At 42.9% G+C, this 71,059-nt stretch overlaps 5 protein-coding genes across 5 annotated transcripts; 2 read left to right on the top strand and 3 right to left on the bottom strand.

The window, feature by feature from the left end:
• Positions 1–10,614: 10,614 nt before the first annotated feature.
• On the top strand, positions 10,615–14,509 carry lrrc24 (leucine rich repeat containing 24; the record flags this gene model as incomplete). Its single annotated transcript, XM_079285621.1, has 4 exons — positions 10,615–10,779; positions 11,611–11,889; positions 12,547–12,715; positions 13,263–14,509. The coding sequence occupies exons 1-4, from the start codon at positions 10,618–10,620 to the stop codon at positions 14,507–14,509; spliced, it is 1,857 nt and encodes a 618-aa protein (XP_079141747.1). The 5' UTR covers positions 10,615–10,617.
• A 19,013-nt stretch (positions 14,510–33,522) lies between these two features.
• On the bottom strand, positions 33,523–38,276 carry pigr (polymeric immunoglobulin receptor). The gene is made up of 8 exons (XM_079285041.1): positions 38,162–38,276; positions 37,220–37,555; positions 36,531–36,612; positions 36,104–36,330; positions 34,659–34,755; positions 34,394–34,482; positions 34,196–34,245; positions 33,523–34,089 (listed from the first exon to the last, which is right to left on the bottom strand). Exons 1-8 carry the CDS (start codon positions 38,208–38,210, stop codon positions 34,012–34,014), a joined length of 1,008 nt encoding a protein of 335 aa, XP_079141167.1. The 5' UTR covers positions 38,211–38,276; the 3' UTR covers positions 33,523–34,011.
• A 2,894-nt stretch (positions 38,277–41,170) lies between these two features.
• Positions 41,171–43,523, bottom strand: dad1 (defender against cell death 1). The gene is made up of 3 exons (XM_079284797.1): positions 43,197–43,523; positions 42,139–42,306; positions 41,171–41,404 (listed from the first exon to the last, which is right to left on the bottom strand). Exons 1-2 carry the CDS (start codon positions 43,405–43,407, stop codon positions 42,176–42,178), a joined length of 342 nt encoding a protein of 113 aa, XP_079140923.1. The 5' UTR covers positions 43,408–43,523; the 3' UTR covers positions 41,171–41,404; positions 42,139–42,175.
• A 484-nt stretch (positions 43,524–44,007) lies between these two features.
• Positions 44,008–48,924, top strand: abhd4 (abhydrolase domain containing 4, N-acyl phospholipase B). The gene is made up of 8 exons (XM_079285306.1): positions 44,008–44,164; positions 44,805–44,890; positions 45,105–45,209; positions 45,331–45,619; positions 46,776–46,963; positions 47,044–47,155; positions 47,266–47,452; positions 47,811–48,924. Exons 1-8 carry the CDS (start codon positions 44,109–44,111, stop codon positions 47,898–47,900), a joined length of 1,113 nt encoding a protein of 370 aa, XP_079141432.1. The 5' UTR covers positions 44,008–44,108; the 3' UTR covers positions 47,901–48,924.
• A 1,998-nt stretch (positions 48,925–50,922) lies between these two features.
• tgm1l1 (transglutaminase 1 like 1) lies at positions 50,923–68,810 on the bottom strand. Its single transcript, XM_079285448.1, has 14 exons — positions 68,679–68,810; positions 63,316–63,590; positions 62,996–63,187; positions 60,197–60,448; positions 58,276–58,394; positions 57,481–57,588; positions 56,873–57,050; positions 56,290–56,428; positions 55,162–55,354; positions 54,625–54,778; positions 54,011–54,295; positions 52,507–52,667; positions 52,259–52,395; positions 50,923–52,134 (listed from the first exon to the last, which is right to left on the bottom strand). Exons 2-14 carry the CDS (start codon positions 63,587–63,589, stop codon positions 51,990–51,992), a joined length of 2,337 nt encoding a protein of 778 aa, XP_079141574.1. The 5' UTR covers position 63,590; positions 68,679–68,810; the 3' UTR covers positions 50,923–51,989.
• Between the last annotated feature and the right edge of the window lie 2,249 nt (positions 68,811–71,059).

Genomic DNA, 71,059 nt, shown 5'->3' with positions numbered 1-71,059 from the left:
TCCTACTGCTTAGAGAGGTAGCTAAAATACAGGAAGGACTACACAGTAGAAACCTGTCTTATAACTCTTCCAACTCATCAGATTTTGCCTGCTTTTTACAGCTAATTGTCGCTAATATATATATATATATATATACATATAACAGATATAGCTACATATAACAGATATAGCTACATTTCTAGACAACATATAGGGATGGGGTTCCTAAAAGTCTGTTTCAAGGTAGCTTTTCGATTTTACATATGCTGCAGCTGAACAATCAGCAACAGGGTCCCTGAAATCGCTGTAAAATAGAAGATATTCTGCTCATATATTCATCCTCTCCCCCACGGCCAGTAATGAACTGCCGCTGCCTGCTATGACTGAGCAATATGGTTTTTGCAGGATATTGAAGGGCCGCGCGGTTCGGCTTGAAATCACTTGCCCTTGGCGCGACACAAATGGCACTTTTTCAACTCGGTCCTGCACGCTTGTGTGTTCTGCCTTTGCCACTGCAGGGAATATTACGACAGGCGTCACTCTGTCAGCGGCAGCGCGTGCGGGGAACACATTTTCACGCCCGTAACCTTTCGTAATAAAAGACGGGGCCGCTGTCCGTGGTGCTGAAACCCCTCTGCTTATCTGCATAGCAGAGAGTCGCTGTTTTATCATGGTTCCTACAGCGGCGGGAATTACACTTAAAGTTGAATGCAACAATCGGTGCCAGGCAGCCACCCAATTTCTGTTTTGAAAGTGAATGCCAGAGAATACCCCCCCCCTCCCAACCCCCACCCTCTCTCTCTCTCTCTCTCTCTCTCTCTCTCTCTTACTCTCTCACTCGTGCGCCGAGAGAAAGAGAGAGGGGGAGGGAGTCAAGTCAAGCAGGGATAATTAGAGGAGTGGGTCACTGTTGGAAACAAACGCGTTGGGGGAGAGCGCAGGAAAGACAAAAAAGGGGGGGAAAGGTATCAAAGCCGCACAACAATATCAGAGGAGGGAGATAAAGAGTCTAAATCGACCACCATCAGCGCTGACGTCCAGCGTTGGCAGACATGCGAGCGGTTTCCTCCAGCTCTCAGCATCCAATGACAATGGACGGGCTCAGGCTGTGTGGACTCTAAACCGCTGCCCAGTCCGGAGCGAGCGGAGGGAGGCAAACAATGCGCTGGCTGCTTTGTCTGCAGTGATTTGAAGTGGGATTCATCTTTTCTTGTTGTTGTTGTTTTCTTTTTGTTTGTTTTTTCTTCTTTTTTTTTGTCAAAGTAGGTAGACTGCTCCCAAGATCAAGTCCACGCACGCAGGGGAAACGGTAGGTCGCAGTTGTCTGTTTGGGAAATGGGGACGGTGTGGCTTGGGATAGTAACACAGAAGGTTTTCTAAAATGATGGGTTTTTTTCAGTTACGTGGACATCATTTAGGATCACAGGCTCGCGTTTGATACAGTTTAATCTCATGAAGGGATATAGTTTTTGGTTTCTGTCTATTGAATGATAGAACTGTCAACAATGCACTTTGGGAGATTATAGCATGAGAGTGGAGCAAAAGATCTGAATTCTTATGTGTTTCTTATAGGATTATATCATGTTGATAGAAGTGTGATGAAACGTCATTATTTAACCCTGAAGGCACCCAAACTCCAAATTGCCCCAGTAGCAGATTCCCTTATTATGTCATGTTAATATGTGTTAAAGTAAAGTATATCGTAAATAGACTGCATAGATATTCGATATCGGTCCAAAATTCAGTCTACCCTTGTGATGAATGGGGTGGACAAAATATTAGAAACACCTCTCAGTATAATACAAAACAACAGAACAACAGCTGCAACTACAGACCCTAATTAAGGCAGCAGTGATTGCAGACTATCCTCAGTAAACTCCCTTCATGTTGTTTTTCCTTTCTTTTAGCTAATAGTCTCGTACAATCTCATGCAGTCCAATACAACAGCCCTGCAATAACCTCTATCATTATGAAGCTCATAATGTTCACTTTTGGGAGAGATAATTGGAAATGTGTAAATCCAATCATCGTTTGTTAATTATTGAGGTTGTAGTAAAAGATGGTGTACTGGACTATATTGAGAGGTGTTTTGTAATTATGTATAATTGACATAAAAGGGGGGGGGAAGAATATTTAAAACACCTCTTCTGATATTATATTATACATTATATTCAGACTAGTCCAGTAAAACACCAACAAACTTCAATGCTAAACATGTAATTGGATTACCACCTTCATGACAGCGTCAACATAAACTGAGCATTGAAGACATCCGAAAAGTAGACTTCATGGCAGAACAGTACTCGATTGCATCAGACTGCACAGGTGTACCGAATAAAGTGGGCACTTGAGTGTATTTTTTGTACGTATGTAACAGTATACAATTCAACAATCAAGCATCAGCATCAAGCTGAATCAAAACCTTGAAACAAAAAGAAAAACGAACATTACAACCATCTTGATTGTCCGATTCATTGCAGGGCTGTTGTTTTCGGCTGCATCCGTTTTGGCGAGGTGTACCTAATGAACTGGTACTACTGTATATCCCATAATGCAAACTTACTACGCATGCTGATGTGTTTTTGTTAATTGGTCTTGCTGTTTCTCTTCCAAATACACAATTCAAAAGGTAAAACATCCTATCAAACTATCATCCTATCAAAAAGAGCAGCAGAGTGATCTGCTAGTTAAGATTTGCTATTGTTTCTCCCATCATGCCGCAGTACTACAGCAATAAAACAGCTGTCTTGATCTTAGAATGCAATTTAGAGACAAAGTATGAGCAATTTCGCTGCAGAGCCACTGTGTATTCACATCACATGGGAATATGAAAGTGATACTGTTGTGATGGGACAAAATGAAGGATAATCAGATCAGTGCTGAGCACAGCACACACCCTCTAGGAATCTGGCAGGAATATTACAGGGGCACCTAGTGTTAGGTCACGACCAGATTCCTGGTACAGATCTGTCCGTACTGTAAGACCGTCATGTTTTCTGATTTTGTCTTCCAAGCGGTTTCTTCCCTAATGTCAGAGTGTTAATGCACGTCACTCTGGCTAATTGCTATTCTGCACACGAAGCGGCGTGGAGCCAAAGAGCGGACCCCTAGATAGGACCTCGTTTGTGTAACTCCGAGGGTGGGCTGTCTGTCTCACGTGGAAAGATCTGTACAGACAAGTTGACTTCTTACGCCTGCAGAGAGCTTTCATTTTTCATCGGCTGCTGTCTGCCAGACAATGATAACTGAAATCTCTCTTGGCTGTAATTGCATTGCACCTCCAGTTCTGGCGTGAGTTGAGAACGATACGGGCAGATGGCAAAGATCAGCTGAAATACGAAATGCATGAGCAAAAAAAACTGATTACTTTTACAGTTTCATTATTTCCCCTCCATATGCCAGACGTCACAGATAAACAGAATATAGGCTTCATGCCAGAGTGTTATTTGACATACGTCGGACGTCCATCACTCGCAGTCAGCGGATGCCGTCACTTTCACTGCAACAAGGAAACACAATTCATCAGGATTCAATCACTCCCTCTGCAAACACTACTGCACAGGCAATATTACTGAAATTCAATAAAGCGGGATGATAAGCACTTGTTATCGAAGCGTTGCAAAGCATTCATTAAATTTTGGACAAACCTACTGTGCGACCGGTTTTATTGCTGCTTGAGTAATACCTGCGACTCAACTGGCATAAAAATGAGTAATATTTATAATCAGATTCACCCATCTGGAACATTGAAGGGGGAAAAACAATAATGCAACGGCTTAAAAGAAAGCCAAAAAAAAAAATCATGAATGCAAACACTTCTATGAAAATGGGGTGTACGATTGAAATGGAAGGGATTGTTCTGCTTCTCAGTAGAGGACGATGTGACTCCCCTTCATCCATCTTCCAACCTGTCTGATCTCATCCATCCATCACAATGTGAAACCACTGAGCAACAGTCCAATGTGATTGGTGAGTGTTTGTGTCCACTTTCCCTTCCTCTCATTACTGCACACTCACATAGAAGAGTGGGCGAACAGAAGTGGGCGCAAAAACAGGTTGATGAGAATGGAGCTTAAGAAACGGTAGAAATCAAACCGTTTATTCTGCTCTGGCATAATCCGCTGACTTGTAAATTAAAGTGTGACAGATGAAGCTACTGAGAGTGAAATTGCTCTGTTCGATTGCATCAACCGACCTGGACAATTAGAATGCACAGTGTGCACGTGCAAGAGAGCGAGAGAGAGAGAGAGAGAGAGAGAGAGAGAGAGAGCGAGAGAGAGAGAGAGAGAGAGAGAGAGAGAGAGATAGAGAGAGCGAGAGAGAGAGAGAGAGAGAGAGAGAGAGAGAGATAGAGAGAGCGAGAGAGAGAGAGAGAGAGAGAGAGAGAGAGAGACTGCAGAAAATTGGCATTTGAAAAGGGGAGACGCAAGAAATCGTGAGAAAACACGGGAGCAAGTGTCAGACAGGTGATGTTGACACTGAGATATATTTGAAATGTGAACGGCAGGAAACGTTGACAGCTAGAGTATTTTTCAAAAGGTGACAGGAAATTCCTTACTAAATGCCTGATACAACAAGGTACAATGACGCACAAACACAGATGACTCATTCACTTTTATTGGTTTTCAAAAAAAGTGTATAAATCACAAGTATCACTTTGAAGGGATAGTTTGACATTTTGGGAAATGTGCTTATTTTGGTTTCTTGCCAACGATCCTGCTTTCATATCTGTACCGTAAATGTGAAGCTAGAGACAGCAGCCAGTTAGCTTAGCGTAGCATAAAGACTGGAAGCGGGGGCAAACAGGTAGCCTTGCTCTGTCCAAAGGTCATTAAATCCACCTAAAAGTGGACTCTCTGGAGTCTCCACTGGTTGCCTGGCAACCTCACAGAGACAACGAGGCTCAAGGAAGTCACTGTGGCAAGTGTGGAATAAACCCTCACAACTTGACGTTTTTACACTTTTTTAATTTTACAGATAAATGTGTTAATTCGGAGTCAGGCCAGCTGTCTCCATATACTAATCTAACAGGCTCCTGATTGTTGCTGACATAAGAGCAGAAATAAAGATGTGTACAGCCTGTTACAAAAAAAAGGTGTCGGTCTATAGCTAATATCTATGGTAATGAACACTGTACGAGAGTATTTTATACAACTCACCCGTTTAAATGATATAATGGCTTAAACTGACTCATAACAAAAGGTGTGGCCACTCTGAATGACAGGTGGGTGCCATCACAGCATTTAGCTGTCTGCTAGGTGTCCCCTCAGCTAATTCAAGTCTCTGAACTTAACCTTGTGGAACATTCATGATAAATACCAACATGCATTTTTGTGATGAATACATCCTGGAAGCTATTTTGTAGAGTTGCCTGTTAGCGAAACTCTGAGTGGATTTAGGTTCCCCCTGGTAAGCAGTGCTGAAGCGTCTACTGTGTGTCTAAGGCTTTTGTGAAAGGAAAAGATGGAAGGAGTAAAGCGGTATATGCGCCGCCGTTGTTGAATATGAAGGAAATCGGCTTTTTTTCCCAAATCAATAAATGCAAAGTACTTTGTGGCTGTTTGTGTTGCGATGCACTGCTTTGCTCACATTAAATATATTGTTTTCGTATATTGTGTCTCTTTTTGTGTCTACATTTTTCCTGCAACGCAATGCATGATGGTAGTTTGGTTCGTGACCATTGTTTTCCATTGTTTTTCATGATGCATTGTGGGATACTTAACTTACTAGGTAATGTAAAGTGTATCGTGTAGTGAGTGCCTTTGGACAGAGTCGTTGCTCTAAGTCAGTGGTTCTCAAACGGGGGTACGTGAGGTTTTTAAAATATATATTTAAAATTTGCATCCATTCAAAAATACTTGAAAAATAGTTATGTATGTAACCTATGTACTTATTTGAACCCAAACCATGATCTTCTCTTAAACAAGAAGTTTTTAATTCAACCACATGTTTTAGGCTGTAACCACTTCGCAACGCTAAATAGGATGGTCGTGCTTAAAACTGCCACGCAGGACCGTTTCACAATGTTTAATATAACAGAGGGCGTTGCAAAAGCTGTTTTAAGAAATGTATGACAGAACAACGGAAGTATTATGCACAGAAAAATATCTTGATTTGACTTTCTCACACCTAAACGAGAGACTAGTTTGCCAATGATTCTCAACATGTTGAGTCTGTGTTCAGTCATGCAGAGAAAGAACTGGATTTTAGAGGAATGAAAGCCCAGAATAACAAAAAAAGGAAAATCACAAGGTTAAAAGAGGTTTACAGTCTCTCGTCAAGCTCTGATCAATGATGACGTGACTTTACGATAACCCCCCCGGACAGTGAGTGCATCGAAGTTCATCTTCTGTGGAAAATGGATATTGATTATGCGGTCATAAAGTTGCTGTTGTGCTTTTACTTCCCGATTATCAGTCGCAAATCAAATTGGACTGCAGGAGTTCCACTTGTGGTCGGAGTAACAGCGCTGCTATTCACGGTGCATGGAGTAACAAGTGTGACTGTTACCATAGTTAATGCCTGTAAAGCATCATATCGGCCCTGACTAAATCTGTTGTTCTAACCTTTGAGCTTTTCTTCCTGCTGGCCAGCTTACGTCACCAACAACAGTCTCTACATTGCAGACTGACCTCTCACAGCAGTTTATCACGTGAACTCTTAAAAAGACATGGAGTGAGGGTTTTCAGGCTCCGCTGGGAGAAGTGGCTGCTGCTGCTGCTGCTGCTGCTCAGAGATTCTGCTTGAGGTAGCCTGACAGTGAGACACACACACCCACACATGCACACACACACATACACCCCCCCCCCCCCAATCAAGCAATACACATGCACTCATTTACTTTATGTTTCTCTTCAACACAGACAGACACAAATGCAATCCCCCCCACCCCGCCAACATCTGCTTTCGTGGTAAAAAAAATCAATGGCTGCGGAGCCCAGCTGGACAGAGCAGTCGTGGCAAAATAAAGAAATCAATGCAGGCTTATTAACTGAGCAGAGATTCCTTTACCGCTGACGCAAATAACATGAGCCAGTGTTTGTGAGAGTGCGTATATGGCTGCCAGTTTGTATCAGCCTGGGTCTGTGTCTGTGAATGATGATGGCTGCTGCCGGTCGAGTGCATGAGCATGTGTGTGTCCCTGAATATAGGTGGCTAGTGTACAATGCTACTTCGTAGATGTGCTTTGCATGTTTATGAGCGCGTGTTTTCGCGTGCGCGGTGGAGACTATCGCTCAAAGTCAGTGTGCTACTCTTGGTTTAGTGCCACAGTGTTCTCGACGTGCCTTGGCCTCGGTCTATTTGTGGACAAAAGGATGCTGTGAGACAAATGATTTAGCACCTGTCAGTCAGCGCAGAAGGACAAGAGATGAGAAAAGGAAAGAGGTCAGAGGCGGCGGAGTGGGGAAAAATGGTGGAGGCTTTTTCAGAGACACCATGAGGGGAAAGGAGAGAGGGGAAAGGAGAGGAAAACGTGGTAGAAAAAAGGAATTTACAATTTAGCTCCGGGTCATCTCATAGCTCAAGTTCCTGCGAGCAAATCACCCCGGGAGATGACAGCTTCTATTTTTTGTGGAGTTGTTTGCCTAACACCAGCTCACAGGAACTGGGCCCCCGCGAGCAAACCTTTGCTCATCACAAGAGTTACCATAACAACGGGATGCGGCCGACCTGCATCGGTGGCAGCGCGCCGGGGAGGTGAACTTTGCTTCTGCCCTCCAGCACTCTGACTGGCTGCTGCACCTCCGACACATCAACACCCATGCCTCCTTGGGAGAAAGAATTAAAAGAGAAAATCAGAGCGCCAGCTATGCGGCGAATCTTGTTGTGCTGCCAATGTTCGGCTCAGCCAGACCCATGATTGTTCCGAAGAGGAATGATTTGTTTGGCGGCTGTGTCAAGAAGAAAGAGACAATTGTAATTTCAGAAATGCCCGAGACAAACAAACAAGTTGCTTCGGAGTCTCGAGCAAAATAGAGTTTGCAGAGCCACAGTGGGTGCATGTTTGGAGGTAAACGCTGATACCAGAATGACGAGCAGGGTTTGTGTGACGTGCATTTTATTAGATGTATTTTTTATTTTTTTGGCATTTGTTGACTGGCATCTGCCCTGGCAGGTCCTGCAAGCCAGTCAGATCTATGCATACAACATTACGCTCCAATCATCCTATTTGCACATTCAATTATATTATTATATATATATATATACATATATATATATTATATATATAGATATCTATAGAATTATTATTATTATTATAATAATATATATATATATTATTATTATTATTGTTATTATTACAATAATATATATATATAATATATATATTATATATAATATTATTATTCATATAATTATTATATATTAACACAGTCAATAGAGATATTTCGCTGACCTCATTTTTTTAACGGCGAACAAAGCAGCCCCCCCCCCCCCCTCTATGAAAACGTCGACAGTGCTGAGAGCGGCTTAGCTAACGAGCATCTGATTGTGCAGATTACGCGTGTTCCGCAGAGGATTACCGAGACCGAAATGAACAAATTGACCTCCTCCCACTGAAATCCTACATCAGCATGACAAAGGATGAGAGTTCGAGACTGAATATGAAACAGTCGAGCATACACTGGGAGACAAGTTGCAGTCAGCAGCATTATTCAAAGAATCCCTCTTCCCCGGATGTTTTATTTCCGTCCTCGCCTCCTTCCTGTTTGCAGACCCTGATGACTCCATTGATTCTTGTCTCTATACGTCTCATCAGCCTTGTCCTGTCACTGGATGGGTGGCCCGATTGCCGCTCAGGCTTTTCAAAGACAGAGCAACACTGAAATGAGCGGATACGTGCACAAGCTGCTTTCTCCACCTGGCAGGGCTTCATTTGCATTGATCTCGGGCTCATATTCCAACAGCACATATCAGACTGCTCATCCTGTTCCGTGTGTATTCTTAGCCGAGGGCAGGGTGTCTTCCTCTTTGCTTCCCTTCTGACACTTTTCAAGTTCGTCAAAGCTATTTAGAAGTCATCCCACTGTGACAAGTAACAAAAGCTCAATGACAGATCAAGGCCTGATTCAAAATTCAATTTCTTTGGGCTTTCTCCTCCCTACAATAGAAGTACATCATTTCTCTCCACGCGTGTTTGGAGAGCTCCGGAGAGGAAATTGCATGCTTTTGTTGTAAGTGTCTCTGTTTGTTTTGTTTTGCTGAGAGAAGAAGATTGAACAGTTTATGTAGGTCACATTGTATTAAACTGGCTGGCTATCCCTCGTAAATGCGCTCAAACATGCAATATTAAAATCCAGTTCTTTGCTCGTTTGCTTAATAATGCAGTGTGGCGGCACCAAGGATGACTTGCCAGCCACTGAAGTAGTGAGGTTCTTTTGCACTTAGGCAGTCAATTACTGGTTCGGGATTAGAACGCCGCAAATGAGACACATTTGATATCAATCTGACGCAGCAGTTCAAACAGCCTACAAGCTGCATATTTATCAGTCACAGTGTATTTCATCACTCATCTGTAATGAGATCTGTGTGCATTATAATAATTAATAAACTAGATTCCGAGCAAGATGTAAATGCTATCAATTATCTGTCTGGGTGACTCTGCAATCTGAATTAGTCAGACGGGTTTATGGAAACACTACCGGGGTGCACATGAATGTTTTATAACAGCGTGAGACTTTAGATTGGATTAATGAGTCGTCTGCTTCTCGGATGAAGATTCTCCAGAACGAGGCGGGCGACTGAGCGAATAAATCTACCTGCCGTCACCGGAGCAGAATGACGGGGCTCAGTGTGACATTTCAACATGTATTTTTATCTCCATCCGACCCGGCAGTATCTTGATGCAATCTGCTGCCGATGAACTATTGCCAACGCTGCTGGGCTGCATGATATTGGATGTCCGCCGTGAACTGTGAAGCGAAACAATAAAAATCCCTTCCAGGCCTATAGAAATCGTAAAAAATTAATTTAAAAAAGACAAAAAAGAAGTGTGCGGTGTTGCTCAGGGATGGGTTCCATATCAAAGGAAGATGTTGCCGTAAGGTGCAGCAAACAGCCAACGCTGGTGTTTTTTGATCAGATGATTCGAGCTGGTTGTCACTTGGTTTGCTTTTGAGAAAGTAAATGTGCTGTCTGAGATTGGGGGGGGGGGGGGGGGGGGGGGGGTCAAAACGGAGCCTCCGTCTCTTTACTGCACATTGTCTTTGTAAGACAAAGAAAGCGACAGAAATAGAAGGGGGGGGGGTTGCACATGCATTAACAAGACAACAGAGAGGTCCTTGAGGCAACCTGCGCATCTTTTTTATCACATCTTTAATTAATTGAAGCTCATAATAGAAGCTGCTGCAATTCCACTGAATAGACAGTTGAATGAAAAGCAGGCCGCGGTAATACTCTTGTGTTCCAGTCTTTTACTATTTGAATCGATCTTCCCTTGCCATTTCATATCCATCTGCATATACAACGTATCTGCAGCGGATGAAGAGGATGAAATACATTGCCGTGAAAAAAGAAAAGAAAAAGGTTTTGTTGTCGTAACTTCAGCAGAGCGATCGGTGCTTATACGTTCGCCTCTCCCCTCTCTCGCTTTCTCTTCCCAGGTTTTGGGGTCTGAAGGTCCACTGTTAAAGAACCGCCATGGTCCTCTTGCGGCTCTCCAGGCTCGTGCTCGTCTTCGCGGCCCTCATCCCTCGACCGTCTGTGGGATGCCCCTCCGACTGCCGCTGCTACAGCCTCACAGTGGAGTGCGGATCTCTTGGGGTCAAAGAAATCCCGCAGGGCGTCCCCTCTGTTACCGAGGTCAGTCGGCACAATGGGCAACAAGTCCGGGGGCGCTAGCTGTGCATTGCTATCGACCCTCGCCCCCTCCCAGCATCCTCTCGCTCATCCATTCTTATTACCCTGCAATGATTGTGGTTAATCAATTCGCTGTGACCCTCTTTGATGTAAGCCCGAGGGAGGAGTCGCGCTGTTGGCTGTGTAATTATTCATTCTTGCTCAGAAAGTGACTCACGCACACCCTCTGATCATCTGTTGAGAAGATGTTTAACATTACAACGTCTTTTCCTCTTGGGTTCATGCCCCCCCCCCCCCCCCCCAAACATTACTGAAGCTCATGAATATTCATGAAAGGCATGTTCTGCTTTAATTGTGCCATTAACCTCAATCAGCGTGTCCGTCTTGTCCATCATACTTCTCATGGCCCGTGCTCGAAAGCACCACCAATGCAAGCGCATTTAGCAGTCAAGCCGACAGCCATGCATGGGGAGGTCAAGCGCCCCCCCCCCCCCGTGTTTCGTTAGCAGCACGACCCTCATCGTCAGAGTTCTTATTATCACCATCCTGAACTGACTCATTCCACATTGTTTGCATCGCCTACATTAACATATCTCCAAAGCTCTGCAGAGCCCGGTGAGTGCGGATAGCTCTGACGGTGGCCCCGTTGTTAATGCAATCTCTCCTCATGGTTAATACATGTTTCTACTCAGTGAGCACAGCACGGCAACACGCCACGCTCTCTTCCTTGTGCAAAACAAAGACGGCAATTTAAACATCACATCCCCTCCTCTGTGTCTCTAATGTAATCAATTTGCGATCACTTTGCTAATTTGATTTGTCTCTCCACTACAGACCATCTTCCTCCAGGACAACGCTGTAGTGCAGATCCGTCACCTGGACTTGACTCGCCTTGGCAGCCTCCATTACCTCTACCTTCAGAATAACAGCATCTCAGCGCTGGAGCCCGGGGCGTTTCTCAGCCAGGGGCAGCTGCTGGAGCTCGCCCTCAACGGCAACCTCATCCACCTGGTCACCGCCGACATGTTTCGGGGTCTGGAGCACCTGCGGATCCTGTACCTCGCCGGGAACCAGATCACTCGAGTGCAGGACCACACCTTCAGGGGACTGCAGGTTGGAGAGCTGAGTTAAAGGAATGAATGGATGCAGGTCACATTCGATTTTTTTGCTCACCAGCCACGGTGGCCAGTGGTTTTCAATTTTGTTGTTGAGAAATTATGTTTTGTTTGATCAAAGTTAACGAGGGTGTGCTACAATTTACTTGATGAACTAGATTTCCAACTTATTTTAAATGCAAACAACCACTGTCAAACACCCAAATCAAGAATACACACACATACACACATACACATACACACACACACACACACGCTAGTAAGAGTGATTGTACACAGCACTGCCAAATTCTGCCCACATTTGTCAAGCGGTGAATAGATGGATAAAATGATGGCTTACCAGCAATATTTAATGCTCATTTTGTCTTTCCAAAAAACCTTAACCCCAATCCTTTTTAGTGAAGTGAAAAAAAACGTAGCTTTTGCCAGCGAAGCTAAAGCATTTCCAATATGGGATGTATTTTTATGGATTATATAGAACGACGTGTGCGGCTGTAAATCCAATTCACAACAACATGTGGGACTAATCCCTTCCAAACAGGAACACTGTACAGCCTGAGTCAGGAGGAATTTGACTCATCCTGTCTTTGACATTTCTTTTCCTCCTCCTTTAACATTACCCTTCCTCTGCTTTACGTCTTTTTGCTATCTGCAGCGTCTGCAGGAACTCCACCTGCAGGAGAACAGCATAGAGCTGCTGGCAGAGCAAGCTCTGTCGGGCTTGTCATCTCTGGCCCTGCTGGACCTCAGCAAGAATCACCTCCGCACCCTGGCAGCCTCGTCCCTCAAACCGCTCGTGAGCCTGCAGGTGCTCCGTGTCACCGGTAGGCAGAGCGAGGTCTCGCTGTCAGATGACATAATCCTCCACAATTGAATTTAATGTGCCTTGAAAAATGCACTGTGAATGCACTGCCACAGCCACAACCTGCATGCTCACGTCAATGGAAATGAAGTGTCTTTACACATGTTTTACCCATCAAAGTGTTTCAACTAATAAGAGAAAAATTCCCTCAAAGACACCATTTTAAAGAATATATTGAAGGAACACTGTCTGCAAAAGAGATCTCCCATCCGAGGCAATTCGTCCCGCAACGAGCACCAAGTTTAAATTATCGTCAGCAAAATAAATTTAGTTTACCAAACAATATCGCCTGAAGGACCATTTAGCAGCAGTTCTGGAGCTTTCAATCCGATCACATGGTCTTCATCAGCAGATGGAGTTTGCTCAGTTTTCATAAAATTTCATTGCAGTTTTAGGGATTCTCTGCCACTTTCGCTTTAAAGCCAAAGGTTCATTCTTGTGATTGAAAACAGCAGTTGACAAAACCATATAATTGGTTTCCCTTGTCTTCTTCCGTTCCTCACCTCCAGAGAACCCATGGCGCTGTGATTGTGCCCTGGGCTGGCTGAGAACTTGGATCAGTGAGGACGGACAGCGTCTGTTGAGCTCTGCCGAACAGCGGCGGCTGATGTGTTCCGAACCGCCTCGCCTCTCCCACCTCAGCCTGGTGGAGGTGGCTCCCAACAGCCTGGTCTGCATCCCCCCCGTGGTGCAACTCGAGCCCAGCCACCTGACTGTGCGACTAGGGGAGAGCCTCCGAGTCTCCTGCCAGGCGTCAGGATACCCTCAGCCTCAGGTGACCTGGAAGAAAGCCTCCCATGGCAAGGCCCAGCTGTCGCCTCGAGGCCTGGTTCAAGAGCTGGGACCCAATGGTGAGCTCTTCAGGCCCGGAGCCGGAGGAGTGGTGACGGCCCTGCCAAGCAGTGGAGGGATCAAGGTTGGGGGCGTTGGAGGAATCCAGGGGCTTGTGCGTGGGGCCGAAGAAGGCGGCGAGAGGGACAGCTTTGATCCGGACATGGGCAGCGGCATGCTGTTCCTCAGCAACGTGACTGTAGCGCATGCTGGCCGCTACGAGTGCGAAGCCTGGAACCCTGGCGGCGTGGCCAGAGTTACCTTTCACCTGGCCGTCAACATGTCTTCTTCTTCATACTCATCCCAGTTCTGGCCTCGTTTGAACATGCACTCCTTTGCTCCCTCTTCGTCCAACTCCTTCTATCAGCCAGAGGTTCTGGATGTAAGCCAGGAGCTGCTCTACGAACAGGACAGCATGGACTTCTACGCTCTCGGCCCCGCGACGCAGACCGCCATTGCTGTTGGCATCTCCCTGCTGGCGCTGACTGCTGTCCTCCTCTTGATTATGATCTACACTCGTCACCAGCAGTACCGCAAGGAAGAAGGCGGCTCCTACTGCACCAGCAAGGAAGAGAGCATCCTCTATGTGAACGACTACTCTGACGGACCCACCACCTTTGCGCAGCTGGAGGAGTACCGCGACGACCACGGCCACGAGATGTACGTACTCAACAGAACCAAGCCCGTCCTGTGCTCCGCTTCCTCCAGGTGTCCCATGATGAGCGGGTTTGTCCAGCAGAAGGGTATGAAGGAGGCCCTCCTGGACCACGAAATGGTGCAGACACTGACCAGATCAGGGGGACTGGGGCTTCGCAGAAACCCGGCAGACGGAGTTGAGGGACCCCGAACAACAGATCCAGAGGAGCTCTTCCTCAGTCAGAGTCTCCTCTTCGGATCGCAGGTTGCCTACGAGATCCACTGTTAAAGGGTTTTAATTGAAAATAATGTGCTGGTGGACTTAATTAAAGACAGTAAAGGAAATCACCTTGGTGCAATGATTTGAAGCATCAGATTATTATGTTGTCTTCAGTAGAGGGGAGAGCGTCAGTTAGTGGTTGCTTGGGGAAACCTGGATCACAATCAGCCTCTCAGAGATCCTCATCTGATTGATTGTATGACATTAAGATGGGTCAGAGTGATAAACAGGGATAATTAGGGAATTAACAACCGAACCATACCTGTCTGTCTCCACATCTACCCTTTAAAGATAATCATGAGGGGCTAACTTGATCAGAAATAGTTTGTATGACAGTTCGTCTAAATCCTCACGACAGACGCTAAGACTGTGCAACACGTAGTGGCAACTAACAGTGTGGATGAAAACAATGAGTCATATTTTGTACTTTTCTTCTTTTGTGTGTGTTAGTCAGTGTTTTGTGTAAATATAATAAAGCTAATTTTCACTGTGAAGTACAGATGTTTTGTGGACCCCGTTGCAGATTGCAGATCCCATTAGAATTAGACCGAAACCAATCCTCTTACTGGAACTACATAGTCAATACCCATGTGTGTGAGTGGGCAGCGGTGGGTGGATTTGTTTAAAGAGGTTCATTTTGAATGCAGCAAATTTTTTTTTTTTTTACATTTCTACCACAGCATTGATTTCTACCTATTTGTTGCAACACTAGAACAAAGGAATCAACATTTCTATTGTTTGAAATGGAATCTTTGGTGGATCATTAACATCAGGCTGTAACTGCTATTCCAGTGTGAACACTGTACATTTTGTCTTCAGTTTCTACATATTAAAATGTATTTTAAAATAATTGGTGCTCTTGTTTCTTACAAGTCGGCCGGTCGCTCTAACACAGCTGTTCTGCTAATTCTACCGCCAAACTTTACTACAAAAGCTAATTGCTTTTCTCCTTCTCCTTATTTTCCCCTCAACCCATGACATGAAGCCGATGAGTGAAAGATGTGTTTTTATAGAGACCTTGGCTTTCAGTCACTGTGTAGAGGTCCATGGTTCATAAACTTTTACTGCAATTCTTTTCCTCTGCTGCCAAGCACCGTGGCATCAGTTGTGCCCTCAGAGCTCCTCGTGGACTAGAATAGGATAATGCTTTTGGAAATGTGTTTTGATATGTCAGATTTGTGCTTTATGCCAAGATCTAGAGCCATATTGATTTTCATTCAAAAACACGTCAGTATTCTTTTAAAATGAATCGTATTTTTTTGTATCGTTGTAGCTTTACAGCTGTAAGAAAGGCAATGGTTATTTCAATATGAAGCGCAACTGAAGGACATATTCCGCATTAAAATAAAATTGTATTTCATTTATAATACTGCCTGTCACAGGCACTGTACAGCATCACCGCAATGCCGGAATGTTAAGTGGAGTAAAACGCTTACTTTAGCGATGCATCTGTAACCTGTTTCAATGGGACAAATGTTCCATTTGCAATTGCTGTCAATTTGACAGACCTATTTTATAAATACAATCAATAAATCAATACAGCGGTAATGTATTGCAATAATTTGTTGTAGCATCCTGGTGAGCATAGAGGAATGTAATTGAAAGGAATAGTTCAACCTGCACATTAAGCAGGCTGACTGGTTTATCCAGCTCCTCTTGGGAAGCAGGTTTTACACAGAGAGAGAGAAAAACGCTAAATAAATGTTGTATAAGTAGTTGTAAAAAAAAACACAGTTGACAAAAATAAGCTTATTCCCTTTATTTCAGAGAGTTAAATTAGAAGATCGATTAGCCTAGCTTAGCATTAAGACTTGAACCTTGGGAAACAGCGAGCCTTCAGAGGTCAGAAATATGTTCACAAACAGCTGACTGACTTGGTAACATATGGTATCTCCTTTGTTTCATCTGTACACGCACATGAATGTAAATACTAGAAATTGTGGGCTTTAGCGGAGTTGTGTAAAATAGCTACATAGGTGAACAACCAACCACCTGCAGTGACTTTACGGACTCTTGACATCACAGTAGAGTTGCCAGCCTGTACCTGGAGGCGCTCTGCGGTGCAGTGCTGGACGAACAGATGAATTACACTGCATATTGATATTTACATAGCTAATGGCCATGTTTAGCATTCGGAAAACTAGCTCGCTATAGTTAGCTAGATCTGGCAACGTTCGCACAAAGTTCATGTTCTTTCTCTGGATATGTGGCTCGTGACAAATGGGTCCAATATCGACCAATGAGCGAAATAACTGAATGTAAGAAAAAAACATCACGGGTTGGCTTAAAATAAGTACGATTGTACCATAACGCAAGCTACGGATGTAACGTCCAATGGCGTATGAGTAAATCACTCAACTGTCGGTTTCATGTGGAGTAAAGGTCCTGTGTTTCTTTGAAAGACATGAACGCAACATAGCTTTTCTCGTCACTCGGAAAGGCGGAGAATAAACTAATTTCCTACAATGTTGAGCCAATGCTTTGAATATGGTAAGATATCAATTATAGTGGCACACCAGAATAGAATACAATTAAATACTTGTCAACCAAGGTGGAAAATCTGTCTTTGTCCGTCTGCCATTTCATTCAAACCTTAAAACATACATACACACACAAACCATGACAAACCTGGCAGTACAAATACTCCAAGGTCTTTCCTGGGGAATGAATGACTTCTGACTTGTGTTCTCTGTAGCCAGAGGCGTCCTGTAGCGCCCGCCAGAGTTTAGCTTGACGGACAGACCACAAGAAAAGGTGTCTTTCACTGACATTTCTATGAAAGAAAACAAAGGATTTCAGATGGCATTGTGTGTACAGCTACAGCCACAGCGGCCTCACAGCAGGCGGCTAATACCAGGGACAAAAGTAGAACATTTCCCAAACGTTGAGAGAAAAAACCAGACCTGACCCGAGCTTCATCGCAACAAAGCTGAAGATGTATTCTGCGGCTTGTGAAATGCTCTTATTGCATTTGTCCTGTAAAGAAAATGGATTTTCTTTTATGCCTGCTGTGATACAATTCACAGGCTGTGTCATAACACGTCCAACAAAGCCCCCGCTTACGATGGTTGTCATGGACACAATGGCTAAAAGCCTCAAAATGTCCAATGTGACGGTCTGTTATTTCTCCACAACTCCTCTTCAGCTGAACACACGCCGTGTGTGCTAAACTGTTGTTTCGTTTGCATATACGGCTGCGCTCCTCCTCTTGATTACAGGCCTCCATAATTGATTTAACAGCCAGAAAATGATGCAGCAATAATACTAATGATGGCAGTGGTGTGCGGAAGATCAAGGTTTTAACGCACTGCTGCCGCCAAGAGCAACCCACTAAGAAGCCTTACCTTTTTCCAAAATGCATGAGCACTTTGTAATGCAACATAGGTCATTGCGTGTGGGACATGCAAGTGGATTATCCATCCACTTGTGATGCAGAAAGATTTAATATTCAAGATTCTGGAGAGCGTGCTGTAGAGCTGCTTTACAGTTCTGGGGTTTAACTTCATTCAGAGACAGTCAAGGACAGCTACTGTCAATGGCTCAAATTCTTTTTTCATAAAAAATATTCAGTAACACGTGTAACAGACAGTCACACACCAGAGAGCGAATGAATGCGTGCCAATCGGTTTCCCTTTTCATAGCGAAGGTTGCCTGTGATCCCATCAATCAACGCGCGGGGTGAAGACGCAAGCCAGGGAAGGCCGATACCTCATGCTTCTCATGCTGATGCTGTACTTTTGTCTTTACCCATCCACCTCCGTTCATGTCTCTGTTCTTATCTCTCCCCAACTCGGTTCAGCATCAGGGAATGAGTTTTTTCCGTACCAGGGTCAAATATGAGATATGTGGGACTGAATTATTGATGCAATTCTACTCGGCCTCTAGAAGGGCTTTTTATTTTGTATATATTTCTGTCTAATGTAAGATGTCGTCGTCGCATTTTTGTGTTTTTGTTTTGGATTAATGCAGCCTCGATGCTGTGTTGAATGTGAGGCAGTCAAATGTATTCATATTGAACAGTTTCATTAACATAACATATATATCAGAGCGGGCATCTGAAGGATTCAGCACCCGCAGAGAAAGTGTGGCAAAATGAGTCAGAGCAGAAGCAGCAATCAACCCTCCCGTGTGTTAATTCCAGTCCAACGGTAATAAGAGGCGCTGTGTGATTACAAATCACTGTGGAAAGTATATTTCAGCTTGAGGGGCATGGCTGCACAGCGTGTGATTTCTCTCTGAGGATTATATGATTGAAAGAAATATTTTTTAAACAAACAATTGCCCTGGCAAACAGACAACAGATGTGAAAATCTAAGACCCCCCCACCCCCACCCAACACACACAAGTAAATGGTTCACGCTGCACTTGTGTTTTTCTCGATATCTACAAAGCAATTTCCTCTTCAGTGGTGCGTTCTCTCTCCGAATGGACCTGAGCAACACCAACATCGCGGTAATTGGTCACCTGTGGAAGAGTGTTTGGCAGTAAGTGCCAAAACACCTGTTAAAACCCTATGGGCCCGAGAGACCCCCAGGGGGAGCTGTTGACACTGTTTCATAAACCATCTAAAATAAATATGCATTACATAACGAATATAATGATGTCACATACCACGTAAAACTTCACAACCTGTGCTAAAATACTATAAAAGCCGTTTGAACATACTCCCAAAACAACTCATTCACCAACTACTAGCATTACTACAATACCACATTCATGTTTCACATTTTGTCTCGAGTCTACGGAGATTTTTAGTGTCTGTCAGCCAGTAGTGGAAGTACAACTGGAACAAAGTTGTTTTTTTTGTCTGTGTACTTGTACTTTTTGAGTTTATATAAAGCCACTATGAGGAACTTTCCTTTTTGTTGAATTTTAGTGGTCCCTGTGGACAAAAGCAGTCGTGTTTCCGAGCACCAGAGTCCTTTTCGAAAACCTCTAATTTGAACGCAGCACACTCTGACCGTCTGCCCCGCTCACGTCTTGGTTCTGGTTCTCCCGCGCCTCCCTATTTTCCAGCAATACGGCCTGGGCCCGTAGAAAGGTGGTGGTGGTGGCGGCGTTGGCACCCGACGGAGAATCGGGCGTAGAGCTCTCCACCTCCTACTGGAGCTCCAGCTGCAGGTTGAAGGATCGGTAGTGAAGCCGGATTGGTTGCTGCTGGAGTCTGAGCTGAAGAAGTTTTTGATGAAATTGCGTGCCGTACAGCGTTTAGCCGGATTTATCAGAGAATAAGATCCGATGACAGGCATCGTACTTATCCGTTATTATTGGTATTGCACTTATCCGTTATATAGTAAAAGCAAAAAAGTGACATGAAAAAGCCCTGATAAACCTTGAACAGACCAGAGAAATGGAGACCAATCAACAGAAGTACAAAAGCTGCCGGTGTGTCTGCGGCCGCAGGAGGGCGGTGCTCCTCAGAGGAGACGCCCTGTACTCCGGAAATGGTTCGTCGTAAATGTTAGCGCTCACACGCCGAGTTCACGCGGCCGCCTCAACATGTTTGTAATTCAGGAGCGCAGTGGGAGGCCGCATGGACCGGTTATACTGGGACAGAGGGGGTGAGCGGGCTGGTTATATTATGGTTGGAGAATGGAACCAGAAGAGAAGGCGAACCTGGAACCGTTTCGTTGCTGCAAGCGACTATGCTGGCTAGCGGAGTAGTCACGCGTGGGCGCTACGCGACGTGTAAAGAAAACCGTGCAATCCTTTGTCCACGTGTTCTGCTCTGGTAATGTTTTATTCCACTGTGTTCTGAATAAATTTGCTTCGTTGTTTCCTCTTTTCTTGTTTACAATCAGTACTATATTCATAATTGATAACCAGTTGCAGGACAGACTGCAAAGGGCACATCTGTTGGTTTGGACACGGGTTTGCGGCTGTTGTCACACTTGTATACAAGTATGTGTGTAAGTTGACATTTCCTGCAATATATTTTGTAGCGTACTCTTAAATTTAACGGTACTATCATCCAGCATTTTAAAGTGGCAATGTTGAATTTTATTTACTTTTTAAAAAAATGTCTGTTAAGCCACTATCTATCGGCAAATGAGGTTACACGATGGTGATTGAGTGTATAGCCCACGGATGAAAATATTACAATATTCATATATTTTCAGTAATACGAACTGGCTCATTTACGGGGAAAGATGCTGCCAAACTCTCGGCACAATTCCATTGTTTTCACTCAAATAGAAATTTCAAATTAAGCATGATTGAAATCTTAAGGATTGCCACTTTAATTAGTTTTGCACCAGAACTCTTACCTTTTACCTGAGTAAAGCAGTCTTGTACTTCTTCCACCCCTGCTTTCAGCTCATTGTTGTACGTTTATAACCTTTAACTTTACTGTCCCTTGTTTCCAGCAGCTGAACGCAAATAAGCTCTGAAGCCCCACTGTGCCATACCTGCCCAGCACTTGATGGTAGTACACATAGCACTTAGCTACGAAAGAGCCTGACATTTCCATGAGGAGTTGGTGGAGACCAAAACAAAGCTAAAAGGAGATGAGTGCATTGTGAACTGACCTTTTTTAGGTCCAGACAAATCCCAGATGAATTCTACTCTTGGTCCATGTCTGCTGGATGTTTAAATAGGTGCTAACACATTCAACATTTCAACTTTATGAAGTTATATTGTGTTTTAAGCTTACTCCACACTGGCCCAAAACAATCCATTAAGGCAGCTTTAGGATGCAGAGATTATATGTTCATGTGTCTTTTCAGCAGTCTGTGACATACTCACAGTGCTAGCATCCCTCAGGCAGAGGGAATGAGGTGGTGAATCTGCAATTATTTCAGTGTTGTAAGTCCATAGTTAATGCATATTTAAAGATCATATGCGGAGCAGTGTTTCATAATTCATTGTTATATAATCGTACAAAACGTTTCTACGTGTGCTACACTGTAGCTCTGCCATGAGATACTGAAACAAAGTGCAATGTCCCAGAAAGCATTGGGCCGCCTGCTGAGCTGGAGCTGTACTCATGATCAAGGCAAATTATGTCCTTAACATAACACTCAAGGGCTTCATCAGCCTCTAAATGACCAAATTCACCTAAATCTCAACGTATACACACAGAGCAGGTTAAATTGAGTTGTTGCGCCAATAAATTCTTCAGTGCCAATGATACCGCAGAAGCATGAAATAGATATTGATCCCATTGTGCGCCTCCTTTTTCTTCAGCAGCTTATCTCTAGCAAGGGTTGTGGATGTTACCCACCATGGGTAATTACCCCCACAAGACTCCACTCTTTGATTACAATTGCCCTTTTATGGTAAAAGTCGATTTTCACATGTTAGGTTAATTGGAAATAACTTATTGTTTATGATTGATGAGGTTATTTTGCAAAACATAAAAACATTGTTTCGTATCTTTTTGTTCCAAATAAAGAACTGATTTCATTATCATTTAATAATTGAAGCCACAGAATGTTTCAGGAGTTTGACAGCACTTTGTAGATGCAGCGTATCCCCTCTCTGGAGCAGAAAGGTTTTTATATGCAAATAACCTCAATCATGGACTGATTTATATTTGACAGGATTCTGAAATCCAACATTATCAGTTACAGCAAGCTTTTCAAAGTCAAAGGCTGACGGAAAAAACTGTAATAACTCAATATTTGTGAAGTTCAATAAATGTTTCACATCTAATATGTCATTCAAGGGCAATGCTCAGTCAAAGCAAATTGATATTAACTGCGCTTGAATTCAATATGGAAGACCGTTGTGTACCAGTGTTTGCATTTTAACTTGTGAAAGTAGTTGAGCAGTTGTCTTCCTCTGAGAGCATTGCAAGAGGTGCCAGCTCATTTGAAAAGTTGAATTTCATGCATTGTATGTCTGCTAAAGATGCGAAGTAGGCCCAACAATTTCAGAAACAATTTTTCTGATGTTCAGATATGCTGATGTGTAAGGAAACAAGTGCCAAAATGTGGTTATATGGTGAATAGTTCAGTCTTTATCTTAGCTGTTCGGGGAAAGGAGCGACAGTCAATGTCATATGCGCGACAGGCTTCTGCCCGGCTACACTCAGAGCCCTTTGTTATTGCTCTGCCTTTCCTGCAGAGGATGAGAACACAATGCTTCCTGACCCACTTGGACCGCTTTTGCAGCAGTGCTGCTTCACGCTGGCAATGACATTTAAAATCACAATCCTCATTGTTGATGGAGCTCAACCCTGACGTATAGCCCCATCAGCAAATGGTCGAAACAGTCTCATTTCCTCTGGCATTTTCCATGACTCTTTAAATAAGAAGCAGCTATGCTGCTGCCATCAAAGGAATCCGGCTTAGCCGCAACTAAATGTCAGAAAATTGATTGTCTATAACGCATTACAGTGCAATCAGGAAATGGGCTGCAAGAACGTGCTAAACATTTGGTAAGTAATGAGATGCTGTGACACTTGTAAAATGAAGAGGACTGAAGTCTTGTGTGTAGCATCCTTAAAGCTCTTCATATTTCTCAGTCATTGTTGGAATGCTGTTAAGCATTCCAACTATTGTTATCCTGTTTCTTTATTCCACTATTTCTTCCGTCCCCCCCATTTTTCGTTGCAACTCTTCTTGTTCTTCATTTTTTAAGCTACAGAAACCGTTCAACTATCAAAATGTTCAGCTCCTTCAGCTCATCTCTGCTACCTTTAAACATTTTGAATAATTAAGCTTTTAGCAACATTATTTTTGAATGGGATGTCTATGGAGAATATTTTCAAATCCTCTTAAACTTCTTCAAATTTCAAATCCTTCAACTTCCTCATACTTTCAGCTAAAGACACCATTTCAACTTTCAAATGTTGAGAAAACCCTGATCTATTGCCGCATAATTCAGCTTTCCGATATCTTTTAAACTATTTGAACTGCAGCAATTTAACTTTTATGATTTTTCAGCCCTTTTCTGACTTTATAATGGGTGTGTATTGCACAGCTTAGAGTGCGTGATGTCACCGCTAGAGTGAAGAGCAGCTTGAGATTCTTGTGAAAAAAACATTTGTGTTTTGCCACTGTGTCCACAATCTTCACTCTTCATGCATAATTTCTGGATGTAGAAGTAGCTAATATTGTCCTTGTCGTAGAAAAATTACTGTGGAATCCCACAGATTTCCACATTTGACACGGAAGCCGTTAATTGAGAGGAAAACCAACTTTCTGCTCCATAGAGACCAATGTTAAATTTTGCTTCAAAAACATCTTCCACAGAACACGGTACCCCATTTCTAGATCGCCAGTTAAGCCACATTTTTTACACTACAGACACAATTTTTACAGGATCTGTTTCCCAAGTCATCCTTCCTCTCAATTATTAATATCGGAGCAATAGGCGCTACGGTTATGAGAGTTTTGTTTGAGAGGTGTTTCCCTGTTTTATCTCCATGAAATGGCTTCAGGCACACAGGTGTTCGCGATTGAGCCAATTAGTAGCTCGCGCTCTCTCTCTCTCTCTCTCCCAACAACAAAGGAACAACAAAGACACAACAAAGGAACAACAAAGGAACAACAAAGACACAACAAAGGAACAACAAAGACACTCTTTCAGAGACAAGGAAAGATATGACAGAGCAGGATAATAGTCATGTAAGCTGTAGAAGATAAAACATCGTACAATCTCCAAATGAGAAAGTTTGCCAGAGATATCAGTCTCTCTCTCTCTAATTCTGTCTTCTCTCTCTCTCTGTCTCTCGCTCGCTCCCTCCCTCTCTCTCATAAAGTCATTCAGGTCTTAGAGACTTTTAGAGGAACCCCCCCCCCACACACACCCCATTTCAAAATAAAAGCCCCAAAGAGTGAATTCTAATTGAAATGCTACCATCAATATTATTACTACCACTACTGCTATTACTACCACTACTACTATTACTTATACAATTGCTACTACTACTGCTATTCATGCTACTAAAAGTAGTAATACTACTACAGCTATTAGTACAACTGCTACTAGTACTACTACTGCTACTTATTCTACTGCCATTGCTATTACTACTACTTCTACTACTGTTATATTAAATACTACGACCAATACTACAGCTATTACTATGACTACTTCTTCTAATTACTAATACTTCTACTACAACTACAAATATCACTACTGCTACTACTAGTACTTATTCTAATGCTACTAATACTTCTACTAATAATACTTCTACTCCAACTTCTACTACTACAAATATCACCACTGATGAAATTTTTTAAGCCACAGAAACCATTCAAATATCAAAATGTTCAGCTCTTTCAGGAGAGGTGATATGACTTTTCATAGTTGGAATCTTTAAACTTTTTGAATTATTAACCTTTTTGCAATTTAAAAAAAAATTGGATATCTATTTTCAGCAATGTTTTTGCAATTCATTTCAAATTTCAGCATTCCAACGCATTTTCAGCAGGAAATGCATTTTCGAGTTTCAAATGTTCTTTCAATCACTTGGTGCTTACATTTCCTCAGTGATGCCAGACATCAACCTTTAAATGTTTGCGATGTCCAGATATGTGTGTGTATTGCTGCTTGCTGGGGAGTGTGCCCGCTCACATTGCTATAGGGGTCGGTTGCTATTGCTGCTTGCAGTGTTGTAGACGGCCGCTCATTGCTTTTTGACTCCAGGGACGTGAAGGAGAGTTCAGTTGTAACTTTAGTGCATCCAGCAGATCCACGTCTGCCCACTTCAGACGACCTGCTCGACTCAGCCCTCAGAGCCCCCGGAGCCCTGGAGCCCCCCGGCCCCGCTGCTAAACGGAGCCAATCGCTTGTTTGCTTGTTTCTTTACGTGTCCCAATTGGACCAAATTCAATACTGCACGTCCTTGGGTCCTCCGCAGTACACCCGCCAACGGTGAAGCAGATCGGATGAACAGACGGACAGCTTTACAATTTGACAAACAAATGCCTCTTGTGGCACAAGGTGTTTTGGTAACTGGAATACTTGCTATTGTTTTACCTTCAACTGTAAAAGACACGTTTCAAAAAAACTAACTCAAGGACCTCTTGCTGTCTCACTCCAGAGCCTTCAACCTCATCTTCAGTGAGTTTGCTCAGTTGTCATGGAGATGTCAAGTCCTGATTCCTTGAGATTTGGATTGATACTCCTGCTGAGTCTCTTACAACAGGCTTTGGAGAAAGTGTTACCCTTTACCCAAACAATATATTTGTTTATTTTCTTTCTGGATGGCTTCCGTCTGCAGCATAGCACTGACATATCTCAAAGCAAGCGGGCATTTAAATGTTTGCGTTCGTAGATGCAGCGTTTATAATAAATCATCGGCAGAAGAAGATTACCCCTCATTCATTGCCTCTCTATTAGTATTATATTCTGCATTATGTTAGCATGTGGTAGCACATTGTGCTGATCTTTGATTAATCTCCCAACAAACCATCCATAAAACGAAATACAAATCACTCTAGAATCCACACTTACTTTAGAAAATGAATCAATCCAAGTAATCCTGTAGAAATAAAACTTCCAGCAACTCCAACCATCTACGGTATATGAGGTTGCACTCGACCATTTGTTGTCATAATAACTTCATTTATATAGCACCTTTCAAAACAAAGTTGCAAAGTGCTTCGCAATAAAATGAATGAATGAATGAATGAATGAATGAATTTTATTTATATAGCGCTTTTCACAGACAGTACTATCACAAAGTGCTTAACAGAGCAGACATTTAAAAGCATAAAAAACACAATGTGACCCTAGGGTCAATAAATTATCTACACAGAGTGAATAAAAAATGTTAAAGAATAAAATAAAAATTAAATAAAAATTAAATAAAAATGTATAAATGTATAAATTAAAATAAAAAAAACATGAAAGCAAATAAGAAATGCAGGTAAAACAAGATTAAAATAAAATAAATAAATAACACATTCTGTTGGATGTAACAATAAGCCACTTCAGAAGCAATTTAAAAGAGAACATTGACTTTGCCTTAGATTACCAGGAAGGGAGTTCCACAGCTTCGTTGCCCAGACAGCAAAGATCTGGTCACCTTTAGTGACCAGTCGGGAATTTAGAAATGTTAGTAATCTCAGGCTCATAAGGAATCAGCAGATCACAGATAGAGAATGTAGTCTATCATTCTTCTTTAGCATATTGAAGATGAACATTGTCTTTTTCAGCCTGGAAATATTTAGCTTCTACCGAATTTGACTCTATGTTGGCAGTGTACGTGTACTGTCCTTTATGAGACAGCTCAGTCTCGAGGTACTGTCTTAGCTGAAATAAATTGCATATTTTCTTTACAGAATGAAAGGCTTTACATCGGGTCCTGTTGAAGCTAGAACAAATGAAGTAAACACAACAATAATGCATGTTCATCCTCACTAGGCGCATCCACATAACTGGTTTGAAATGGAAATTTTCAAAATGAATTCATTTTCTTATATATTAATATATTTATATATTATACACATACATATACATATACATATATATATATATATAATCAATCAATCAATATTTGTGTTTTTGAACGATGGAATGTACCCAGTAATGTGTACTGCGCAAAATATGCTTTTCCTGCTCGTCCTCTGCCTGCGTGCACATCTCAGAACGCGCAGCTTGGTGCCAAAAGAGGCGGGTCTATGATGCACTTTAGCTAAATGCTGATTAAAGACATACATCAGTGACATACAATTTAGTCAATCAGCGTCCTCAAATAGATTCAGTTCGGGGCCAAAGTCGTTGGCCCACAGCTGCACGTTCTCTGAAAATTAACTAATGAAAATCTGGAGCTGATTTAGATTTTTAGGATAGAAACTGTGATCCATTCTTAAATGGGTTATCAAGTCCTGGCAGGCCGCATGTACAGCTTGACAAATGAAACACTTCAGCATTTTTAAACCACGTGTAAGACTTTTGCCCAGAACTCACGGACTCTTGGAGACTCATCTGTTGCTGTAACATCGATGTTGTAGAGTAGACTGTTGTCGGCACGAAAGTGAAGAGCTGGACCAGGGTTTCATCATAAGACAGGTTGAACACGTAGTGGGATTTAAGATGTCTGTTTTTGCTGTTTTATTGATGATCAGAATGTTAAATACAGCTCGTATAACAGTAACATATATATATTCAGGGTAGGACACTGGGGACCAGCCTGTGCCCTTCATTCCCATCCTTGTTATGCTCTCTCAGCCGGTGAGGGGCACTCTGGTTAGTCACGTTGGATCTCATCTTTGAGCAGGATTTGGCAAATTGGTACCTTTTGTTTTGTTTTTTAGCTTCCGTTACTATAGAAACACTGGGGGTAAATTATGCCTCTCTCTCTCCACGCAGCTTATGGTGGATCTGTGATAGAGTAGCTGAGTAGCTGATGCCTTATTTTCTGCAGCTGCCATGCACAAGGAGAGTACCAATGTATTTATTGTTGATGCCCTCAAATGGCAAGACTCAAGGGAACCGTCTCAGAAATGTAATTCCTAATGCATGAGCAGGAACTGGGATGTTTTCGTATTCAATCAAAAATGCATGAATGTTAAGATGTTTAAAGCCTGTATTTTTCTGTGTAGAACTCTGTAGTGACAAGCAACAGCCTCTGGCTTGTTGTCATTTTTGTCCTTCAGATTATCTGAGATGTTTGGTCAGGTAAAGGGAACATTTTTTTAGCATGAACAGACATGCACACACGTGCACACACGTGCACACACGCACGCGCGCGCGCACACACACACACAGCGATATATAACAGAACATATTTCATACAGGGTTGACCTCCATCTAGTGGCAGAACTGATTCCATTTAGATTAATGACTAAGTCCCTGTAACCCTGTAACATCAACACATTGGTGGCCCTCACTTAGACTACAGTGGACTACAGCGAGTAGACGGGATAAAGCACAGTAAATAAAACAGAATAGAGTAGAACATAATTCAACAGACCAAAATATATATATAAAGTAGTGTACGATAGAACAGAGCAGAATGGAATTGAATTAAACGGAACAGAATATAATAGAATAAGATAAAGAGGAACATAGAGGAATTGAATGAAATAGAACAGTATATAATGAAATTGAATTGAACAGGACAAAATAAAACGGAACATAAAAGAATGAAACCGAGCATAATACAAACGAGCAGAAAAAGGGCAAAACAGAATCAAATGTAACAGATTATAATATAATTGAATACAATATAAAAGAAAGAAATATAAATTAATTTAATGAAAAATAACCTAATAAAATATAATGGAAGAGAATAGAAATAAGTAGAGTAGAATACAATCACATAGAACATAATGTAATGGAACATAATAAAATAATATGGAATAAATACAACATTGTGGAACAAAGCAGCATATAATAAAATGGAACATGATAGATTAGAATGCAGCACAGTAGAATATAATGGAAAAGAATAGAAGTGTAGATAAAGCACCCACCAAATCATGAGGCAACACAAATTTCCCCAACACAAATAGTTATTTTCATTTTTAAAAAACAAAAAAAACAGAGGCCTACATATATCACTGCAAACATTTGATTTCATAAATAAATGACAAATCCCTCACAGGCGCCGTGACGTTTTAATTGCAATTATTTCCAAAAGAGAACAATAATTAATGGTTATTCCAGCCATGAAAATGATAAGAAATGTTGCATTATAATTGGTTGAAATCAAAGAAAATCCCTATTTATCTAGCATTAATAATGATGTGGTTTCTTAAATAATCATATTACCCTGTTCTTCGGATATAAGCTTTACTTGAATATTTATTCAACCAGGTAAGTCTTGTTGAGGTTGGAAACTTCTTTTTGCAAGGGAGCAATAAAGCATATTTAGAAAAAAATGTTTTCAGCCTATGTCACCTATTTATTTATTTTTACCCGTGAATTGCACAGTTCTCTGCAAAAATAGACAGTGCAAATGATCTGTTGAGGGCTGGCAGTTGGCGAGCCACAGCAGCAATGCTTTACTGTGTGAACACCACAATGCAACGAGCCGCAGCAGTTCAGCAGCTGCAGCCGCACTGCTCTCCCTGGCTGTGTGGCTGCTCTAACCTGTTAAGAGGTGTGGAAATGTGTGTGGGCATGAACAACTCTGCATCGATGCAGTGACAGAAAATTATTGCGAGTTTGGTTTAATTTCAGCTCAGTGAGTGTTAACTGTATTTTGCTGTCATTTACTGTCTGTCACACTTGTTTCTTTTCTCTCCTCTGTCTGGAGGGTGGAGCTTACACACACTCCTTGTGCGTGGAGCTGAGATGGCACTCTGCAGTCCACTAGCTTGTTGCTCTCGCTACAGATATTAGCTGCTCTGTTGTCAATAATCTTGGGCTGAAAGAACACCCATGCAGGCTGAAAGAACGTCCATGAAGGCTAAAATTCCATTGTGGTGGTGTTCTGTCGAGAGATGTTGTGTATTTCTTGACTGATCTTGCCAGGACTTCTGTCAGGACATAAGGTCTTCAACTCTCACCTCCAAGTGGTGGCTGAGGACATGGAATCCGAGTGGGCCATGTTCAAAGCCTCGATTGTGGAAGCCGCTGCTTGGAGTTGTGGCTGTTGTGGAGGCAACCTAAGAATCTGTTGTTGGGCACCAAGGAGGCGGTCAAGCTAAAGAAGGAGGCCTTTCAGACTTTGCTGGCCCCGGGGTCTCCGAAAACCACAGACTGGTACCGGTTGGCCAGAAGGGTTGCAGCTGCGGGGGTTGCCAAAAGCAAAGACCTCAATGTGGGGGGAGTTTGGGGAGACTATTGAGAAGGACTTTTGGTTGGTCTTGGGGAAGTTCAGGAAAACCGTTAGACGACTCATGAAGGGAAAGCAGGGCTTGGCTCAGGCAGTGTTCAGCAGGGGAGGATAATTGCAGACCTGGACTGGGGATGTTGTTGAGCGGGGGAAAGATCACTTGGAGGAAGTCCTGAACCAAACCAAAACGTCCTCTGTGGAGGAGTTTGAAGACTTGGGGGAAGACCCATCCATAGCCATGGTAAAGGTCGTTGAGCTAGTCAAAAAGCTCATTGGCGACAAGGTGCCAGGGGTGGATGAGATTTGCTTTGAGACGCTGAAGGCTCTGGACATTTTTGGGCTGTCTTGGCTGACACTCCTCTTCAGTGTCGGATGGAAGTCACGGACAGTGGCTGCCAGAGTGGCAGACCAGGGTGGTGGTAACAATTTTTTAAAAAGGGGACCAGAGAGTGTGCTCCAATTATCAGGGTATAACCGCTCTTTGTAGATGAGTGGTTCTGTACCATTCATCACGCACTGGGGCGTTTTGTAGCCGAGTTTAAAGTGGTCGGGATGAGATTCAGTACCTCTCAGTCTGAGGCCATTGTTCTCTGCTAGAAAACGTTGGATTATTTGGATTGAACCCTCCGAGTTTGGAGTGAGTCGCTGCACCAAACGAGGGAGTTCAAGTACCTCTGGATTTGTACAGGGCTGTCGTGGTGAAGGAGCTGAGCCAGAAGGCAAAGCTCTCGATTTACCAGTCCATCTACATTCTGACCCTCACCTATGGTCATGAGCTTGGGATAGTGACAGAAGTGGCCACAATGAGCTTCCTTCATTGGGTGGTTGGGCTCAGCCTTAGAGATATGGTCAAGATCTCAGACTTCCGTGGGGAGCTCGGGATAGAGTCGCTGCTCCATAGCGTTGAAAGGGGCCAGCTGTGGTGGTTCGGGCACCTGATCAGGATGCCTGCTGGTATACAGATGACTCAGTCAACTTAACAACAAGAAGTAGGCATAACTGAATGCAGAATTAACTTTGGTTGCAATGCAAATGATGCAAACCCAACATCAAATACAAGTTGGTCAATTTCCTGCAGCAGCACTGGTCATGAGTGATGAAAGGTCTTGAAAAGCGAGAGATTAGTTTGAGTGAAGGATACGGGTGCAAGCAGTCTACATGACCCCATAAAGTAACACTGAATGTAAATAAATGTATCTGTATCACACACAACAAAATGGCCTTTCCTCATTTGAAGGGAAGACGGTTATTACCAAGAGTTCCAAGCTCTAGTTGGACCAGCAGTTTTGGTCGGCTCATTAGCTTGTTCAATTTACAATTCTAACATGTTTGAGGTTCAGAATGAGAACAGACAGTTCAAGCATGAAATGCAGAGCTGTCCTCTGTCAGAGTTAATTTGGGAGCTCTTTTGTATGGTTTTCGTCTTCATTTGCTCACTTCTTTCTTTAAATAAGAAAGTCTCATAATAATGTTCACGTTGTCTGACTCTGCTTCCACAAGTTTTCTGTCAAACCGACCATGTATCCATGCCTAAATGTGTTAATTAGCCATTTGATTATCTTGTTATGCAGTAAACTTTGCTTTCTAGTTCTGCTGAAATAGCAAAGCTGAAAATGTACTGTCCCATGGGGCTTCTGTACAGACAATAAATACCAACTTGCACTTATTATTTATTCACATTGGACCTTTTTTTAGTGCAACAGATGGACACAACTAATACAAAGCAGTTTGGAGCTGATAACAATTCCCATAACAATGCTATCTAAAAAACCAGGGGTAGTCAGTGTACATAACCAGTGTAATCATTATTATTCCTGAAGTCATTAGTCCTGAAGGGTATTGTTTCTTGAGCAGCATGGTTCATTACATACATGATGTGGAAAACTTGAAATAAGGTTTATTACATTACAAATCTGATGTCAGAGAAGATCTTGGTACAGCATGTATGCATAGGCACAGACATACCAAAAAGCTTTATACAGTACGTACACGTCATACAGAAATGTAATCCAGTGTTGCATTCGACTTTCTCATTGCCTGTTAGTGTTGCAAAAATTCCGTCACAAAAAACAAGAACAGACACACAACACCGACCGTGTGGTCACTTTTCATGTCAACACACATGAAGCAGATGAATGATTTTTTCCGTATTTGCAACAGACAACCTCTCATGGTCATTTCAATTTTGTTATGAAGGCTGAACCCACACTTTCCTGCCACACTGGAGACTGGACTTTCCCATCATGCGCTTCTTCTGCAGAAGTGCCGCAGCTTCACTGGCACCGCTCAGTGACCCGTACTAACAGACGCGTTCCAAGGTCTCCAGTCTGTCAAAACGACGGACTGGAGACCAAAACTATTCGGTTAACGTGACCTCTGGTTTATAATTACGCCAGCAGGGGGCGCCCTGGTAGCTCACCTGGCTGAGCACATAGCTGGAGGTCAAATATTGACTAAATTACCTCCTAATGCCTTGTATCCTTACCACTTTTCGTTGACCTCGTTGAAAACGTCACGTGTCGAGGATCTATCAAGGATAAGTCCTTTCAAAGGGCCCGTGTTCGATTCCAGTCGGGGCATTTTGCTGCATGTCATCCCCTTTCCCGCTCTCCCACCTTCCATGTGTCTCTCCATACAAAACCATGAAAATGCACAAACCCTACATTACTTCATATCTAATACGTTTTTATTACTACCGCGGCGCTACCAAGGGTGCAATTGTCAGGAAAGTTTTGCTTCCCTTCTCTTTGTCACCGCTCTCGTAATATTGTATCACCTGCCCCTTGGCTCGGATTACACAACAGTCACATAATCAGTTCATTATTTAGTCATACATAACCAGGTCTCTTTCTGATCCTCGAATTCTTCTGAAAGTTTTAGCGTCCCAAATCTCGTCGTCTCTGCAGTTACACTTTTTCGTTGGCGTCTTCGTTCGCATTAATGACCCTGCTACTTCACCCTCGGGTGTTTGTACTCTTCCAGCTTTGCGCCAATTGCATCACAGAAACGATATCCAACACACCCACTCACTCGCCATGAATTCTGCCGACAATGCCCTCGTCTATTTGCACATGGGCTTAATCAGACATTTCACAGACTTTCTGCTAGCAGGGTTAAGTCTGTTTAATGTCTGGTCTAACTGATTCAGACATTTGCATTCTCACATATAGCTCCTCAGGCTAAAGTCTAGATAGGTTCAGGGAAAGGGGCTATTATCTATATTTTCCCTATAAATAGCACCAACTTGCTAATTTCTTTACACGGAACTTTATTGAATATGATCAGTGAATAATGGACCCGTAAAATAAGTGTGTTCCCACATTGATTACAATCTAGCGTAGAAATATCCAATCAAAAATGTTTTTATTGATGTATTGTATTTGTGAAAACAAAAATAGTCACTTATCAGTTAGAATGTAAACTGTAAATATGATACCCAAATTCCAACAAACAATATGAAAATACATGACCTCAGTGCCATTAGTAGTAGTTACAGTGCTGCTTCTGACAAAAAAAATGAAATAAAAGACCACAAGATTATATTTTGATAAATTCATACAAGAATACTTGTAAGATCTCCAGCATCTGCCAGTTGCACATGAAAAGCAGCAATCAGAAAACCTCATTGAATGTATCTTTATAAAGCGCTTTGAGCGGTTGGAAGACGAGAAAAGTGCGATACAATTACAGTCCATTTACCATTTTCAGTCCATTTTACCATCTATATGTAATGCACAAAAGACAGTGGAAATAAAGCATGAGCTGTGCGCAGTGAACCGACACAAAAATGACATCCAGTTACAAAGAGTAACAATAAACACGACACTGGCAAAGCTCAGTACTCCTCCTGGGAATCCTTGTTAATGAAAACGACAGCAGCGCTTTGTGGGTCACCTACGTCCCCTGAGTAACCCTACAAATGAGAGAAAAGAAAAATGAGTACGATAATAATCTCTAAAGCATATCCTTGATAATAATGTTTGTCTTTAATGTGAAATGGAAAAGTAACAGATTGTTACATTGTGCCTTGCTTTTATCATCTTTACTTGTCTCAGCACAGGATCCTGCCCTAGAAATGGAGATTGAGGATATTTAAGCCACAAATGATAATGCAAATATATTACCCAGCATGTGCAATATCTCATAGTCCTATAGTTGAGCTTAGTGGTATGATTCTGCCCAGATTTTATATTCAGAGGAAAGAGAAGCTGCCTTACTGTGTCGTCTCCACAACTTTCTCACCCTTATGGCCAAGCCCACGATAAACATGATGAAGGCACACACCAGCAACGTCTCCAAGATGTGACTAAAACACAGACACAACGCACTCAGTGGTCTGAACACATAGTCCAGCTCCAAGAACAGCTCAGGCCTATGCTGCATCTGTTTTTACATAGTCACATGACGACCAAAATGATGAGAGATTTCTCATGAACGGCAGTTTTAAAGCACAAGCATAGAGCAGAGCTTCACTCCTCTTGCCTGTGACTGTTCCAGGACTCCTTCGTGATGGGTTCGGGTGGAGGCAGGTGTGCAGCATACTGACTCGGTGTAGGTGGGGATGTCGCAGTCACTGCAGCTGAAGATAAACACAGTGTAGCTGAAAAAACGATGTACTATTCAATCAATATAAGTGACTCGTGATAATCAATACCTTTGTACAGCGGGAGACCTAAGAGTCCCCGCCATCTGTCACAAACACCAATTGAGCTGTAGAGTCGCTCTTGGCTACTTCTCATTCAGCCGCTGCAGAGTGATGAACGTGGGGAAGAAGCCACGTAGCAGCAGGATTGGGTCTCTCTTCATACATACAATGCCTGGTTTAAATAGCTTTTAATAAAATTCGAGAGTTTGAATTTGTGCGTCAGATCACCATCTAATCAACTCCCCATGGTACACTGATTTGTCTGGTTTTCACCCGATGAGCTCAACGGGTTTTTAAAAAGAGGTTTCCCAGACTGAAAGCACAGCTTGTGAGAATTGGACTGGTTTTGATATGCTCAGTGTGAAAGTGGTAGCTACTAGTGACAAACTCACAGAGAATTATCACCCAACTCTGCAGTGTCCCACACCTTAATAGAGTGCTGCAGGGATGAGGTATTTTTAAAGGCCAACCGAGAAGTTAGAATCGCACTGCTTCCCTCAACAGAAAGCCAATGAGATTTGGTCATAGGATGTTGGGTTGGTAAAGAAAATAAAGGTTTAAGCTAGATCATCTTGATAAAGGGAAATCGCTTTTATGATTTTTGAAGGGTAAAAACAATTGCCAGATGAAGACAAGCTGACGTTCGGCAACAAACAAACTACAGTGTGCTCACAGGACTTCACTACGCTAAAGTTGCCCTAGTGTGCGGCGTGGCGTGTTGACGTTTCGTAGTCTCATTTAGCCACTTGTTAACAACTGCCTTTTTTAAGACACGTAACAATTCAAGAGTGGTGTATTTGCTGACGTATTTTATGTCGTAGAACGAAACGTTAAAATCCCTTAAGCTTCTGTTAACTACAGACCTTATTACAGACATCTAACTAAAAGAAACATTCAAAAAAGCCAATGACTTCCAAATCTCTGGGTTTTATGACTCATTCTGGCGGCACTCTATTGAGTATTTTAGTTGCTTTAAGCTCGTTGTTTTGGTTTCCCAGTCCGCAACTTAACTTCTTATGATTCTTACCCTCATGGCTCTCATAGACCTAAGGCGATAATATGTACAGTAAGTGTTGTGTCCGCTTGTTCTGCTGCCCCAAGTGCTAAAAGCGAATCAATTAATACTGTTAACAAAAATCTTGCCGAGTGAAACTTCAACAATGGCTCGATTAGGAATCGCTCAGATTGTACTCTAGATGTCGAGATTCACGTTGAATTCAAAATATGGAAAGATGATGTGTTATACATGTTTTTTCATTGCAAGGGTTCTTTGTCAACCTACTAGTCGTGGGTGTTGGTGTGACCAGCACATGAACGAGTATCTGGTGCTGTCCTGCAGAGCACCAGTACCAGCCGCTGTCGCTCATCTGCAGCTTCTTTAAGGTTACAGTGAAAGCCCTAGTTCTGTCATCGCTGATGGCCACTGAAGTGTCTTCATAGCTCCCCTCAGAACCAGTCAGCAGACAGGAGCTCCAGTCTCCACTCCGACACCACTTCTTCTCGCTGTCTCTGTTGGCAAGCAGTCACAGGGGAGTCAGTGAAGGCTCACTGTCCATCACAGTTTGGCTTGAATTGAAGATTTTCAACAAACAACCAAGTTTCTCAGGTTTGCTGACGCTTTAAAAATGTAGTTTTTAAAAGTTTGGGTCCTACATTGTCTGGTGGTAAAACAACAACTGACAATCGTGATATTTTGAATTCTGTAATACCTGTATCTCTCACTGTAGCGGCATTCAACTGTGACACTACTCCCTTCTTCCCCACTCAGTCGGCTGTTCACCACCGACATACCTGCAGGTAAGGAATGCAAACTTAAAGGGCCACTGTGTAGCATTGCTGATCTCAGAAATAGAATGTGGTGTTTCTGCATGTGGTGTTTTAAATAGTGTACAATCACCTGAACCTAAGAATCCTTGTAAGTCCTTCATATTCACAGAGTCTGCCATGTTTCTACAGTAGCCCAGAATGGACAAACTAAACACTGGCTCTGGCGAGAACATTTAACATTTAACGTGACCTGAAGGCCACCGTAGTTCCCCAACATGATTGTAAAAGTGCGGTAAAGTGAGTCGATGAGGGCTAAACCGTTGTACCTTTGTCTGCCTTGCATTGCTCATGAAGCAGTGTTATTATCGTATGGATGGCCTGTGATCAAGGCCAACGGTATTGCCACGTTTTTTTTTGCACTCAGCAGCTCACTTAACCGGAGTCTTGGAAAGGGAGGAGTGAGCGGAGAGGTGTTCAGTCGGTTGCAATTTACAACAACACCACTAGACGCCACCGAATCAAACACTGTCTTTTTTTATATTTGCTATCGAAGCATTCTAAATGCATTCGAATATCCTTTTCAACGGCGATCAATAAACATTCATCAGTTCAAAATCCCTCCATCACTCACCATGAATGACCTTGATGTACGTGGAAGCGACAACGTCGCGGGTCCACACGCCGCCTATCTCCACGCCACACATGTACCAGCCGGAGTCGCCCTCCTTCAGGTCGCTCATGGTCAAAGTGAACACCTGCTGGACCGGGTCGTCGAAGATGCTCACTTTCCCCGCGGCTGGATTGGCTGAATCGGTTCGAGCTAAACTGGTGCAGAACTCCCTGGTATTCCCCCGGCACCAGTACTTCACATAGCCGGCATACTGAGGGTCATAATGACACGGGACGATGAGGGGCTGACCCTCCATGACTGTGAGCTCTCCCTCGGTGGTTACCCTGCAGAGGAAGGCTGAAGGAAAGTGGAGATGATTGAGTGTTGAGCACCAACTTGAGCTCAGACTCTCAGCCACGCTGCAGTCAAAACACACTCACAGTGGACATCTCTTATCCAGGATTGAGGAACGGAGAAAGTGGCCTTGAGCAATACTCATGCCATATTTATGGTTTCGGTTTCCTTTGTAACGAAACACTCTTCCTATTTAACTTCCCTCTGTTTCGAAATTGGATTATTCCTATGAAATAGAGATTGTGGGGGACAAATATAACAGGCTTTTGGAGACGTGGCAAAATAAACATCACACATAATGTTGCCATGGGCAAGCAGCACAGCAGCTTGGACGATTAGCAAAAACAACAGCAACATAAAAGCCTTCTCCAGCTTCTACAGGAAAATAACAGTAACAACTTTACTTGTCTGGCCTTTAACGAATCATTAATACAGAGAAGTGATGAAATAGTAAAGAGATCTGAACCGAAAGCGCACTGTTAAAGTGAGGGGGCTGCATCGTAGACATGAATCATTCTAACTCATCAATTATCTGCCTAAAAAAGGCTACAAAGGCATATTGTACAACTCTAATAAACATATGCCCTCAGTTACTGTATTATTTATTACCTGGGATCCATGGTAACAGGCTGAGGGCGAGGATAAAGGGTTGCTGCATGTTTCGCCGTCAGTTTGAGGAACTCTCTCCCTTGTCCAAACACAGACTCCAGGTTCCACAATCCCACTAACCCTTGGTCATGTGACCACAAGTTGGATCCAGATGTTCCAGATATTAACCATGTAGGTGCCAATTCGATTTAAAAACTCTGGAATACTTCTAGGAAACACTTTGGCACTTTTGTAAAACACCACAATTTGTCGATGGCTTTCTGTAAATGAGTCTGATCTCTCTTTGTGACCTAAAAAGTATTTTTTTTTTCAGCTCACACAACATTTTAAAAGGCAATGTGTGAAAATCCATAAAACTATTTCTGTGAAGTGACCCATTTGCTGACATCTTTTGTATTCTTCGATACTCCGGTCTGGGCTCTGGATTCCCACAATATACAAGCAATCAAGACCACAGGGAATAGTTGCAATTGGGGCAATATTAGCTTTTGAGCTGAGAGTTCGAGGAGAGAGTGTGGGATCGATCTTCTCATCTAACTCTGAGCAACAAAAGCTTATTTTTTAATGTGGAACTATTCTTTTTAACTACAGTTTTGGTCCGTAACTTTAAACATATTCGCCTTTCCTCTTATATCTTCTTGCTTTATAATTTCAGTCACAGTGTTAGCCATCTTTTTTTAATATCCTATCCTCCCAAGCAACCAAACACTGAGTGCCTTCCCACCACGCATGCAGATGATTCATTTGGCAGGCTACAAAGAAGTAATTTGATTTTGATGCCTGAAATCTTTGGATTTGGTCCAGCGTACATTTGATGGATTAAGCCCCCCGTCAGCCACTGAATTAACAAACAATTATTCCAAGGCTCTCAATTCGCTCTGTGAAGGGTGTCATGGGTGTCAAGGGTGTCATGGATTGCTTTTTTTTGCTTTTGGCTGCAAGGCAATGTAGGCAGAACCCAGAATTGAAACTGAACATGTTCCTGCGACAGCCCTGGCAGATTTGTGAATCGAAACTTTCCCAAAACGAATTATTCACAGCCTTTTAAGCTCACTGCCATATCCCAGTATCAGCATTGTGAAAGGCTGGTTTACGGATCTGTTTCTCTCTGTTACAACAGATTGATTTTGGTAAATTGTTGCATCAAACTAAACAGGATTTGCTAGATGGTCACAACCTGGTTATAATGTAAGGGGCAAAATGTCTTCTATCAGTCTTCCTTCCATTATCCCTTCATGTTAGGTAATGTAAACAAAGCTTACGTATGTATGGCTGAAGCAAAATGGTGCCATGACGCTTCCTCGTGTTTGTCTTTATCACTGAGGTTCTAGTATACATTGTTTAGCGGTTTCAATGCAACACTAGTACTTGGTCCCAAACGGGCCATTGCTCTACATTGAGATTAGTTAGTTCGTTCCAGTGGAAGAGGAAGCAGTTTAGTCATAAAGACAATATCACAGTCCAAGTCCACGGTATCAATTACACCCTTAAAATATTGTCTACTTTCAGCAAGACATTTGAATTGTGATCTAATTCTGTTGTACACAAAGTACAGTAAGCAGTGGAAAGTACATTTACTCATACTACTTTTATTTTGTTATACTTCCACTCTACCTTTCAGAGGAACATGTTGTACTTTTTACATTTACTTGACAGCTTCAGTTACTTTGCGGGTCTCCAAAAAATCTATAATGACCATATCACATGAGATGCATTTTCTATACTATGTGAGATAACTAGAATGTGCTCCACCTCGAGCAATCAGACACGAACATGTGGCTTACATGTTCATCAACCAGTAACATTGTACAACATATAACAATATAACTGTGACATGGGTCACGTTGCCCGAGTAGTTATACTTCCAATCTTTAAGTAAATGTTGCTGATATTTCTTACCAACGTATACTGAAGTATTATTTTGACTTGTACTTGTAATGGAGTTTATTGGAGTGGTTTTGCTACTTTTTCTTGAGTAAATGATCGGAATACATCTTCCACCACTGACAGAAAGTAGCCTCCAGTTAATTTTACCTCATCTAAATGTAGAACAAGACATTTAATTAGTGGCTTATAGAGTAAAAGATGGGAAACCAGGACCTTTTTCACAGAAGGCTCATTCCTCTCCTTTAAAAACATAGAAATGTGGTATCCTCAACTCCTCGTTTGAATTCTGCCATGTCCGATATGTCCAAAATCACCTCTCATTACTTAATGCCAACCGACTTTCAAAAGGGCCGGTGCTAATGTTATCCCTTTAACATTTAGAGGTGGGTACCTCTCTCGTCTGCTGTTAAATCAGCAGAGGAAGAGATGTAGATGACCTTTTACAGAAGAAACATGGGACGCCAACTCGATTCAGTTTTTCGATTTATGTGAGGCAGTTTCATATCAAATTCAAACTGGTCCGCACAGCCCACACCCAAAGACCAAACGAGCTAAAATGAACCCCTCAGGTCAGTGCGGTGTGTGACAAATGTTAAGCGGCTCTGCACAGTCACAATCAGACTGAGCTGGAATGTGTTTCCATCAGGTGTTCCAGAGCAGTAATGGAAGTAAACCCTCTCATTGCTCTGGGGTGCAATGTTCTTGCTCTCCCCTTCTCGTAGCATGATGGGCAGACGGCTCATTGGCTCAGGAATACACTGGGAAAAAGAGGTTGCAATCTGTGCGGGGTCTTTCTAAAAATATTCGCAGTTATATTTTTTCCCCACATCAATCGTTTTAACACTTTCTGTAGCTAACTCTAAATGTAGCCCCCCCCCAGATCCTGATGTAAGAAGTCATATATTTTAAGCTGTTATTTGACTATCACCCTCATGAACAGGGGTTAAGGGGTTATACCGTCTGATATTTCATGTAATGAATTAATAGAATCACGTATTCCACAAATGTATGTTTTTACTGAAATAAACCAGTCCTTACTCAAAAGGTTTGGGTTGTTTAAAACAAGTCTATTGTTGAGAACAAAATGCGTTTCTTTCAAGAACTGCTTCATTATTCTCAAGGTAACCATTTGAGTTGTTTTTATTTCTTCTTCTCAGTGCAAAAGGGAATGCTTTACAAATTTTAATGTAAGAAAAAAAAAGGAATACGGTACAAGAAATCAATCCATATCTGCAGGGAAATTGCATCTTGTGTGAAAAGATGTAATTAATTCAGTGTTGATGGTGGGATGTCACTCTGGCACAAAAGCAGATGTCATGTCCTGAAGGGGAGTTTTGATAAGTTCTCCGTCGTGATCTATGGAAAAAATAAAAGACGAGGTGGTTAGGTTATGGGAGCAGTTATTTAGAAGCAAATGAGAGGGAAGGGAATGCAGTATGCCCTTTGCAAGTCTAAGAATTCAATAACACTGTTCTGTAGCAAAGCAAAAGCATCATGTGGATCCCCGCAGAGCAATTAGACTTGTTTCACAAGCATGAACCAATATAATGCGTATATCTGTATCAAAGCCCACATACAACTCCTTTGACTGGAGAAATTCTACCATTTATTGCCCATTATGAGAGACTACACTGTGAACACTGACGCATATCTCACACACAGCACGATCCAGAGAGATTTTCTGTTATTCAAAAGAATACCGGCCATACAAAACACATTCAAAGAACAAGTTCTTCTAACTACTCGGTGGTGTTCATGACCTTGACCAGTCAGGGTTTAACTATTTCAAAAAATCTGAATACACCATGTCACAACTAAAGAACGTTTGGTTAGTGGGCTCCATCAAGGCTCCAAAATGTGCTAGTTGCAACTTGATATGAAACAAGAAAATAGTCTAAACCAAACGCTGCACAAATCATACTTGGAGCAGCGTAAAGCGTACAGCTGGAAGGAACGCTTACTGCAGAATACCATCTGATGACTGGATGTGTTCAAACACCAACACAAACAAGCGTGATCGTCTCCATCTGGGGTTTGAACTAGAATTTTAAAAACTCCTAAAATGAGAAAGGCACGTGTGAAATATGCACCTGAGAGGGAGGACACTGAGTCAGACACACGTCTGCTTTAACCAATGAAGTTCATCACAACCAGATGCAGGACGGTGTGAGCGAACAGGAAGTCAGCGAAGGCTCTCTCTGAGGAGATGGACAGGAAGTCTCCTTTGTTCTGTGGGTTGATCTGGATACGAAGACACACTACAAAAAAGTAAAAGACAGTGGATTTAATATTACAACACTTATTGCACTGAAAACATCAATGTGAGGAGCTGCCTTATTTCTCATTTTTCTATTAGAATAAACTGCCTATCGTTGGGATTGAATTGCTTTTTCTTCATCTTTTGACATTTTATAGCCAAACAGTCATGCAGCTCAATGCAGTTAACATTATGATCATCATATGAACCCAATTCATACATCTAACCTAGTTTATGATTCATAGAAAAGTTCCCAAGTCGTCTAGTTAGGTCAATGTGAGCTCTGAGTAACAGGGGTTTCACTTTCCTCCACTATGGGGATACAATTGATTCTGTTATTCAGTTCTAAGGTGCACCCAGATACCGGTTAATTAGGCACACAGAGCATAAACCAATGCCAATTCCGATGCAACAAACCCTGCTTTCATTAGAGTCATTACGTGGATTCATTGATACTGCTGTGTTGAAACAGCACTATCCTAGTATTTGGAGTCTGTCGTCTCTGTTGAATTGTATTGCTTCATAAATGGTATGATAACATATAAACAAATTGTAACGTAAAAATACAGCCACAAACTAAAACTAGCAAGTTGAACACCTTTCTACAAACGTAGAAAGGTAACTTTAAGATAGGAGTTTAAGTGACAATTCAGTATGCTTCTTAATTCTAATAGAGTGGAAGAACATTGCCATACTCCGTGTTTGTATTTATTTTACTCCTATATATAATTACACTTTAAGCAGTGTGGTTTTAGCATGGTTAGCTAGCTTGCGTCTGCACACACGTTGACTAATACTGGGCCAGAAGTCCAGTGACCGATACCGTCCAAACTGACGCATTGTGCAATTCATCGGCAACACATAACAAAATGTAACCGAATGAGTATTTACCTCCGAGAATGAAAGCGCCAACACACGAGATGAAGCCCGACAGAAAGCTATTGAAGGGGAAGGTGCCGACGAGCAGACAGTAGAGGAACTGCAGCGCTCCTGTCAACAATATGTACAACAGATATGAGTCCACCACTTTCAGCTTGTTGGGCGTCGTGGTGGTGTACTCCTCTAGAAACCGAGCGATCACCGATATGACCGAGTTCGACATGGTTGTTGTTGTCGTCTAATTTCAACAAATGGGTTCAAATGAGCGAGTTTTGCACAGGTCCGCTTTCCTCAATCGAAAAAGTGACGTGTCCTCGTCAACCGGAAGCGGCCTTGGTGTTCCAAAGAATATATTCCGAGGGTGATTGCGAGCATAGGTTCCGAGTCGCTCGGAGACAAGAGCAGAGGCCGGTTGCTGAAGAACGGAGACTTGGCCCCGCCCACCGTACAGCACAGAGTTTTAAAAAGTAGACAGACATCTCACTCTGACAGCATTTCGAGATACGACTGTGTCAACTGCATTCTCGGTTGTCACCAATTTTATTGGGACCCAGAAGGCCCTAGTGCCTAATTTGTGATTCCAGGTTACGCTTTAGAAGTTTTGAATTTCACCAATTATTAACACACACAAACACACGTGGAAACGTTGTGTATATCGACATGAATTTATCACAAATAATGCCGGCAGTCGCGGTCCATTTGGCTGTTTGTAAGTAACAATACACGTTTTGTAACGTTTTGTAGACTTTCCGTACCGCTTTTTCTCACCATTGACTCATCCTCGCAACGGACCATCTCTGTGCTCGCTCAGCCGACCCAGGAATCAACGAGTTTGTGTGATTTCAAAGGAGATATAAAAAGTGCCCGTGTTGTCAATCTCCTAATTCAATTTCTGTGAATGTAGTCACCAGATAATGTCAACCAATGGACCCCGCTACAGCAACAACTACCGATCTGATGCAGAACGAGTGTGAAACGGAGTAAGTCACGTTTAACTTCGAGAGGGAAACAGACGACCTCCTCCAACTCACCGCTAGTCTGATTACATCACAAGCTAGCTACACTTTAAAAAGCTGAACGTGTTTATTGAGACGCTTGTTTAAGGGACTGTGTTGTACAATACGTCACTGGAGCGCTGTGTCAGTGTAACGTCAGCAGAAAATTAGTTTGGTGATAAATACACACGCTCTTATGCTAATTTGGTGTGTTGCATATCCATAGAACATTTGATAAATTAAAGGTTGTTATTATTAGTAACCGAGACTCCACAGCGGTGATCAAATGGGACTGTCTTGCTCTGCCACTCCTGTTTAACTGGTCTTTCAGTTAAAGTGTTGATAGTCACTGGAGAGAAGCAGCTGTGAGTGACACTGTGAGCCAGTTGGATGACTCAGCAATTATTCATCCGTGGAGAAAGAGCTCTGACCATTCAGCTGATTATATTCTGAGTGTCCGTTCAACAATATACTTCAAGACGTTTGAGAGTTTTCTCACCACGTTTATGTGATGAGCACTGACTTTGGAAGTGTTCGTTCTGTATACTCTGCATGCTTTGACTGGTTCCCGTACTATCAACCTCCTCCTCATTCTTTGTTTCTTTGCCTCTCTCGCTCTCGTTAGGTCAAGTTCAATCTGGAGCTGGTGGCCTTCCTGGCGTCCAACCTCCATGTCCCTCTTAAAGACTACGGAGTCCAAGATTCTTGCTTGTAAGACTGTTGTGACGTATGCCGGCAGATTATTTAACCACCAGGAAGTGATATAAATGTTGCTCATCAGTTGTAATGATATTTAGAAGCCCGCTTAACTCTTTATGAAATACCCATGAGCCTTTGTAAGTGTAATACGACACCATTATGTCACCAGCCTTACAACAAACCTATGTGAGGGTATGCTGATCTTTACTCTGTTTGGTCACAACAGGTATTCAGAATGACCTCTGGGCTCGGTTTGTGACCCTGCCAAACCAGGATCGAATATGGACTCTGTCTCTCAGCAAGAAGGCGGCGCGCAAGCCTGCAGAACAGGGTACCGCCCTCCTCTCCGTCTGTCTGTTTGTTTAGCGGGAGGCGACCGCTGTACTTCCACAGTGCTACTGTATGCATTATATGACCCATGACGTAACTCCTCCATGTCCTTTTTCCCTTAGCCCCAAAGACTCCGCTGGTGATGGTCCACGGCTTTGGAGGAGGGGTAGGCCTGTGGATCAGGAACATGGACGCGCTGAGTCGGTCGCGCCCTCTTTACGCCTTTGACCTCCTGGGCTTCGGCAGGAGCTCCAGGCCTCCCTTCCCCTCAGACGCTGCCGAGGCAGAGGAGCAGTTTGTCGAATCCATTGAGCAGTGGAGACAGTCCTTAGGCCTGGAGAACATGATTCTGCTGGGGCACAGTCTCGGGGGGTACCTGGCTACCTCCTACGCCATCCAGTACCCTTCTAGGTAATAACACTAATGTGATGCCAAGCATCAGCTAATGAGGAGCAGCTGCAGAACGGGTTACTCAGCAGCTGGCAGTGATTTGGTGTTTTATTGTCATTTGAGAATTAAGGACTTCAGTAACTCATGTTCAATGGCAAGACATTAGTGAAGCCAGAGATGGTATTTCGACAGTGAACATTAAAAATGTCATGTTGAATATTTCTGGCTCATATCCAGAATCAAGAAAACTGAGTTTTCAAGTTTGAAAGTGACAACCGTCCCCACGAAGTGACTGCGCGTAGCCCAGAAATAGTTCGCAACATAACCCCCCCCATAAAACCACAACTTGTCTTTTATACGGATTAAACCTTTGGACAAGATGGATAACCGGGCTGCACAACAAATCCTTTTCTTTCATTTTTTGCGGGACTTTTTTTAATCCGTCAACCGATTCTTTTTTTTTCTTCTTTTTTTTTTTCTTTTATTTATTTTTTTATAAAGTAGTCTAAGCACTGAAACCTTGCACACTGAGTCTGATTTGTTTTATTTTTCTATTTGCTTTTGAAAAAAGATGGATAGGGCTAGTCCCAAACTGGGCAAATAAATGTATGACATTAGCTAATGTTTAGCTTCCTGGAGCACAACCGCTACTGTAGTTTTAGTCCGTCGTCTCTGATTCCACTCTGTTCTGCATTCACCGGCCACATTCTATCTGTGGATTTCGCAGCTCTGTGTGTTTTACTTTGTTTGTCGTAAAGTGCTTTGTGCTGGGAGACGAAGTGAGTCAGACGTTTGCATGTATGGTGGCTCTGAGTGGTCAAACAACTCTCTTAATGCTTTTGACGGACGCGGATACAACGCAGAAAATCAAACCTGTTCCGAAAACTTTACGAACACTTCTAATGACGGGCACATTTTTTGGAATCGGTGCGTAAACGTAAGGACTTGGTGCGCAAAGGCCTTTATTCTCTGCAAGAAAGCTAATTTATGAGTCGTATTTTCAGGTCTACCCTTTATAAAATAGGAAAAAAAAGTTTTTGTGTAGAATTAGAAAAATTCTTGACTTTGACTCGCCTCCTAGTGGTGGTATTCAAAAAGATGCCGCCGTGTGTTGAGCTGATGACAAACGACTGCCAGTTGATGGTAAATTACAATGTACCCTGCTTTCCTCCTGTAGAGTGTCTCATCTCATCCTGGTGGATCCGTGGGGTTTCCCTGAGCGACCGCAGACTCAGACCCAGGAGGGTCAAGATCAGGGGACGGAGGTGGTGAAGCGGCCGCCCCTGCCCCGCTGGGTGAAAGCGCTCGCTGCAGTGGTTTCCCTCTTCAACCCACTGGCCGTCATCAGAGCAGCGGGCCCATTGGGTGAGACGACGTTAATCTATTATTGCGCTGTGCCACGTCGACACGCTTTCCACTCATCTTGCGGCGTGTCATTGATTCAGGTCCGGGCTTGGTGAACAGATTCCGTCCGGATTTCAAACGGAAATTCGAAGATCTGTTTGAGGACGACACTATGACGCAGTACATCTACCACTGTAACGCACAAACCCCGAGGTAAGCGGAAACACCCGACGCTTCATCACATTTCCGATGGCGGAACATAACGCCGACAGAAAGCTGACCAGTGTCCTACTGCCTTGTCCGGTTCCTCTCCTCCTCCCCAGTGGCGAGGTGGGTTTCCGGGCCATGGCGGAGTCTCTCGGCTGGGCCAAGAGGCCCATGCTGCAGCGGGTTCACCAGCTGCCCCCCTCCATGCCCCTCACCATGCTGTACGGCGCTCGATCCTGGGTGGAAAGCTCGTCCGGGGACTGCGTGGTCCAGATTAGGAACCAGAACCTCACCAGAGTCATCGTGAGTAGAGTCATGAGGGCTAGGAGTCCAAAATGTGCAGTTCAGCATTGAAATGGCGTCATTTTAATTCAAGTCATTGTTTGTTGCGTTTGGCTTGATCTCTCAAACTCCTCGAGGATGAACCCGATTTTTGGTGGTCAAAGGTCACTGTGACCTCACGAAACACGCCTTTGTTACGTAACGCAAGAATTCACGTCAAATATCGACTAGGACATAATTGAGAAGACATTTTTTCACAGTCATGGATGTAAACCTCAACATGACGTCGGTTGGCGGAGGCGGTGACTCTAGTCTTCACGTGGTAGTGCATCATTGCTGACTCGTCTTTTTTCATTTTCTCATCTATTCCACTGTGCAGCTGATAGACGACGCCTCTCACCACGTGTATGCTGATCAACCAGAGGAGTTCAACAGAGTGGTGGAAAATATATGCAACTCTGTTAACTGACTGACAGTATGCGTGTGTTTGTAATTTCATTTTTTTGTTTTTATTTAATTTTTGTGCATCAAAGGACTAAAAGTATAAAGACAATTCGTGACGGTTTTAGCACTCCAACATGTGGAGCATGCCGGCTGGTTTGGCGTTGGGGCATATCAAGACATCCAGTAGCTCTACATGAGTTTGAACGTCATTTGTTTCCGAGATCTGTTCTCCTACGAACAGGTTGACGATATTATTGTTGCCAAGTCATCTTGTCATTTATAAGCTGGTATATTGTAAGGAAATGGTTTATTTATAACATGATTGAATCGGTTTGTTAATGTGATCATATCGAGTAATAGTTGTACTTCTTAAGCTAAATTATGTTTTGCATTGTTATATTTCTAACACACGCACTACTCTGGATGCACTGGGTTTGTGTGTGACGGCGCAGCCACATGGCTACTGACGCGCACTTTTTTTTTTTATGTGCCTGACATTAAGTACTGTATCAGATATTTTGGCTTTAATCTCTATTTGTCTCTTATCTATTCCCCACGGTATCAAACCACTGTTTGTATTTTATACCTTGAAAACAAGAAAAGCTTATTTGACAAACTGCTGCTGTGGAAATCCACATGCGAAGCACTGTGGCCCAACCAGTAGAGGTCAGTAACACGTCCTGTTGGTTTCATTGGTGGCTTTTACTTCTGCCGGTCAGCAGTGGGGAAATGGCTAGTGGAAGTCCTTCGTTCAAAATGTTGCGTTTGTAAAAGCAGACAAATTATTATCACCAAAAGTGCCAATCACGAAGGCAGAATTGCCCCAATCACTGTTATATTTGTGACATCATTACATGTTTCAACCAGTATTTTAATGTTGCAGCTGGGAGCGGTCTTCTATTGTACGTAATGTAAGTTTGATCTAAAGCAATTTATCCCATTCATTTGTTTTATTTTGTATTTTTGTCTGTGATACTACAAACTCAATAAAAAATTGTATTTAATAATTTGAAATGTAAATTTGATTTTGCAGAGAGGGTGTTATAGTAGCCTTCTTTTTGGTTGACAATTAGATTTTCAATAAAAGACAAACGAATGCTTTCCATCTGAAACTATTATCACCTAAATCAGGGTTCTTCAATGTTTTCAGGCCAAGGACCCCCAAACTGATAGAGATGGCGCAGGGACCCCCGACTATATACATTGTATAACATTGTGTTTTATATTAAACTGGGCCTAGTGCCATGTATAAACACACCTCTTTATTGTGCTTTCAATACTAAGCTATTGAAATAATACACAGGTTCATATATTCATCTTTTCATTTTAAACAAATGTGGAAATGAAAATGAGTGATGGCCTATTAGTGCCACTGCCATGCATAAACATATCTGTTATCTTGCATACAATACTGAACTATTAAAATAATGAACAGATTCATATTTGGAAAAAAAACAAAATTTAATTAAAGAAATGGTCTAATCAACCAAAAATTCCACAGACCCCTGCAGTACCTCTGCGGACCCCCTGTTGAAGACCTCTGACCTAAAGAACAGTAGATACCCGTGGCTCTTTATTTCTAGCACCGCCTGCTGTAACCCTCTGACATCGCAGCTCCAGTTACACTGCGCATGTGTTACACCCCATAGCTCGGGTCTAGACTCTGCCCCAGCCTTCATTCGATGAGCCTTGTTTGACATGTGGATATGAAGAGGATTAGGGTAGAAAGAGAGGAGTCGTTATTTGAATATGTAGACTAGGTGTTTGTGTGTCATATATGGATAGCTGTAACCAGAGAAATGTGCATAGTGCAGGTATAAGGAAACATAAGAACGAATAATACAAAATAAATGAAATGATTACTTTAGTAAAAATAAACTAGTTCATGAATCGAGTCATTCAGTGATCGGTGTGTAGCCTGGGAAGGAGGCGGCCGGAGAGGGCTGATGGAGTCCACTCGCTTGTAGGTTTTTCTTTCTTTTGTCTCCTTGTATTTAGTTCCTTAGTTATTTAGTTCTTATCTTTCTGGCATTGCATTGGGCCTCCCCCCAGACCTTTAGGAGTGAGCCAGCCCACTGCAAGTCATCATGAATTATATTTGTGAGAGGGTCACAATGCCTAGTAAACTGCAGCCATCAGATACATGTAGAGTAAAATGTACAAAATTCCCCTAGTAGACTCATCATAATAAACACTCAAATGAAGCACATTTGATTGCATTCCTCCTCTGCTGCCTGAGCTCAAACTACAGGATGTCATAAAACATGTTCCTGTTTCTTTTGCTCTTATCTCCCTCAGCGGTTGACGAAATATTCAGATCTTGTATTTTAGTAGAAGTACGGTACTCCTTTGACGGCAGAATGGCCCTCGTCAGTGTTATACATGTTTTTTTTAATGTGAAAAGTAGGTAAACAGAGCTGTTAAATAAATCCAGTGCAGTAAAAAGTCAGTATTTCCTTCACAGCATTAAGTGCATGAGTTACACTCCACCACTGCCCTGCTTACCATGCATGTCTTAAAGGAACAGTGTGTAACATTTAGGGGGACTAATTGGCAGAAATGGAATTTGATCTGCATAACTATGTTTTCATTATGTGTATGATGACCTCAAACTAAGAATCGTTAGGGTTTATTTAACTCAGAAAACATTATTTAAATAAGTTTCAAATGTCTTCCGCGGAGTCCACCATGTTGCGTTTTTGAATTAGCTGACGTTAGAGATTGGGACTGAAACTCTGTATTAAATGTGCCATCCATCTCCATGTAGGTCAAAGATGAAATATAAAAATCCCAGACGTCTGAATACGTCAGACATCAGTATCTTGAATGATGAAAGGCAGCAAAGGTGCGTCAGCTCCTGCCTCAAGTTACACAAAAGTTTATGAAACTTAAGAATCAATCACTGTACAGCAAATTATGCAACAATTGTATTGCTTGAAAGGAAAGGTGCAGGTAGCAAGTTGCTTCCTCCGTATGATCTCAACATTACAGTATAATCTACCTTCTTTCCAGTGATGAATGAGTCAAGCCATTGTTTTAGTGTTTATTTAAGTTTATTGCCATCACAACACACACAATACAGGACAAATTAACATTCCAGGTAGATGTGGTAGATAAATAGTGTAATGTTATTAAAATACTTCACATTGTACTTTTAGTGATCAAGTTAAATAACCGGGAAACCCGGTAAAGCTCAGCTGAATCAAGGCCACTGTGGTCTGATATGGTTTGCTAGAATTCACAGCAGAGTCCAATTTTTCACAGAGGTTGCGATGTACTTCAAAGCCGACTCCAGTGTTATGATGGAGAAACAGACAGAACGACATCTGGTAGAATTCTTCCCAAGGGAACGTTTCGTTTTTTGCATTCGGCAAGCGGAGAGTTTTCTGATCGCTAACTTGTCCAAACAAAGGACGTGTTACGAATTTCGCATTTCATCTGGTGATTATTAAAACAACCTTTTAGCCATGTCCTTGTCCTTTGAGCTTCAATTTTTGGGGAAATCTGCATCGTTAATTTGCACGGCAAAATGACAACAATAATTAAATAGTTAATCAGTCAAATGTGACGGGGGGGGGGGGGGGGGAGCGTGGGGAATTGTAAGAATGTGCCCTTTGCAGAATGTCAACACCAATTTCACCACCAGGACCCTCCCTTCATGTAAGCCACGAGAGGTGCATTTAGTCGGACAACACTTTTCACATACTTTCCTTCTTGTGACATACGTTATTTACATTATCATGACCCGACTGTCTGCACCTTCTCTGGACATTCTGTGTGATCAGGTTTTATAACTTCAATATATACGAATGCTTTTCAATCAAAGCACTTAATTAGCTGTGCATGGTTTTAAACCCTGCTGCAGACTTCACCACAGTTTAGACATTTCAGAGTGAGGCATAAGTGTGGATTTATATTTAAGTAAAAAAGTAAATAATACTGATAGTTGCTAATTCTCTACTCATAGTTTTAAAAATAGCCACATTTGTGTTTCTGTAGTACAAAACCCAAAAGATTGTTTAAGACACAGAAACTTCGCACACTTTTCATACAATTAGATATAATTGTTCATATTTTATGAGGAACAAATGAGGACAGGAAGTGATGTTGCTTCTCATTGCTCTAGAACAACAATATCAGCCACCCCGTGCACTTGCGTGAGCTGTTTGCAGTCGAGGGACACCACCAGCTTCCTGGGTCCGGGCTGGGTGGGGATGAAGTGCTCCGTCAGTGTCACTGTCGAGTGGCCGCTTATGTCGCTGAGAGGGGAAAAAAGAGAAGTGGGGATATTAGACTGGAGAAGGAAATTGTGTGTGTGTGTGTGTGTGTGTGTGTGTGAGAAAAGAGATGAGATTAAAAAAAGGAGATGTCGCATGTTCTTACCCAACAACCACTTCGTGGCCCTTCTGCAGACCCAGGCCCTCCACTCTGAACACCACTCCCTTCAGCATACGTGGCAGAGGGTTGGTGAAGGTAATCTTGGCTGCCATCTCCTTGCCAACAACAGCTTCTCCCACAGGCTGTCGGAGGGCAATTCAACATGAGTCAGGAGACGTGAACAAAACCTTTTCCTGTCATTTCACTCCAGCGGTAATCCTGAAGTTTTACAGCAAAACAAAACAAACGCCTACCGTGACGTTGAGGTCAGGTGTACGGAGCCTGAAGGTGGTCTGGTTGGCTAATACTTGCTGGGTCTCACTGACTCTTCCAGACAGGGTCAGCATCAGAGCTGCCTGATCCACCAGCTGGTTTTGGTACTGTTGGTAGGGCAGCACCCACTCAATGGTCTTCTCTGTGTGGAGAGGAACAGAAAAGGGGCCTGGGCTCAGTATTCAGATTTTTATTCTTTGCAAGTTCAACTTTTTTCGCAAAAGAAACCACCCCAACTGGCACCTTCAAATCTTACTTAATAATGTTGTAACTCATTTTTTGAATCTACAGTCGCTTATTAGCAAAGCTCCCCTGGCTATTCCAGTACAGTAAATTGCATTATAGCGAGACTGCTGCATTCAGCTCTGAAACAAGAGCCAAGTTCCCTTACAAATGAAAAGTCATGAGCAATAAAACATACCCTTGCTCAATTAAATATTCTCAGGGGTTTTGCTGCTTGAGCCTTTTTTTTGGTTTTCTATTAACCTGTAGCTATTGGCGGCTAATGTTAATAAACTTCAGACAGACACTGGTATATCATTTTGTAATGTTGATGTTTTGAACCTGAATTATCTGATTTTTAAGCCACTTTGGGGCAACAGAAACCAGCTCCAGACACCACACTGAGCTATTATCGCCTTTTAAGTTGATATGGCAAAGTTAGCAAACAGCTGCTTAAATAGATGTGACTCATCAGCATTCATCGCTCTCCTTGTATCTATGTTTTGGTCTCCAAAGAGAAGAATAATCATGAGCTAATTGTTGCCGTTTGATCGTGGACAGGTATTGTACAGTGGCTTTTTAGAGCTTCTTTTGCTGTGAGAGTGAATCAAAACAGTAGAGTTGCAGGCCTTCAGACCAAAACAATGAGTTAAAAGACGGCAAATCTTTTTAGATTCGGGTGCCTAGTTCACACTACAGCCCTGAATTTCCACTCGCTGACAGTTTGTGGAACTCCCCGACAAAAGTCCCAGATCAGAAGCTAAATGACGTTAGCTCGGTGCTCCAGCGCGATGTGTAAAGTGTTCAAAGACGCGAGATGAAAGACACGGGTTGAGGGGAAACCTGGCGGACGGGTTGCCTGTACGTGTGCAAATCGTGTTGCAACCAAAGTTGTTGTTGCGTCTCAGATGTTGGATGTTTGCAGAATAAACATAACACAGTGAGCGATCTACATATAGGGGAAATAGTGAAATAGCGTGGAAACAGTGGCCTGACGTCAAAAAGCAGGACTACGCCTGTGTAAAGTATCGAGTGTGTTTTCGTGACAAAACGTAGTCTGGACCCCTCGTCAGGGAATCCCCATGTGAAAGACAGAGTAGCGCGTGACCACTTTGAATGTCGTGCAGTGTGAACTTGACTTGAGGGGAAAGTTGGATGATTTGTCACAGTGGACGACCTCTTTCCCATACATGTGGCCATTGGCTCCATTGTTAGTATGAAAAAATTAATTCCAGCAGCTTTTACGCTCCGTGGAAAGCCTACCTTCATTGGGCAAGAGCTCCACAGGCATCTGCTCCTTCCTGATGGTGCCCTTCAGCACACCAGTGTAGTACATGACGGCCACCCGGCTGTGCAGAGTGGTCTGACGAGGACGCGAGCTCAGGTTCTTCACCAGGATGCTCAGGTGGGCGTCAGCGCCCATCCTGGGCCCCTCGCCCTCCATCTTCACCTCAATGCTCACATCCTCTGCCGTGGCCGTGGAGTAGACATTTGGCTTGCTGCCATAGCGACTGGCAGTCTCCACGGCAATGCGTTCCTCTTCCGAACCTGGTACAGAGGGAGGAGAATGTGAGTGCACCTCATTCTGTCTGATGTTTTGGGATTTATGGATGGACACAAGAGATACGGCACACAGTCCTTCAAACTAAGAAAAACAAGACACATTTTAATATTGTGAGGAGCAGGCGAATAGTTGTGGGGTGAGACGAGGGGAATGTACAGCGAAATGATCTGCGCAGCAAGAAAGTATTCCCGGTAAATCATTACATTTTAAGAGTGTTCCAGGTAGTGTAGAAATAATTCTGTCTGGTTCTGGAACATCAATCTTGGGTTGAAATGCAATTAGTAAAGTAGGATAATATGCTTTGCCAGTATACCTTCTTGGTGTTTGTACAGGTGCGTGATGTCTGCCCTCTCGTCAGAGCCCACTGCTTTAGTGCTGATGCAGTGGCCGACAGCCTTCTTCTCACTGTGGATCTGGCTGAAAGTGCCGTCCAGGTTCCTCTGCCAGAAGATCTTATCACTGTTGACCTGATAGAAAAGTATCAACAAGCACATGAGAAGTTTGCCTTTCATACAGATGCTGAAGTTCATCCGAAGTGCACGTCACTTTTATTTATTCTTAATCTTCGCTTTGAACAAGTGGATAGGGAAGAAATGTCTTCTTTGTTATTCCGCTGTGGATAGCGGTGAGACAGGGACCCAAGAAAGTCGTTTTTATTTAAAAAGGATGCATGCTGCTGGAGAAGGTGTTTGCTTTGACGCACTAAATTATATCTATTAAAGATTCACAATTTATGCCTGATACAGTTCTAAAGATCTGTCCCTGCAATTCATTTCGACCACATTCCCTTCACTTTGGTACACATCATTAACCTAGAGAGAACGCCCACTTGCCAATTTCAAGCACTCACCTCAGCGAAGACAAACGGCGTGTCGTGTTTGAGGTAGACCTGACCAGAGCGGATGCCGTTGATGGAGGCGGGGCCGCAGCAGAAGGTGCCCTGGCTGGTTTCCTGGGGAGTAGAATCAACAGCCTGCCATCCTCCATACCCAGGGGGCAGGTCTGCTCTCGCCATCCAGCAGTCATTCCACACGTGGAAGTTCCTAGATGGGATTAAATTATTGTTTGTTTGAGGTCTCATCTTAATTTTCGATTCGTGTTACCATGGTGTTATGAACACGTGTGCCGGTTTGGCAGAAATCACATCAAATGTTTGTGGATCAGGTTTGGCTACAACGTTGTAAAAACAATAATCAGGAATTACGAAGTATGGATCCTTAATGCAACAGGAATTATTGATACAAATGAAGCTGGCATTGCTACATTTAGCTACATTGCAACGAGTGCCTGGTGTCCTTGGCTGGGCAGGAACAGGAAGCGCATAATTCTTGGGGTATTTCAAAGGTTCTATATACACGATTGTGAGCTTCTTGACTGCCTCTACGCAGCTCTCAACATGGCGATTGCTGTGCTAGAGGCAAACTATTGCAAGACTGCTGACGGAGATAGAGCGAGAGTCTTTAGTTGACGCTTCCGTGACAACGCAGTCGGTCGGGATGGCGTTATCAGCTGTAACTGCCATACCAGTCTAGGAATGTGGCCGTGAGCTGACCAGTGGGGAACCCTCACATTCACGAACATGCGCTAAAAGCATGTGGGCCGGCCCGGCTATGTCAACAATGTAAGGAGAAACTCAGATTACAACGCAGACAGGGAGAGCGATTTCACTCTCTTCTCAGGAAGACATTACTCTACTGTATCTTTACATAGCGAGTCGTTTTTTGCTGCTATTTCAATTCTCTGAATCCCGTATATTGCACCGCTAAGGACACTGTAGTGCCAGATTGCAGATTGATACTAGACTAGCCTCCGCAGTCTGAAGGGAGTTGCAATTAATTGGACGAGCATGACTCTCTGAGGTTTCAAGTTAGAGAGGACTGCTTTCGGAGCAGATCTAAATATCTGGCGGATTCCTACGGTATGGATTTAGCCATTCTGCCAATGCCATGGTGTCCTCATGTAAAGTTACACATCTTACCACACAGAGTCACTATTAAGGTAGTCGATCGGCTCCATATTCTCATCCAAATACACATCTGTGGTGAGGGATACGTCAGTATCATGAGCAGACTGGAAGTTGGTCACACTGCGGGCGGGTATGCCCAGACACCGCAGCACTGGTAACAAGGACGGAAAGAAAGTCGTTAAAACTCAATTTACGAGGTCATTTGACAATTGAATTATGTTCGCAGATGCCAAGGCTTGAACATAATGACTTCGGAGATTTCCACTGTGATGGCATTTGCGTGATTGCAAGGAACTTTATTATCCTGGCTGATTGAAAGCAAGACACGTGGCTCCATCTTTGACAAAAGTAGGAGGTATGACAGGAATGCCAATGCGAGGTATTTAGGGTGTGTATGAGCTACGGCTTGCTATCAGGTGCTAAGGTCAGCTATAACTACCATGTGAGGGGCCCTGCGTGCATGCACAATGAATGAAGTATTCTGTTAAAGAGTAGTGAGCTCATGAAAAGGGCCTGATCACAGTCTTTTGACCGTTCATTAAATCCACTGGGAAACTTTGTGCGCACTCTCCGTTTTATTTTCCCTCCCACTCACCCGTTGTAGTGATCCCAGAGAAGACCCAGCACTGTCCATATGACACAGGCGTTCCATTGGAGGAGTGATACTTCCTCAGGATCTCCACGCTGCTGCTCCACGCCGAAGGAGGGACTCCATCAGAGTAATTCCCAGACCAGTTCCCCACCAGAACCCCAGAGTCGTCCTGAGCATTTATCTGAAAAGATGGTTACACAGTCATTGCCAAATATTAATTTCCCAAGCAGAACATGATTAGGATCAAAGCTACTAATGAAGACACTGAGGTCATGTCCTCTCCAATGTTCCTGGAATATTTGTTAGCTGAGGCTAGCTGCAAATTAAGATTAAAACAAATTATATTTCAAATGCTTTTGGCAGATATCAATATATCTAAATTTGACGACTTTTAGGCCAAGTATTCTGTTTCTTCCCCCACCATGAGTTTATTCCTGGCAGCGTGGAGACTGCTTTGAAACAGCATTTCATGCTGGGAAACAAAATTCACAGAAATACAATTGAGAAGTTAACTGAATATATGAAATGTGAGCCTTGAGGGACTTGGACTCAGGACTTCAGAATTTCTAATATCCTGAGATGGTGCGATGTCAATATAAATCTAAACTCACCATGGCAGATATGACTCTAACCACATTGACAGCATCCCCTCGGCCAGATGGTGGCATGTCACTCTTCTCCAGGATAAACAGACATGCTTCCAGGATTCCCTCGTGAAACTAAAACCAAAAACAAAAAAAAGACCCATAAATACTCAAAGGAAATGAGTTCATTCAAATGGGGATTTTGATCATCGTATTCGGTACAATTTACATACACGTCCAATCAAAACATTAATTAAAAATAACTACAATAATTGAGAAATTGTTGAAATTACAGATGAGATTTGCATTTTCTACCAGCCTCCATGCTTCACAGTATTTCACAACTACGGAATGATTTATGGCACAAAACAGGAAGATGGTGCTGTTCTTTCAGCACAAATGGAGGTAAAGTTGACAACGACAGAGGGTGGAAGACTGATAAGGCTACAAAACATAACTAAAAGCATGTAAAACTGATGAATTAATAAAGTAAAGCTGCTGCTGGAAATGTTTATTGAGCCAGGATAATCCCATTGAGACGCTCACTCGTGCACCATGTGTATTAATCCGCAGTTGAAAATAGTCCCAAACAAATACACAGTTTACTCTTGTTTAACTACCCTTTAACTAAAACTATTGTGCCCAGTTGTTATACTAAATTACTTAGCATTTTTCAACAATAAAACAATATATTTGTGACCCTCTTTTAAAGATTTACATCTTCAGTCGGGGGACAAATGGGCTGAGTGCCACAGACAATGATGTCATGTTCATTCAAACCCATTAATTCAGCACTTTCGAGTCACAACTTGTAGCACGTACCTGGCCAAAGTTCCACGTGCGGGCGCCTATTTGCTTCTCTGTGCCATAGTAAATCCTCCCGGTGTCATTCAGCACATACTCCATTGTCTCCTCCTCATCATCCAAGAACACTGCGTCCTCTGGAAAGACATGATGATAATCTGGCATTATAATACTGACAGTTTTTCATCCTGTATAGACTTGTGTATTCTTAGTTGTATAACTGAGGTTGATCCTCGACAGGAAATACATGGGAACACTTGAACTGTTGGATTCTTACTTAAGGATATGCTCTAGTCAAGATGTTGGCTTCCTCTCTGTATGAAAGTTACCCAGAATGTAGGCTTTTTATCACCTCTTCAGTCACCAAACTACATAAGAATGTGATTTATTTTTTACAAATTCTGTGAGAGAATCCCCTCGGCCAGGAAATGGTTAGGAAACACAATGACTCCATGGACCTTGCAGTGGGGCCCGTGTTCATTTATGGGAAACGGTCTGTTTTGAGTGACATCAGCTCTACAGACTTGGGCGTGCACCCCCGACATGAGCTTCACAAAACAGTGTCTTTGTTTTTCCACAGCCTTTATCTTGTGCCGTTGCCACAGTGATAAACAGTCGGTGGGGGAAAGGTACGTGACGAGAAGACAGAAAGTGGAAGTGGAAGTGGAAGGAAGAGGTTTAACAAAGTCATGAGGGACGAATGAGGGGGGGGGGAAGTCATGCTTGGGGGGGTGAGGGGGAGTGGAGCGTAACAGACTGTCTTGAGAGTTTACAGGAGAAAGGAGAGGTGGAGACTGACAGCTGTGATCATTTTGCTTTTCATTTCTTCTCACTGATTATTTCTGCAATATAGGGAGAAACACACACACACACACACACACACACACAGGAGGACGTGGAGGAGGAGGAGCAGACCAGAAAAGAGAGCAATGATGCAAGGGAGTGAGGATTTGGTGGGCATACAGTGTGTGGGGCTGGGTGGGAGAAGCACATAACGGCAGGAAATACACATGGAGGCAGTTGAAGCGAGGGAGAGGACAGGTTGTCACCAGCTGCAGGATTACTGGGAGCTCGCCCCATGGCCTTTTTATACAGCAATTATAAGATTTTGAATTTTATGAGCGCGAGGGAGAGATTGGTCTCGGGGAGAAGAGATTGAAAGAGGGAAGAGAAGATTGGGCTCGCCGCCAAAAACAGCCATGCCATAATGCAAGACAGAGCGTCATTTTTTTGTCAAATCCAGGTCCACCGTTTTTATTTTTATTTTGCTGTGTTGCAAATATATTTAGTTTTCTGTCAAATGTCCTGTGCAGGGAATTTACAGTACACAGCAAGCTGAGGTCAGCAGAATAAACAGTGGACCTCATGTCCTAAGGCTTTATGAACTGAATCAGAGGATAATAAATATGCGTGATTCAGAACAATGAGACTGACCTCTGACATTATGGCAAAAGCCACAAGGTAAATGAGACCTACTATAGTATATAGTAGAACGAGACAGTTTGTCCAACAGATGAATGGAGACATATTTGTGCAACTATCAGTTCTATATCAGTCAAAGTCTCTCTGTGTGTCTCAGGACCCCTCTCACAGATTAAAACAGGCAGACTTTGTGCCAGTACTTGTCATCAGAATGCTAAGGCTATTCGTAATACAGCAGCTATGTTCTGGGAGCACCTTCCCTAGTAATTGGGCCGTATCAGACACTTCTCCTGCAGGTAAAACATCGATTGTTTTGAAGCAACTCTGCCTCAAACCTAATAGTAAGCTGGATAATAATTCATTCCTGACATTTTGTTATGCAACACCGTCTGTTTTCCTCCTGCATTTTTCTCCTATCAACTCTGACTCCTCTTCTTTCCTTCCCCTCTGACACATTCCTGCTCTGGATCCGCAAACACTCTGCTGCCCCCCCGCTCACACCCGCTGACAATCTTACCCTCACACCAAGGGTTGAAGAGCATGACGATGTTCTTGGTGGAGTCGTGAGTAGTTGCCGCCTCGCCCTTCGACGAGCTGGTTGTCACCGTGAGCCCATACAGGCCAATCACAGCACCGGCTGGCGAGTTGACGGACAGCTTGATCTTGTTGCCGTTCTGCTCTACAATCTTGGCCTCCCAGCGTTCGTCCTCCAGGTGATCCACCAGTGGGATGATGACATGGGTGCCTTTGGACACCAAGGGCAGGGGACCTGCAGCATACAGGTTATGTTTGAGTAAAAAGGAAACACTGCAATAGAACTTCCAAGAACAAACACCTGTGGTGCTGTTCAATAGGGTTGTTGGATGTTGATGCTCGATACCACATTCACGTCCGTCTGTTAAATATAAAATCACAGCCTTAAGACGGTTGCTTAGCTTAGCATGAAGACTGTAAAAAGTTAACGGTTAGCTTTCCAGCACATCTAGAACACTCTAATTAATAAGTTATATCTCGCTTCTTTAGGCAGTATAAAAATGGAAGTGTAAGAATGACTTATCTGGGAAAGGCCAGGCTAGCTGGTTCCTGCTGCTTCTAGTCTTTATGCTAAGCTAAGCTAACGGTCTTGCTGGAGCTTCATGTGTAACAGACAAATGTGCAAGTGGTGTCATTCTTCTCATCGAACTCTTGGCAAGAACCCAAATAAGCGTATTTCCCAAAATGTTGAGATTAAAGTTAACTGCATGCAACTGATTTGTTGTGAACCACTCGAGCAATTAAAAGATACATAGCTAACATTTCACCAGCAGTTCAAAAACATTCCTTTCAATTTGAAATAAATGGCCTTTCAGGGCAGAACAACAACTGATGCTGCAAATGTGAGCCAGATGTCTGCTACAACAAACATCATGTTGCTTTATATGTGCGAGTGAAAATTCAAGTTGTGCAGCTCGACAAAGTGCTTTTCAATTTTTTTGATTTTCTGCAATTCTTGAAAATTTGGATTCAATTAACTTAGATGGCAGGAGTGGCAGTGCACAGGCCTTCACTGATGTCACGGTAATTCTGTTCCCCGTGTATGACGCAACCTTAGAAAACTGTAAACCACGATGTATCCCAGGCTTTCACTTGGCTGACCACAGTTTGAGTAAACAAAATCCTCTGGAAAACGTCCCACACTGCACATACGCACACATCTCTGCAGAAAGCCAAGCACATTTGTTTGTGTTTTATTAGCTTGGCTGTTTCCTTTTCCATGTCTTTAAGACATTAGCATGACTAAGACTTATTGACCTATTCTAAAAATATTTTTGGATGCTTTCCTCGGAACTATTTGCTTTGTAGCACCCTGCTGAGCTTTAGCTGCCATTATCTTAAGCAAATACGGAGTTGATCCAGAAGCCATTGTTCTCCAGCCGACCGCAGCCAGGACTTCCTTCCTCATCTCCGAGGACATGCTCAAAAGGAAATCAATGAAAAACACTCTTTTCAGCCACATCGACCCAACCTTTTTTTGAAAATTGACAAAAAAAGAAAATCTTTATTCAGCTTCCTAATTGAACAAAATAACCAGCTTTTAGTGCAGCACTTAGAATCTTTTCACTGCAAAAGCGAGAGTGAAAGCAAAGGTAATGGGGGGCATGTCGAATGTGGAGGCTCAGATAGTTAAGTGTGCCGATTCGGTTTCTCCTCCATGTAACTATCTAAGCAAATCACAGCCCTGTGGTGATGTAAGGGTGTAAGGGTGATGTAAGTGTTGGATCGTTGTCGTGTGAGGCCTGTGAATACCAGAGCGAGGTGTCCGGTGTTCTGCCGTCTGGAAGCTGTAAACACTCTGAGCTACAGTTCAACTGCTGCTCGATTTAAAGGGGCTTGCTATGCGTGGCATTTTGACCACATTTCCCATGCTTTGTTTTGAGCCGGTCGCTCATTCCTCTGCGTTTCACACGGGCTTGTAGCAACTACTGGTTAAAGGGGCACCCCACCAATTCAACTCAATAATAATTAGCTATATAAACCATGCATCTATAACGAGCATTTACACTGTTTATCGGTTACGTTTAGCTCAGTTTGGACCTTTGTGCTAACTTACTGACTCACAATGTGGGTAGTTCTACTAATTACATTTATTTTCAATGTGAAGTACCCCAAAGGGTGCAAGTAGCACAAGTTGGTCAAGAGAAGCTTCCTTAATTCCAGGAAGTAACAATATCTCGGATTGGGCTTGGGCCTTCAAATTTCAAACAGAAACTTGGGGTTTGAGTTTAAAATAATTGGGAATTTACCATGCGGGGAGGGTCTGACTAAATGCTTGCGTCTTGCATTATGGGAATTGTTGGATCCAGTTTTTTGGAACTTGACCCATACTAGAAACTAAAAGTCACGATATCTTGATGCTTCAATTTCGTTCATCATTTTGTAATCTGTTTCTTCTGATTCCCCCAAAGTTATGAAAGTACAATGCTAAATTGCTGAGGTGGCCGTTTAAGTTTCCACTCTATATTTTGCTTAATTGTTTTGCTTTTCGTCTTGTTTCAGTTTCTGAATCCCTTTTTTCCTTGAACCCATGTTTGGGCAATCTGAGTGCATTTTTCTGCAATAGGCAGTTTAATGCAACCCATTCCGACACGCTATGCTTTTTAAGCCCTAAACTGTGCGCTGCCCCTCTGCTGCTGCTCACCTAAATAGTGGACCCAACTCTCAAACTGTTCTGCCGCTGCTAATAATCATATTGATTATAATTCTTTATCATATGAATCATAGATCCTGTTGAAAAGTGCGATGTTACACGCACAGACACTGTCCATCCCTTCCATACCCGTTTTAAGCTCCAGATGCAGCTTGTCATTGTCAGCATTGAAGGGCCTGTTGAGCTCCAGCTCCATCTGGAAGGTCTGTCCTCTGCGGATGATCAGCTCGTCCCCCTGATACAAGTCGGTGTGGTGCTCCTTCCTGTTCTGGCCCGTCTTGGAGCTCAGCAGGTCCACAGAACTCACTGAAAACTTTATTTCTGAGAGTGGAAGGTTAAAGGTGAAATTTAAGTACGTGTCTGCATTGCAGCTGTAAGGGTCAACATATGTGCAACATGCAACAATAGTCAAGTTTAACTAATTTAATACTAACGGTCTGTGACATTACCTTCCATTTCCTTCGCTTCTCCATTCTCAGGCTTCGGCTTTGCAGGCTCTGGGGCCGGGGGTTTGATAAATTCCACCTTATCTGTGACATCGTAGGTGCAGTTCTGGTGCTTACAGCAGCACGGACACATCTTCCTGAACCAGCGGCGACAGCCTCCCTCCTGTTTCTTCTCCCCCTCTTTGTGAATGGTCAGCTCCACCCTGGTGGGTGGGGCTGCACCGGGGAAACGCCCCACCTCCGACGTGCCTCTTACAGACAACCGCTCACCTGGCATTCTGGGTGACATTTTAGAAAAATGTTAATTGTATTTCAGGGATAAAATTGCAGTTACTTATAATAATATAAGTCATCACATTGTTATGGTACACAGATAGGAAGACCTCCTAAAATGAAGCTATAGTTTAAATGAACAATTAGGAGGTCGAAATGGAAACGTGATAATAATATTTGTAGCACCGTTGATACATATATTGCATTAAGCCCTAATTCCCTGTTTCCCAACATATGTTGGCTTGTGACCCATTAAAATTAATATATGTCCAATTGGGACCCTTCATCACATGGTAGGGCCTTAGTGTGGACAGAATCATTTGTCCATCCAAGTTCATCGGATCTGAAGAATCCCGAGAAGCCTAAAGATCTGATAGTATTATGTTTCAAAGAAAACAATACAAGCCTGCAATTATGGGTACAGCTATCAGATTTGTTTCTCCTTGTATTCATTTTAATCACGTTGGGACCGGTTAGAAAAAGTCACTCGAGGCCGATGTAAAAAATCATTAATCACAGGACATTTATTCTTGCAAGGAGGAACAGAGTTGAAACGCATACAGAATATATGGATCAAGACTGCTCAGAGGTTTGTCTCCGAGTCTCAGTCATGTTGCTAAACACAAGCAGTGTGGTGGTACAGGTTAATTCACGAAAAGCTTGTCACACATGGATAACATACACACGCATTGCTTTTCACACAGCGTAATCTTCACAAAACCTGCAACGACACTTTAGCAGTTTGTTCTAGTACAAAGGTCAGTCTATGAAATCAGGACGTCTTGGTAGCAAATCAGCTCTGCTCAAGTATTGACGTCTGCTATTATTTAGTACAAACATCTGCTAGCCCCCAAAATATCTGTGTCAGAGGAAGTTTCAGACACCAGACATACAAGGGCACAGGCCTCGAAAGTTCACATGAGGATACAAGTCTTTGTAAGTCAACATACTTCTTTTAGTCATTCGATTTTCCCAACAGGACCACTCAGCTCTTCTTTGGGACCCATTTGGGGGTCTCAACCCCCAGGTTGTGAACCCCTGCACTTGTGGTGTCCATCAATGCAGATACTTTGGGTTTCATTTGACCAAGATTTGGAATGTTCACCACTGAAAAACCCCGGAACTGTTTGTTTTTTATTGGAAGTACTCTCTACAAAACAACCACTCCTCGTGAGAGAACTCCTGACTGTGCTGTAGTTTCTTTGCTCTTGAATTTCTGAAGTTGTTTTCTTTTGATAATGTGAGCGCCACGAACAAAATTCCATTCATTTGATTGTATTGTGGTGAGAGCAAACCAAACCCATCTGCAACAACGAGATAAAAGTGAGAAGCCCAACAGCTCAACAAGATTGTCCGTTAGACTGAGATATGCAGTCCGCTGCATATCTCAGTGTGCTGCAGTACATTTTGTTTTTCTTCTATCTCCCCATCATCCAAACAGCAAATGCACTCTTTTCACTTTTTCCCACAATTACCACATTCGGGACCTGCACTCACCTCGGCCGTCACGCTTTCTCAAAGCATCTTGGGGCTGTTCAGTCTTTGGTCCTTGTCGGCTACACTCTGAGCAATCGAAATACCTCCTGTAAGCATCTGGATTCCATCTGTCTCACCCCAGCTGTTACGAAATAATGTAGTTTGTGTGTGTGTATATCTCCGTGCGCGCGCATACACTGCGGCTGTCCAGCACTGTAGATTATATGAACATTTATCACGCTGTCACATCCCCACCCTCATACGGAGCGCCAATAATCGCAACGGAATTAGCTCGTTTGTCACATTGAAGATAAGCCGGCCCTCCCTGCCCATCCTCAGACTTTGAAATCTGGTTCACGTTCACCAAATGTCAACATAAGGAAAGTGAAAACAAAAACTGTTTACTCGAACGAAAGGAGGAGGGGACGGGGGACTTTCCCTCTCATAGCCTGATTCCCTTCCTTTTTCTCACCATCTGTAACTTCTCCATCTTAACATAAAGGCCACACAGGGCTGAGGCGCTGTAATAACATTAAAGCACCATAGGCGTTTTGTTAGCTCTTGTAAAACACCCATAAACTGTAATGAGATGCAGTAATGCACACATTCAGGAAAAATGCTTGTTTTTATGTAAACGTGTATCGATGATGTTGCGTTTATAGCCCCCTGCCCCGAGCCATTCTTTCTCCTAGGATGGCAAAGTCATGACCCACCCTACTCTGCCTCTGATTGGCCAGTATACTCGTTACCTTCGTTGGCTGGGTTGGTTAGGCAGACGGAGAGAATAGAGGTGGGAGTAGATTATGTATGTAGGTTAGTTGTGATCTGTTATGCATTGTTGAGAGTGTACAGCAAATTGTGAACTATCTAAAAGTGTTTGCTACCCAAAGGTGAGCAGTAAACTATAGCTTGTGTCCCTTAATTATTTGAGGAAGTAATTGGTGTCACCTGCACTCATGGTATGCGCTAGGTCCTGCTGATGGAAGGCTCTATATAAGCAGATGACTTTGACTGTTACAGGGAGAGGAAGGAATATCAGCGTGTAGCTTTGGGCACATGTGATAGGTAAAGCGCAGTTACGTTATGATGAGTTGAGTTTCATTCTGTTAAGCTTAGTGAACTGTTTGTTTTGTTAAAATGTGTAGAAAATAAAATGCCTTTTGTTATCTGGACAAATCTCATGTCTGCCTCCTGCCACTTTCCAAGCCACTCCGGTCAGGCTTCGCAACACTCCGGCTGACTTTTACATTTTTGCAGCTAATTTCAAAACAAGACTTGTGGAAAAGGGTCTTGAATAAGTGCTAGATGGCTACTTGCATTCCAGTACGCTAAAAGACTGCGGCTAAAGCTAATCGGTTTTCCCCGGGGTTTACTGGAGTGTAAACTTCTCCAAAACCAGTAGGCTACAATGCGGGACATTGTTAGCTTTACCCGTGAAACAGGAGCACCGTGGCTCCCACACGGGACCTTCTTTTCACTTACAGTCCTGTACAATGATTCTTAAAGCAACTAACCCTAAATAGTAGTAGTAGTAGTATGCCACTGGGCTTTGGAGGTAAGGCTACTTTTGTATGTAGTAAGTGCTGAGTAAGTGAACGTCTGCTGCAGATAAACACACTGTTATTCCTAGTTGGCAGTGCAGATATAACTGTTGGCGAGGGGGTTTACAAAATGGTCAACGCACATCTAAGCTCCATGTGTACTCCACGTGTCTCATTATTTTGTTTCTGCTGAACTTTATCTTTCTGCTTGCAAATTAAAGTGAAAAATTGAGACCGGATAGGTGACGAAGTTACAGCTATCTTGCAAAGATAAGCAGCAGAGAGAGGGTCTTTGATGAAGCTCTGTTTTCCATTGATTTCATGGTTAAATATTTGCATGGGACAGGCGTATCAAACAGGCTGAGCACACTGGTTTTGGGGGAAAAAAAGAGGCAATACTGGTATGTCATGTGACAGTTCAAAGGGTAAACAGCTGAGGAACTGGTGGTAGGGAGGGGAGCCTCACTGTACCACACCCTCAAATCCATGTGAAAGTGTAGAATGTGTGTGTGTGTGTGCGTGATATTGGGGCCACTTCTGATTTTTCAACTCTTTTACTTTCTGAGTTCATCTGCCAGATCAATCAGATTACATTCCCCTCCCTTAAACCGTTTCCAGATGCTCTAAATATTTGGCAAAAACATTCGTAATCATTGCGACACATACAATGGATCAGGTCAGCTGTGTGTATTGAGACATGACCCCCCCACCCAAAACTGAAGTCACGCTCACTGAACCATTCTTGGCTGCCATCGCTGCATCTCTAACGTTCGTGAAAAGAAACCCTCGCGTGCATTGAAATAAAGTGGAATGCATGGCAGGATTCAAAACATTTAGGATAGCAATGCTTTTTCCTACCCACTCAGACACTTGGTGACCAAATATTTGGGTTGCTAAAAGGCAAGCGACAACTGTAATTGGCCAAATGGTACTGCAAATATGGGTTATTTCCTTCAAGTTGTTTTGTTCGTAATTTCCTTCTTCACAGGCTTTAATAAAGCCACGTTATCTCACCACTGCACCTTAGGTGGTTTAAAATTGCCCAATTAGAGTCGTCCACTCAACCAAAGCCATTCCACAAGCCTAATTTTTGGCTGCTCTTCCCTCACACTTTAATGCACAAATTTAAATGGATTTATAATACAGCCGCCAGCCAAGCTTGAAAACAAGTGTTTCTTCTTCATCTTTTGTCCCCTCCCTATCATGCATCACTGCTTCCTCCATTATGCTGTGCCCTCTCCCTCTGCAGCTCTGCACTTCTCCTCAGTCGGTTTGTGTTGGCATGCCGGCCCCTCTGGTATGCCCACTGGCCCCCCGAGATAAGCGCTTCGAATTCAAGTCACTGTTTCCAAACAACAACCCTGTGGCTTTAAATGGCCAGCCTTGTCTGGTGATGTGAAAAATGAATGAATTGATGAAACAAATGTTACAGCATAGTAAATGCCATGACGTGCAGAAATGGTTTAAATCCCATGCACTGCACATCTGTCAAGATCTCTGAGAGAAGAAAAGGCAGAGCTGCAGCTGGTTGGCCACCAACCAACAAGGCTGAGGGCATTAAAATACCTTCACGAATTGACTGTTCTTTACTGAATATGGAAAACTTTTCTTTCTTTTTGAAGTGAGCAACAGCAAACCAACTTCTTGGAGATTGGAAGGATGGAAAGGGTTCTTCATATCAACTGCTGGAAACCATTCAGTGGAGCTGATGGTCGGAGTTTTGTTGCAACAAAAGTTCAGCAAGCTGATGGCTGAACTTCATATTTAGAGCTGCAAGACCATGAGGAATATCAAGTATGTTGAAGTTAAACAAAGGCACAAAAACAGGCCTTATAAACGGAGTAAGACCAGATTTTTTATATTTTTTATATGGTCTGTCCTTTTTGTAAACATGCTTAAATGTCTCAGTCTGTCTTTATGGATGTGAGCTTCCCTTGTGGAGGATCATCCTCAAAGCCTCAATTGTAAGAGAGATCTGGTCTAAGGAGAACCCGTTAGGTCATGTGCGTACCCGCTTCAAGTCTGCACTTTACTTCATCTCTCTTATAAGAAACAAACACTTGGAGAAAATCTTACTTTATCTCTGTGTGTTCTGCTGTGGATCCGCGATGAATCCTCCACTTCGTCCCGAGCAGGCGTATTATCTCTCAGCGTCGAACTTTTGGGAAAGTTGATTTTGACTTCACTCGCTCCGTTCTTGAATCAGAATACTTAATGCCTGTCCCGAAATGTAACGCACGGTACTTTTTAAGCTGACACACACACGCCCCTCTTCCTCGCAGCTCAGCCCACCCAGCCCCACCCTGCGTGGACTGAAGTTTCCCACACACAGGAGGTCCCCGTTGAGTTGAGCGTGCGCGCGCGCTACGGAAAAGAGCGCACGTAGTGTTTTAGGCTACATGGTGAGTGGCGCACACGTCACACACACACACCCACACGAGGGAAGGGGAGACTTTTTTTACGCCATAATACGCGTTCATTTGGCACACACAGGGAGTGGAAGCAGACAGTCGGAGGAGTGCAGGAAGATAAGTATTTGATGTTTGGATGTGTGGTGAGTCACCCAATAAAACGGTAGTTACTCCAGACATTTATACAGTAGGCCCCGCACAATAAAGACAAATCACAATACCAATCTTCACTGAGAAAAAATGGGGAAATTAGATAACACAGCAGCACATCTGTAAATGTCAGCCCATGAAGATGGGTCAATTTTACTATCATTACCACAAATGTTGTATATCTACGCTACACACACAAAGCACAGTTGTAACCACCAAAATAAACCAAAACCACAGTTTCAATGATAGGCAAGGTTGAACCTCCTCTTTAGGAAATGTGCCAGTGTTGTCAGGGTCACAAAAATATTACAGGACATTCAACTTCTGCACACTTTCCGTTCTCCTTTCTCGCTCTGTTTACAGAGACACACCACATATTCATTTTAAACCATCTGATCACAAGATTAAAAAAAAAGGCAAATTTAAGATCATAAGAAAAGAATCAAATGCTAAGAAGGTGGCCAGGGCATGTATTCGGTAATGCATATTGTTTAATTCTGTCCAAAGCATCTTAGCAAAAGCACAATGTGATGAAATGTTGTCTCGTTCTAGTGCCAGCAACCAATGACGGCAGCGCTTTGTGGTTTGGCAGAAGACCTCAATGAAGTCATACAGTAAGTGGTGATGATTACCAGTGAAAACTGAAGATAGCAGTATTTTTCTCTACTCTGAACTCAAGTAGATACAAGTCTTGACAAAACGGAAATGTTGTGACGGGGGCGCTGGATGATCACCAAAGTAGGCAGAATGTAACCTGAAGGGACTTTGAATAAAACATTTCACAGCAATCCATTCAATAGTTCTCAAGATTATTTCCCTTGAAACCCTAACTGTTAACCTCATGGTGGCTCAGTGGCTCAAGAGGAAAAGTCAGGGGTTACCATACATCATGTGGGGACCATGAGCGTCACCAAATATCATTACAATCCATCCAGTAGTTGTCAAGAGGGTTAAAAACTCTGAGAGAACTTACTAAGAGAAGTCAAAACTTGACAACATGGTGGTGCTAAAAAAAGGTCAGGGGATCACCCAAGTCACTCGGCTTCATCCTCTGGGGACCATGATTATCTGTACAAAATGTCATGGCAATCTAATCGTTTTTGAGACATTTCAGCCAGGACCAAAGTGGTGGACAAACTGACACTGCTACCATTGGAGCCACGCCACTGACTCAAAACCCTGTATTGTATATATCATACAACTATGTACAAAACAGTGATACAATGATTGGCGAGGACTGTATCTGTCCTGGGAGTGCTAAATGGCTTTGAGTGCTGGATGGCGTTTTATTCAGCAGTCTGTCACCACGAACGAGGAAACTGTTGTTCACTCCGGTGGTGTTGGATTAAATATTACATTGCCTCCTGCTACACAGCAGGGCTTGTGTGGGTGGGGGGGGGGGGTCAAACAATCTGGTCTGGGTCAGGGTTGGGGGAGTATCCTTTAGGCAGGATAAGTAGGGCGGCATAAAACAAAATGCAGCGGAAAACACATTGTAAATATGAAAGCAATGACAAGGACAGCACTGAAAATAATTTGTGTGGCGTGGACCAGGTGTACTTGTATTGAACAGCCAATATATGCAAGGGTTTTTAGACTGTTTCAAATTTCGCCAGACACAGATTTATGTTTTCTTATCGTCTATCCATTTGACATTGATGTAATCAGTCATTGCCTGAGAGTAGTTGTCAGGTTTGAAATGATATTGTAATTGGCTTTTTTTTCCCACAATGGCTCTTTTTACACACAGCTCAGGTGTGATTAATCACAGCAATGATGACCAAATACTTTTCAGGTGTGCCACTTCCAGGCTTTGGGTGGTGTGCGTCATCATTAATGTTATTAGTCACACCTGAGCTTTTCCTGCTGTGTCTGCAATCACACTTTGAACAAAAC

This window comes from Melanostigma gelatinosum, assembly GCF_949748355.1.
Source record: "Melanostigma gelatinosum genome assembly, chromosome: 15".
Taxonomy (NCBI): domain Eukaryota; kingdom Metazoa; phylum Chordata; class Actinopteri; order Perciformes; family Zoarcidae; genus Melanostigma; species Melanostigma gelatinosum.
The sequence above is the reverse complement of the archived record's forward strand: the minus strand, read 5'-3'. Positions and strand labels throughout refer to the sequence as shown.

What these genes read in the sequence shown, in the direction of transcription:
- pigr (XM_079285041.1), bottom strand. Translation starts at nt 38,210, where the DNA reads ATGCAGCAACCCTTTATCCTCGCCCTCAGCCTGTTACCATGGATCCCA. An exon ending in CACACCAACACCCACGACTA is followed by an intron (nt 34,756 to 36,103) that starts GTAGGTTGACAA and finishes GTTTATCTTCAG; the next exon opens with CTGCAGTGACTGCGACATCC. An exon ending in AAAGTTGTGGAGACGACACA is followed by an intron (nt 34,246 to 34,393) that starts GTAAGGCAGCTT and finishes CTCCATTTCTAG; the next exon opens with GGCAGGATCCTGTGCTGAGA.
- dad1 (XM_079284797.1), bottom strand. Translation starts at nt 43,407, where the DNA reads ATGTCGAACTCGGTCATATCGGTGATCGCTCGGTTTCTAGAGGAGTAC. An exon ending in TGGCGCTTTCATTCTCGGAG is followed by an intron (nt 42,307 to 43,196) that starts GTAAATACTCAT and finishes ACTTTTTTGTAG; the next exon opens with TGTGTCTTCGTATCCAGATC.
- abhd4 (XM_079285306.1), top strand. Translation starts at nt 44,109, where the DNA reads ATGGACCCCGCTACAGCAACAACTACCGATCTGATGCAGAACGAGTGT. An exon ending in GCGCAAGCCTGCAGAACAGG is followed by an intron (nt 45,210 to 45,330) that starts GTACCGCCCTCC and finishes TTTTTCCCTTAG; the next exon opens with CCCCAAAGACTCCGCTGGTG. An exon ending in AGAACCTCACCAGAGTCATC is followed by an intron (nt 47,453 to 47,810) that starts GTGAGTAGAGTC and finishes TCCACTGTGCAG; the next exon opens with CTGATAGACGACGCCTCTCA.
- tgm1l1 (XM_079285448.1), bottom strand. Translation starts at nt 63,589, where the DNA reads ATGCCAGGTGAGCGGTTGTCTGTAAGAGGCACGTCGGAGGTGGGGCGT. An exon ending in AGAAGCGAAGGAAATGGAAG is followed by an intron (nt 63,188 to 63,315) that starts GTAATGTCACAG and finishes TTCCACTCTCAG; the next exon opens with AAATAAAGTTTTCAGTGAGT. An exon ending in CTTCAACCCTTGGTGTGAGG is followed by an intron (nt 58,395 to 60,196) that starts GTAAGATTGTCA and finishes ATGTCTTTCCAG; the next exon opens with AGGACGCAGTGTTCTTGGAT.